The sequence below is a fragment of the Triturus cristatus genome, chromosome 7, assembly GCF_964204655.1.
Source record: "Triturus cristatus chromosome 7, aTriCri1.1, whole genome shotgun sequence".
Classification (NCBI taxonomy): domain Eukaryota; kingdom Metazoa; phylum Chordata; class Amphibia; order Caudata; family Salamandridae; genus Triturus; species Triturus cristatus.
This window is the reverse complement of record NC_140590.1, coordinates 520,458,638-520,530,726: the sequence shown is the minus strand read 5'-3', so window position 1 is coordinate 520,530,726 and position 72,089 is coordinate 520,458,638.

Here is a 72,089-nt window from a genome sequence, read left to right as displayed (position 1 = left end):
ACGGCTGCCAGAATGAGAGGGTTTCATTGTATTTATTATCCCTGCAACAACCTCAGTTTCTTGAGTTGTTATTAACAGAGATTGAGCTGTTGATTTGGCATAAAAAGTGAGGTCTACAGACCCTGATGAGCCTTTATATGTTTCGGAAATGTAGCCCACCCATTGTGATTCACTAACCTGGGCCTCCAAGGTTTAAGGAGGGAGAGTACCTTCTGAGTTGACCAATCGCCAGAAGGATTTGGTGTTGCCCTCCATTATGACTACGTTCATTAACTCCCATTGATGATCATACTGCAGGCATTTGTTTCCTATAATTAAGCTTCGGTTCTACTTCTTCAGCACTGTTAATTTATGGTTTATTTAGTCAGTGCTACGTGTTGCTAAATGATGGCATAGTCTGATCAAAGCCTTCCTCATCAGGTGGCATTCTGAGCTAAACCAACCCAAGGCGTGCCTTAGTAAATTTGCATTTTTCCTTGTACTAGATTTAAATTGGGCCTTCAACATAACAGGTTTTTTTAAAATAAAAGTGTTATACTATATCAAATTAAGAAATGGTTCTGGGATTGAGACTGCACTGTCAAACCTTAAGCCATACAAGTCTTGCAAATGTTCAACAGAAACCATGAACGTATGTTAATAGTTGTAAGAGAAACTTGATTCAACTGGGCTGGGCTTTAAAAAAAGATTCCCATTGCATGATGGTCATTAAAAAGGAGATTTACTCACCTTACAATAGACTTTTAAATTGTGTTGTTCGGTCAGTACAAAAATTCTATCTATTGGAGACACACGCCCAGCCTTTATAAAAGATGGAAATCTGCCATTTGGATTTATCAGGTTGTGTTGGGCTAACAGGGACAGCATCTGCCATGCTTTATTAGTTGTCCTACCCACTCCGGCAGATACTGTGGGGATTTCATACAAATTCAATAACCCATCATACACTTGATCCAGAGAGTGCAATGACATTTTACCATTAAAATAACCTAAAAAACATAAAGCAGGAGGACAAAAAGCGCACACACAAACTATACAGGTCATTACTGCAAGGTATAGATGTTGATACATCATCATCACCATCATAACTTTATTTTGATCGCCAAAGATCATAAAAGGACACATAAAAACACAATTAAAACAACAATATCGTTCTAAAGAAAAAGCACAAAGATCAGACCAATATAATTATAAACAGTATACAGGTAAAGTCACAGTAATCTTAGAAAAAACACACCAATAGTCGCTTATTCTGGGGTGCAAATAGACCTGTGCAAATTAGCAATAAAGTACAAATGTTTCAAATAAGCTCAGACGGCCAATCCTTTTAGATCCTAAAAGCAAATGCAAAATGGCAATAATCAAAAACAGCTACATAATAAACATAGGATCTTTGCTTACCCTCTAGCTTGTATACATTTGCTTACCAAATCTGAGGCGACATAAGGAATCTTAAGAGAGAATGTACCACAGTTCTAGTTGTGTCAGTGCGGAGAATCATATAAACCTCTATATGTTACCTTGTGCCCAATTTCCTATACAAAGGTGCAATCAATTTAGCTCCGATATCAATAAGCCAGACAAAAAAAACAGTATATGTATTATTGAGTCAGATGCCCCTTAACAAACGGGACAGTCATCTCGCATGGATGACACATCAATCCACTTACTGCAAAAGGATCTTGTGGGTAGAGATTTATATCTCAATAACATATACAATTTACGAGCAAGTGAAGGAATAATTTCATCAATCATGATCTCATACAAAGGAAACGGTTTAAAATCAATAATTTCCAGTGTTAATGATCCTTTACAGCTGCAAACGGTTTGGATAGTCACATATTCCCAGTACAAGGCTTTTAGAGTCGCACCGGGAAGTGAATTTAATTCCACTGGGCATGCCCAGAAACTCTCCAGGCCCAATTTCCCCAATAATGGTTTAAGAAAATTCAACCACAGTATTTTTTTAATACAGGTAGGGGACATGAGATGACTTAAATCATCTCTATATGCTCCTAATGAAGTCGAGGTCCATAAGTGGTACCAATACATAAAAGTCCTGCACTCAACTTTCTGTGCAATTTTCTTGATTGCCATATATAATTACACAGGGGTCAATGGAGTACTCAGAGGCCAAAAATGATCTTATAAATTTGTTTTCTACCACTGTCAGTGTGCTGGTATTCGCCCCCCCCCCCCCAAATGTCCAAATAATAATACAAGGCTGCCCCCAAAGCCTTCACATCATATATGTCCAAGGCCGAAGCAACTATCCTCAATACAGCCTTTTTGTGAATCGTTGATATATTCACAGTATGCTGTATTAAAGTTAATTGGGATTTTTGAATTTGTTAAGCTAAGCTTAAATTTGTGGTTAATCTTAACCCTAAGTGCTGAACACACTGGTGGCCAAGTACAACATTGCTCACAAATGGATGTCCTCGAACCTCCCTTGATGGCAGAATGGAGGAAGGGTGTAGACTGGTGTGCCCGCCTGGAATAGCCGATTTACGAGGCATGGGGATGCCCTCGAAAGCATAACAAGATCTGGGGCAACTGGTGGAACTACCATGGCCTTTGTGTGGGGTCTTAATGAATGTAAATTGGATTTGTGCCTACTGCATAGACATGTGGAACTGTGTGTTATTACCATTGCAAAAATCAATACAATCGGTTATCAAAAAAAAATCCTAGCTCCAAGTAGTCAAAGTTAGAAACCAAATCAATTTTGCTTCTCTCCTGCATACATTTTGCATTTACAGCTCATTGCTATTGCAGGGTTAAAGATCATGTATTTAGTTTTTGAGTTATTTAGTTCCAACCCCCGCTCTGTGCAGAATGCATTAAAACTAATCAATAGCTGCAGTAAACCCTGGGTATATTTGGAAAGTAGGATGGTGTCAGCAGCAAAAAGCAGGGTGGGCACTCTCCACCCTGACAATTTTGGTGAGTCACATTCAACCACATCTAGCTATTCCATAACCTCATTTATATACAAAGAAAACAGAATAGGGGCCAGGGCACAGCCTTGCCTAACTCCATGCCTGATCTCTATTGGGTCAGCTAGTTGGCCTTGGTCCCCCCCCCCACCTGACTTTTGCATAGTTTACTACATATAAACGCACAAGAATGGCCAGCAGGTTTGGTGAAATACCCATCCCATCCAAAACTGTCCACAGCTTTGTCCTTGGTACCAGGTTGAAGGTTGCATGCTAATCAGCAAAGGCGGCATACAGTCTGTCCCTGTTAATTGCCTCATTCTTCCAATAAATACAATTAAATCAAAAAACCTGATCGATAGTACTCCTACCACCTCTGAAACCTGCCTGGAGAACCAACAATACATCATTATCCTTCGTCCACTCTTGGAGATGTGCTAGCACCTATTTGCAGAAAATCTTCTGCAATGCATCTGCCAAACTAATTGGCTGATAATGAAAATTTGGCTAGCTGTAGTGCTGGTAAGTTTCAATTCTATGAAGGAAACTGAGGCGAGGATTGTGCCTTCTCCCTTCACTTTATTTTCCACAGCAGCATATTTTTTAAACACTATAACAACTACATTTCTCATGAACAATAAGGAAAGCAAAAAGTCTCAAACAGAAGTCCTTCCTCGCTGTCCGCACTCCAGTCAGCCAGCCAAGTCCCTTCATGCTGTTTCCTCTTCCTCTTTCTTCGCGCGAACCAATTCCGTCAGATTTCACGCTTCTTGTTTGAAACCATCATTTCCTGCAAAATAGGTATTGTTAGGGGACTAAGCTGGAACCAATTGCAGTATAGCACAAGCAACAACAACACATGAGTAACAACCTCACTCATTACCACAGCTCTAAAGACCCATGAATGGCTTACTTAAATTAGAATGGAGAGGGTCCACATCTGCAGAGGTCACTGGGCAATCCTCGCCTCTGTGTCCTTAATAGAATTGAAACTTACCAGCACTATAGCTAGGCCAATTTACATACTATGTCAGGACCGGAGGCTCAGATTATGCCAGTTCAAAGCTTGTCGACTACTAGCCTTGCCACCTCCAGTACTGGTTTGAAATAAAAACTCTTAAAGGTGGAGTCGGAGGACCAATCGGCTGCGCGCATCAGATCTTCCAAATGCCCACCTAGGGAAAAAGCCTAGGAGGCCATCGCTCCTCTTGCCGAGTGAGCACCAAACTGCTTAGTATCAATCCCCGCCTCCTGCATAACCCAAGGAGCCCGTCTCGCGATGGTCCGGGACGATACTGCTCTGTACGGTTTACATAGCGCAATGAGCAGCTGCCTCTCACCCGGAGGGCGAGTTTCTTCAGTCAATTCTTCATAAGCACTGAGGCACTGCACCACACACAGTTTAGGGGAGTCCAGAAATTCTGGGTACAAAATGACCCTGGTATTACTCTTGGCCCTTCTACTTACCGTGAACGATAGCCCTTCCGGGGAAAACACTCTGGCTGAGATGTTCAAGGCCCTCACATCCGAGTCGCGTCTGTACAAGACCAGATATAACAGCATTGCCAATTTGGCCGTTATCTCCTTACGGGACAGAAACCTATTCGGTTGCCAAGAAAGAAAAAGATTCAACACCTGGTTCACGTCCCAAAGGACAGAGTACCGAGGCTCCGGAGGGAGAGAGAGGCGAATCCCTCAAAGAAGCCAGCAAACCAACGGGTGTTCGCCCACCGGAGAGCTCTGTACCATAATGTGACCAGCTGAAATCGGAGAGCAGAAGGTATTAATTGACCTACAGGCCAGACCATCCTCTGCCAGACTCGCCAGAAAATGAAGGATGTGGACTACATCTGCCCCCACGGGATCGACACTCCGCCGCACACACCAACGACGCCATCTGTGCCAGGCTGACCGGTATCTCTTGGTCATCCTGTCCACCCATGCCTTGGTAAGCAGATCCTCAGCTTTTCCCGAAAGGCCTGGGAGCGACCAGAGACACCGGAAATCTGCCAGGCCATCATCCTCAGCGTTCCTTCCGCTACCAGCCAATGGGGAACGAGATCGGGATTGAGGACAATGTGAAGAAAGTGGGGGAGTCCCAGTAGAACCGGAAACCAGATTTGAGACCTCCACCAGGGTGTGATCAACACCACCCCCGCCTGCTGGCAGCAAAGCAACGCGGACACTCGCGTGATCATGGAAAAAAGGGGAAAAGCATAGCCATGCTACCGCTGCCAGTCCTGAAGGAATGCATCCGTCGCCTTTGCCTGAGGATCTGTCCGCCAACTGAAGTACCTCGGTAACTGATGATCAAGCCGTGACGAAAAAAGGTCTACCGAGAAAGGGCCCATTTCTCTGACAACTGAGAGAAGACCTGAGGGTCCAGCTTCCACATGCTGGCATCCAGGAGGTGATGAGAGTGCCAGTCGGCCACCTCATTCTCCCGCCCTGGAAGGTACTCCGCCATTACTGAGATCTGGTTGTCTAGGCAGAAGTGTCAAAAATCCTTGGCTAGGTTTGCCAACATCCTGGATCTGGTGCCACCTAGGTGGTTGATGTACCGGACTGCCGAGATGTTGTCCATCCTGAGAAGGACACACAATTGCACCCTGTCTTTCGTCCAGCATTGCATCGCAAACGGCCCTGTCAGCAGCTTCAGGAAGTTGATGTGCAATGACTGTTCGTTAGTGGGCCAGGCTCTGCCCGTGGAGAACTCTCCGCACCTTGCTCCCCAACTGGAGCAGCTGGCGTCGGATTCGATGACAATATCCGGTGCGGAACACAGTATGGCCCGACCATTCCACGCCTCCATGTGGGTGAGCCATCATTCCATCTCGTCCGTCAGAGGTATCGACTGCGAGTACGTTAAACCCCTCCTGAGGTGATGCGCCTTCAGGCGCTGCATGGCTCGGTAGTGCAAAGGCCCGGGAAAAATGGCCTATATTGAAAGGGAGAGAAGACCTACGAGACATGCCAGCTGACGCAAGGAAATCTGTGTCTTCCCCAAGGTCTGGCACAGTTCGTGCCTGATCTTCGCCATCTTCCTGGCGGGCAGACTCAGAGTGGAAGACATAGAGTCCACATTGAAGCCTAAAAAGGTTGCACACTGGACCAGAACCAATAGGGGCATTGTCTCGCTTATGACAACACCCCAGTCCCTGGAGGAGGTCAACCGCAGTCTTCAACTGGCTGGACAGCCTTCTGCAGCACTGATCCAGGAAGAGCATTTCACCCAAGTAGACGATCATGTGAACACCCGATACGTGCAGGAACTCCACTACCGGTCTGAGAACCTTTGCGAAGCACCACGGAGCAGAGGATAGCCCGAAAGGGAGCGTGGTGAACTCGAAAACCTGCCCTTCCCACCTGAACTGCAGAAAACGCCGATGAGGGGGAAAGATAGGGACCGTCAGGTACGCGTACTTCCGGTCGAGCCAGACCATCCAGTTGAGTGGTCTCAGCACATCCCGGAGGAGGTGGATCCCCTCCATTTTGATGGTGCCGTAAACCACCCACTCATTGAAACTTTTCAAGTTGAGGACCGGCCGCCGTCGACCTTGTTGACTAAGAAAAGGTTGCTGAGGAACCCACGGACTGCTCCGTTGTGTGGCAAATTGCCCCTTTTTGGAGGAGGGCAGCGACCTCTTCGTGCACCAGCTCAGTATCGGGCTGCGAGAAGGAGATGAGACGGGGACAGGTTAGCTGATGTGGACGGCCATGAAACTCCAACCTGGAGCCCTGGACCATCTGGAGCACCCAAGCATCGCTCGTGAGGGAAACCCAAGCTGGGAAAAACAGCTCCAAGTGCCCTCCCACCTGCATGTTTGCTGAGGGTATTACACTCACCTCTTCCAGCACCCTGTTGCTGGCCTCTCTGGCCTCCACGGCCACGGAACTTCTGACCTCTGGTGGGGTAAAAATTGTTGAAGCGGGCATTGTCTTGATATTGCCCTCGCCCGGAGCCTTGTCCCATGTCAGAGTTGGAGAAGCGGCCGGTCGTGCGGCTTATACCACAACCGGCCCCTTGGAAAACCCGGAGAGTAAAGACCTTCCTGATGTTGGACTGGGCTTTGTCAAGTGAGGTGAAAGCCGCCACAAACTTTCCCAACTCTTTGACGAACGGGTCGCAAAATAAGCCCCTCTGGGTCACAGTGGCTACCTCCGAGGAAGCCAAGTCACCTAACTTGGGGTCCACCTTAATTAGGAGGGACCGCCTCCTCTCCGTGGAGAGTGCGCAATTCGCATTTCCAATAAACACGATTGCGTGCTGCACCCAGCTCGAGAGAACTTCTGTGGAGATAAGGGCATCTGACACCTTGGCCTCTTCATCCATGTCTAGGATTTTGGTGACAGGCCCCGCTGCATCCAGCAGTTTGTCTTGGCACGTACGCCAGGAGCGATCAATACCCTTCTTAGGGTCTCGTACGAATTTTGCTAGGAAAGTTGCCATCTTGGGATCGATCTCGGGTGTTAAGGCAACCTTTCCCTCCAAACTGGGGTGGGGGCACTCAGCCCATAGGCGAATGCTAGCGTCCTTGTCCATTGGCTTGCACAGACGGCTCGCCACATACTGGGCAACTTTATCCCCGGGAACCCAATCCGAAGACCTGGGGTGGACAATGTCGTCCGGATCCAATATATCAGAGCTCCCCACTGGGGCAGGAGCGGGCGTCGGGAGCCAAGACCTAGAGGAGCCCGCTTCCTTGTCCGTGTCCCCGGGGGAGTCACCATTATCAAAGGAGTCTGGGGAAGCGGTGCACCGAGGCATTGGGGTGTAATCTGCGGGGGGCACCAGGTCAGGCTGCGGACGTAAACCGGGTGGCAGTAGGCAAGGCTGAGCTCTCACCGGGCAGCGCTCGTCAGGACTCTAATGTTAGTGCCTGACTCGCGCTGCCCATAGAGAGTGCTCTACGCCTCCTGGCGGCGGGAGGACCACACGCACCTCTCAAGGAAGCAGTCACATAAGGTATGCTTATAAAAGTCCTGTGACTAAAGGGAATCTGCATAAACAGAAAAACATAAAGCGCTAGCAAAACGCCACCAAATTAGCCAGAAAACTACCCCCCGCAACAGGAGAAGTAAAGAAAATCAACTTATCCTGAGCTGCGAAGAAAGAGGAAGAGGAAACAGCGTGGAGGGACTAGGCTGGCTGACTGGAACGCGGACAGCGATGAAGGACTCCTGTTTGAGACTTTTTGCTTTCCCTATTGTTCATGGGAAATGTAGTTGTTATAGTGTTTTAAAAATATGCTGCTGTGGAAAATAAAGCGAAGGAAGAAGGCATAATCTGAGCCTCCGGTCCTGACATACAATTGGTAGGATTGTTACATTGGTCTTTCTTAAATACAAGTATAATCTTTGTCATCTGCAAAGATAATGATATCTCCATGCCCTTCAAAAGTGAGTTTGATAAATGGTTAATATAAGGGCCCCGCACATCCAGGTGGGCCAGGAAAGGTCAGTAGGGATCTTATCAGGTCCTGGTGCTTTAGATGCTAGGCTAGTCTTAATGGCCACCAACGTTTCACACAATTCCAGTTTCAGGGTATTCTGGTTTTCTATACTCGACAACAAAGCACACTGGCAATGTGGGCTAGAAAAGGCGCACTGGTGTGTAATTAATTCAGAATCTGTGTCCTCCGGCGCTCTACTTTTGTGACCCTACTGCCTAGAGGCCACCCAAACACAAGGTCAATACAACAATTAAAAAGGAGCGTTAATTTCCATACAAGATTATCTGTTCCATATATCACAGGTGAATAACATATGGGGACCCGACACACCATCTAGTGCTACAAAACTGTATCCAAGAAGATTTATGGAAAAAGAACAGGATCTATGACCGGGTGGAATGCAACACTGAAATATTGACCAACCCTGATGAAGTCCCACAAGAACAAAATGCGTTGGCTGGGCTGAATGAACGGCTGCTGAGAAACTGACATTGGTTGAATAAAATTGGATTCTAATGAACTTCCCAAGACTCCGGAATAACTACTATATACAGCACTTTGAATCTTTAATTAATTTTTTGTGTTTTTCTGGAAATCAGTTTAATCATTTGTGATTTATGGAACAGATAATCTTGTATGGAAATTAACACTCCTTTTCAGTTGTTGTATTCTGGTTTTCTAATTTACTGGCCAGGAACGGATTAACAGCATCCCAGCATGGTTCCTCCTCACCCGAATGTAGATTACTATGATGGACCACACAATCCTGTGAATGGACGAAATATTCAATTTCTCTCTAGAAACTGTGAACTCTCATTGCAAATATTTTCTAAAATGTTTTGTTGTCTTTTTTATTCATTGCACAGTGCAAGTTTTCCTGTATGGTATTCTCCCAGGCTCTCTTGGCTTTGGCCGATTCCCCCCATATGCTGCCCTACATACGCATCATCAGATCACTCGCTACTATGTTGATACATAAGACCTGAGAAAGCATGTGGGAGCTAGGAGGCCAATATAACAAGCCAACACGCAATCACACAATCACATATGGTGTCAGCAATGACCACATCCTTCCCTTATAGCACAGACACAAAGATAAGCTGCCCCCACCCCCCGGATGGGCAGCCATGAAAATATGGGTAGGGGCTTTTGGCAGAAACAATATCTCCATCACAGTGTGGGATTTCCCATAAACAATTTTCCTGCAAGATAAACACCAAATAATTTTGATCTTTGGGACTACGATTAAATATATTCAGAAAATTCCTGTAGCAGTCAACGTTACAAGAGAGGTACTTGGTTAATCTGGTTTTCCCTTTGCCCTATGAACAATCACTCATAAAACACAAATTGCTTCTTATTATTGAGGGGCTTTGTTGAATAGCAGACAAGGTTGGCGACTCCAGGGAGGAGTTATATACAACTCATTAGGGACCGATACCGTATCCACCCTCCCGAAGTGGTCACAATCTCATATTTATTTATTTATAATGTTTTATATAGCGCAAACATGATCCCCAGGGATATCAGAGCGCTTCACAATTAAGGGAGGGAAGATGATCAAGGATGTACAGGCATCAAATACATATCAAACAAAACAGTTCCAAAGGTTGAATCAAAGAAAATCAGAATAGCTCAAAAATAGCTACATCCAGGAGGGGAAGAAAAGATTAATTAAGGAGATATAGCAAATCAATTCAAGACGTAAAGGTGTAAGTCCAGTATCTTACAGCAGATGATCCAAACCCACTTAAGGTAAGAACTTGTTCATAAGGAATCATATAATTTTGCCTATTGTACTTGGAAAGAGGAAAGTTCAGATGATGAAGTTCCACTTGGTTTGCAGACAAATCAACGTCAGGACCGATGCATGCAAAACACTGTCAGGCCCATTAATAACATCTTCTAACCAGCCCACTACAATGTCAATACCTTGGGCACTGAGCTCCTGCTCTACTTCCTGAATAATGCACGGGCAAGATTGGATTGAAATTGAACTCGAGTAACATCGCTACCCTCCGACATGACACATCCCTAGGAGCAACGTCAGGTGAGGATAAGGCTTTATAGCTCAGAACTGCCTTAAATATTTCAAGAAGACGAGAATGGTTAAGGTTGGGTCTTTGATTTGATTTTCCCCTTTTTTAAAGACTTGAAATAGAGTGGAAGGTGTTGTTTCCAGCTTGGAGAATCCCTTGCTTGGGACATTTACCCATAGTATGTTACCACTGTTAGGATTAGGTTTTTTCCCCACCAAGGGATCAGAAAAATGAACTAAGTAGCCTGATCTTTGAGTGTTGAATTTGGTGGCCACTGTTTCTGGTTTCTTCTTAGGGATTGAAGGCTTGTCTATAACATTGTTATTTGCGTTTGAAAAATGGTTAGGTACTTTGGGGGATATGTTCAAGGAAGTGGAGGAGAGAGACGTTAGCCTTCCTGGCTTAACGCCTCCCTCCTCCACTTCTGAAATGCAAGGCTGCACCATATTTACAAGAATGTGGTGCAGCCGTGCGTTTCCCCCTGCGATGACGCTACGTTTAGCAATTTAGCGTCAACGCAGGCACCCTTGCACCAGAGTGCATATGTGTTTGGCCGGCCGTCTCAGGCCAGCCAAACACAAATTTATACTTAGGTTTCTCCAGCCCGGCTGCATTGAACAACCGGGCAGGAGAAACCCCACAGACTCCTTGGTCTGAGCGGAGCAACTTTTGAGCCTGCTCAGACCGATCCCCACGCTGCTCTCATAAAATGAGTGCAGCGCGGGGATTGCACAGGGAGTCTGTCCCAGTGTATGCTGGGAGCCTGGGACGAGGAAAGGAACACAGAGGCGCAACGCGACACGGGAGGTGGCCACAGCTCTAGGTAAGTGTTTTTTTTAAAACTTTTATTATTAAACGCCCTCTCACCCTCCCACCCCCTTTATATTGTGTTGGACGCCACTGCAGTACAAGCATCTCTCACAATATGTATATTGGCTGGGCATTGTTGATCTTTTTTATAAAAAGGAATAGAATTTTCATAAGTTGTTTAACAAAAGTATGTAATAATATTAATATGCATATATCGCTCAAGGGGGTAACCCAGCAAATATTTCCCTATCGCCTTCTGTGCTCTACAGGGAGTAGGGAATGAGCACATGAACTCAAGTTTGCAATTATATAGAATAGTAACACAGGATTTAGCCAAGCTCTATGTCTGCAATCTCTAATGCACTGGTGTATACGCATCGAACTGTTCAGTAGCCCTACTTGAATGTTGGAGGACTCTTGAAGGGAGTTCAGGGTCTCTTTGGTATTCGGACTTGCCGGTGTGTGGAGTCATTTGAGGCAAGACACCACATTTGATGGTGCTTTGTCGTTCAGTGTTGTATGCAGGCTGAGGGGCAGCTTGTGACAGTGTGAGCAGTGGTCTCAGGGTGAGTGGTAGGCACTGGTTCAATGAGGTTACAAACGATGGCTGCTGGAGAGTCGCTCTGGCCTTGATGACAGTCACGAGTGATCTGGCGACTACATTTTAGCTTGCAGTAAGGAAGGCAGCTCTCAGATGCAGCTCAGGTTGTTGACAGGAATCTCACAGTGTTTACAGGTGATCACATGGGGTACCACTCGCAGATCCACACACAGTCTAATGTCTGCAGGGGCACAAAGGCACACAGTGACAGGCCACCACTCTGAGTGCCACTCATAGGGTCACCTTCCATCCTCACGCCTGCAGGGTCAGGAGCTGAATACAATGGTAGACCGCCTCACAGGGTGCTCCTGGCTGGGTTACATGTTGGCCTCATGCTTGCGATATGTAGGAGCTCACAAGGGTGATGAACCACCTTTTGGGGCCTCTCTCACAAGGTCGCACATCAGCCTTGTACCTGCAGCTCTTTGAGTGGGTTGCTTGTATGATATGGTTGTCTTTGGTCTTGGTCAAGCTTGCCAGTGTCAAGCATTTCCCAGCAGCTCAGGTACAAAGGATCTCAGGCTCTGGCAGTGACAGGCAGGTTCTCAGCATGCAAGCCAATATACCTCCTCCTCAGCTCGGCCCCACAATCTTAACAAATTACTCCTAACTCCTAAAAAGAAGGCAGTCATGGACTCTGTCTCTGGTCCATTCCTGTATCCACAATTCAAAGCTTCAGCGTGAATCAAGAGGAGAACACTAGATAAAGCAAGATGCTCCTGCACACATCCAGTCCTGTGGACAACTGGCCTTTTCAGGTGTGTAATCAAACTCAAAGTTTGCCCCCAAACCTTTGGAGGGGACCAGTTGCTGTAGAGCGAATTTCAGGCAGCCACATCTCCATAAGAACCATTCCTAGACTTGCTCTCCTCTGAGCACTAAGTATAGGCAGTGTGGTTGGAGCATCAGCCTCCATGGCAACCATATGGGGTGAAACTGCCTCCTTAGCTCTTGTGTATTTAAGGTACGGTCTTTGCTCTTAACACAAAGCACATGACATTACCCTCCAACATACAGGACACAATCCCTATATGCTGTACCTTTACTGCACACATATACTATGGATGTTATGTTATGTTATGTTATGTTAATGGCATTTGTAGAGCGCGACAAATACCCGGGGGTGTCCTGGATGGAAGGAGTTAGGGTATATTTCCATCAGTATGAACATGTACCAACATATGTCAAAGCCAGTGTAGGAAATACAGCCTCTCTCTGTGCAGCACTACTAGTCGCAGAACTTAGAGTCCTACCCTCACATAGCACCCCAGTGTAGATTAAACCACAGCATGTGGTAAAATGTCAGTACACATTGAAGTACTGTTAGCAGGGTGGGGTTCTATATCCAAGCCATGGAATGCAAGCAGTAGCACAGTGGGACTTTGAATCCCTACTGACCATTGCAAGGGTGACCATGAATGTAGCTGCCCTACACATGTCATGCACGGCTGTACGCCTCTGGAAGTGTAGTACACAAATCAATTTCAATTTTAATGTCATTAAATAGTTATTCAAACCCTAACAATAGCAAAGGACATGCTATTCCATTTTTAAATCCCCCATCCGAGGAATAATCACAGTAAGAACTGTGCCTGGCTTTGATACTGAACATGAAAACAAGTTCATCACAGCACAGCTGCTTGACGAAAGACACCTTCATTTCATATGCTAAGTAACATGACAGCAGCCAGGCATCTTCGGTCTTAGCAGAGGTAATAAACGAATTAGCCAAAAACATGCATTTTACAAAGCGGGGCAACAGTTGAGGACCACTGCGGTTGAAACAAACCATCTTGCCAAAAGTGCAATTGTGAGTACCAATATGAGGAATGAGGGTGCACACATCGTGATGTGCATGGCGTAACAGCCCTCCACATTGGCAAATGTTCTTGCCTTGTCTCGGTGGATCCATATCAGCCGACAGTACGCCTGCGCCTCACAATGTTACCAGAACACAGACACCATTCAATGCACCATTGTCAACTTAGTGATGTTCGTTGATGACATCACCTACACACCCCCTAAGCTTACAAGTGCCAGTAAGGCATCAGGACCCATTGCAGAAATAATATACACTTGTGCAACAGGCAAAGAGTGGCACCCAAAAAACAAAAGCCTGTGAGGATAGCCACTAACATTTCGACAAAACAAACATACAGTGTCAGGCCCACACAGCCACTGTTGTTGAAAATGGTCTGGCAGCCATCTATGCTCCCTTAAAGGCCACACCATCCCCTGCTGTGTTCTTGGGAATATTGCCTCGTGGTTCTAAAGATCTGAACAGTTTCATTATGGGAATGGATGACACCTCAAATGACAACAAGAAAGCACTTGTGGCGAATGCATCACTCCGTGCAATAGAGGGGACCCTTGGGCAAATGTTTGCTGGGGTAGATGAGACTATCAGGGATTTCAGTGGATAACTCAGTACTGCGGTAGAAAGGTCCCTATGGACACTGGGGTGGTAGCTAAGCAGTTTTGCATGGGTTATACATAGCCTTGCCAGGTGGAACCAGAACATAAATGCCCACTGGTGAAATCCCAAGGACACATCGGCAATATACTTCAGTGCATCACTGATGTACTAGTAGTTGTGCCCTCACCCCCTGCAAGTCAGTGCCAGGGCAGGTGGGAGTCATCGCTCTCATTCCGCTTCAATATGAACCATGGTGGGGCAGGCTACAGACCAGGGGCTTGCAGGTCCATGCCATAGGGTTCTGCTTCAATGAGGGCTATGTATCCTGCAATCGAAGGAATAACAATGTCATTGCAGACAATATGCACCAGCGGCATCTTAAACATTATATACATCTGTTATATATCATCACAATATTTTCAAAGTTTAGCAGATTTTACAGAGACTCGCATGCATATGGTTGTTTGACGAACCTGTACATGTGGCTAGTTATTATTTACTTGTCATACCTGTGGGTACACCTATCAGCTGGAGACACCAATGTTGGTCAGTAACACCTGCAGCTAATATATTCCCATGCTTACAAGTAAAGAAGTTCAGTATGATTTCCTGTCACTTCATCCATTTCTCTCCTGCATCTACTGTTGGTATCGTCCTCACGTGGTTGCACATTGTGTCTAGGTATTCATCAAACCTAAGATGTGTAATGTATAACACACAAGTCAATTCAATTAACATTTTATTCAAGGTTAAGAACTCAGATGAGGTCCACATAAAAATGAACAGCATAGCACATATCAATAAAATAATCACATTAATAGACATTTAAAAAGCATTTAAAACATGTAAAAACATTTAGGCACATTACGTCATTCTTAGGAGAGAAGAGCAACTGCCCAGCTGCTTCTAATGTCTTAATATTACAATTTAAAAACATTGGTTTTAAAATGAGTCGACGGGGAAGGTGCAATGCAGGGCAAACAAATTATAATACATGATTAAAATCTTGGATACCTGCATTACATAAATTGCACATTTTCGCCATATCTTTATTTTTAGAATTATTCTATTTTGCTATCAACACATTTAGAGAAAGTAAACGAATTCATAGTAACGTCCAAAAGTACAAAATCCGTGATCCAGGTTCCACTACAGGTTTTGTTGAGCATCCTGTAACTGACAAAAGGCGATTCTTGCATCCACTCTTTACAATATTTTAAGCCCAACATATTAGTTATTATACCCGATAAGTGCTTTAAAAACTTTTAAGTTGGGTTTAAGAAAGGGAGTCCGGTATATCCTGTTTTAGATCAAAATGATTTATAGCATGTTTAAAATCTTTTAAAAAAGCAAATATTTTCCTAATTCTGAGACAAAAGTTTCTAAGCACAAACAAACCCTCAATGAATGCCCCTTACCCTTCTTGAGCTGGTGGCACCATCGGATCACACTGGCCAGGCCTTGTACATGACAGCTTATTAATCCGAATTTAAGTCTAAAAGCGGGAACAGGGACAGATCCGTTAAAATTGCATAACTTCTGCAAAATTTGACCTTCTATCCTCTCTAAAAAAAATCCCACTTAGACTGGTTAAGTGGGTCAATGGCATACAGTAGCGTTGGTGGAACCTTCATCTTGCATACCGAGAGCAGATGTAAAAAGTGCCTCCGACCCACTGTGTTATAGAATGCTTTTAGACCATTCACATGAGATGAGGCCTTGGAGGACAGTGATTGATATGTTCCTTTTCAATCAAGCTGCTCGACATCATTTTCCCTAGATACAGGTATGGTTGTACGACCTCCAATTTCTCTGAACCCAAATCCCAGCTATAATTTCAAGACTTACTACTTTTGCTATCTTTAAAGATCAATAGTTTACGTTTTGAAATGTTGATGTTCCAAAAATGGCTGGAAGCGAACTGCTGAAGTGAGTCTAACCAGTTATTTAGGCCAATGGGAGTAGGGTCCATAATGATGATATCACCAGCATGCATCAGACATGGGAAGGATGACCCACCAATACTAGGAGACTCCCCGTCACTATTCCACGAACTTTCTCGGTGGTCTGACACATACGATGAGAAAAGAAGAGGGGCCAAAAGACAGCCCTGTTTCAGACCATTTTAACTGGAATTAATGGAGAAAGGCCCCGATCGCCACCCAATAACACTTGGCACGAGGTAGAGCAATGAAGGGCAATAACTAATGTAAGAAGGATTTCAGGCATACATAATTTCTTCAATTTACTTCATGAAGTTGGGCAATCTACCCTATTAAAAGCTGTAGTAAAATAATTAAATGCGGCGTAGACCTTAGACCTACGAATAGACACATACTTTTCCACAATTATTTTCAGCATAAAGATGTTATCCAACATTTGTCAAGAGAAAATTATTGACTGGAGCTTGATACTTGTTCTTCGTTTAGTATCTATTGAACCAAGTCAACCAACGAATTGTGTATATAGTTGCGTCACAACTATATACACAACGAAGAACAAGTATCAAGCTCCAGTCAATAATTTTCTCTTGACAAATGTGTTTTCAACAATGACTACGTGTAGTGTCTAGCTCTTTTTCTCTGCGGGGGTATTTTTTTTTTTTTAAAATCTTCTTTAGATTACTCTGCATTTTTAATTATTTAGCATACTAGTATATACATGAGATTGTGTGTTTTTTACTTGTTTTAATTTATTGTATAAATTGACTGAATTTACGTATCAATGTTTGTATGAAAAAAAAATGAATTGTTTTAATAAATTTTGCATTGACTTATATTGGTGACCTGTTGCTGAGTTCATCGCTTGGGCTAATATTTTCTATTTTCTTCTCTCTTCTATCTTTGTCGACTATTTAGTGTGTAATGCTTTTAACTTTGGATATTGGGATACCCAAGGGAACTTCTCTCTTTGACTTATCAAAAGTACCCTATTTCCCTTGGAGTGTACAAGGGGTCCCTCTCAGTGTTTTACACTGGTTTGGTTTTGAGTCATGAGAAAAATGGTTAAAAGACCAACTGTAGGTATTACTTAGGAGAATCGCTGTACCGTCTGTAGCTTGGCCCCTCCTACAGGGTCTAGGGGGATAATTCAGGACAAAACACCCTTTTAACACATAGTCATTTGTTGAACATCTTTCCCGGATACATATTACATTGGCAGCCAGACTATTTAAAAAAAAAAAGTATTTTATTATTATCAGTCAATAGACCTGCTGCATTCCAGGAAGCCACCTTAAGGATGCTATTAGGAGATTTTATTGCTGTTAAACCCAATGGCACCCTTAGAATTGAGAGCACCAGCTACCAAGCTCCCAATGTCCACATCTAAGTCAGACAAATTGCCCTTCTCTTTCCTGCCAGGCAGAGAAACCCTTTTGCCATTCTTTCTGGGATATCCGCAGATTTGTTGGATTCTCATTTGAATTAGAATGTAGGGGAGGGGTGACCAACGGGAAATGCACTTCACCCATTTTTTTAGAGAAGGAAATTCTGCTGGACGTCTCTTCCTGCGTAGTAAATAGATCAATGCCTCGACTACGTAAGTAGGGTTTTATTGGATACCACTTTGAGTTAAAGTTTGAATTAAAGGTTAATCTGGTCCTCATATTTACACCTGAGCTCTCAATATAGATCAGGGAAATATTGCTACTCTGAACCATTTGTAGTTCTCTCAGTAAAGCAGCTCAATAAGATTGTTTTATTTAAAAATGTTTCTTGGTCAAAGATACCAAAATAAATTCCAACACAAGCGGCACATTCAATACAGTACATGCAGTACTAATCCTCTCGTTTTCATCATTATAAATTGCATTAGCACCCAAGTTGGAAGAGAACCCCCTGAAAGATCTGGGTATCGGAATTTGGACTTCAGTATGAAAAAACATTGGGGCATATTTACAAGGGCTTATCCCCACAGGAATGTCACTTTTTGTGACGTTCCTGTGGCGTTAAGTCTTTCGCCTTATTTAAAAGGTAAAACAGGCCCCGTTCATGCTACACTTAGCATAAAAGAGGCAGGCAATGGGTGTTGCGTTGAGCATTCCTCTGCAAAACCCATTAATTTTTAAGCTGCCCCCTATTTACACGGGTGGCATTATTATGTGGCAGCACCAAAATTAAGACCAGGAAAGTCCTGGTCTTAAAATTGTGAAACCGGGAGAAATGTTTAATTCCCCCCATCCCCGTTTTTGCTGTTTCTAAGTGTGCTGCATTGTGCAGCCTGCATAGAAACAGCAAATCACCATGAATGATTGTTTATGTGCAAGAAGGTGTCCCTTTCTGCACATAAACGATCATTAAACAATCATTAAAAAAATGACGCATTTGAAACTTCTATTTGTGCTGCACAATGGAGCACACACAGGAGTTGCAAATCACCATTAGTGATTGTTTATGTGCAGGAAGGGGTACCTTCCTGCACATAAACAATCGTTCCCTCAATGCAGGCACCCTTGTACTATGGGACAAGGAGGCCTTTGTTGGCAATAGGCAGCTGAGCTTAGCGCTAGGGAAAATGCAGGGATGTGCCATATCGTTGTAAATACGGTGCATCCCTGCGTTTTCACTTGTAAATATGCTCCATTGTTCTGTGACACCACAGACCACATTTACTAACTCCTTGAATTGCCCTTGTGTCGCACAATGAGACGCAAGGCAACCCAACGGCTTAAGTTAGATTTACTAAGCCATGCAAAGTCACATTGCGTGAGACTGTGTAACTTAGTAAATCCAGACTATCCCAAGGTAGTGCAAATCGCTGCTCTGCTTTTTTCTGCATTGGGAAAGTGTTTTAAGGGTGGAGCATGGGCTTTTCCATGCAGCCATCGATGGATTTTGACTGACACAATCCCAGATTTACCAAGGGTAGTAAACCTGGGATTGTGTCAAAATTGGATGCCTTCCCAACAGAGGAGTAACTAGGAGAACTATCTTTAAATCATCAGGTGGTACTGATGTGACTTGCATACAGTTAAGGGTACCAGGGACATGTAAAAAGTCTAAGATGGCAAGGGCATGGAAGCCTCTCTTGAGATCTTGCTGGTTTCCGATTGGTTTTGGGGGAAGGGAAGGTGATGGTGTGTTATGGTCATGATTACTTTCAACATAAAAGGCAACAATGCGATACCGTCCCTCGCATCCGTCGAGTGACCGCCAGTACAGGTCTTTCTCCCACCACGCCGCCAAGACATGGAAAGCCCCCCCATCCACCTGCGGCAGACCCAGGACCTGCTGACCTTCAGGAGACTTCTCAAGACCTGGCTGTTCGAGCAGTAGCAGCACCCCCCCCCCCCCCCCTCCCCAGCGCCTTGAGACCGTCACGGGTGAGTAGCATGCTTTACAAATGATTGATTGATTGAATGTGATACCTCATTGGCTTCTGCACATGTGTTCTGGAAGTCGCGTATCGCCAGTAATGCAGTACAGCAAGTAATTAAAGTTGAGCTAGTGTTGAGTGCAACCTACCTGTAGTTGGTTCAAGGAATGGTGCATTTTATTCTAGGAACCTCACTAATATCTTCCTGCTTAGCCTATATGTTTGTTCCATCGCCCATTTATGTTTACTAAACAGAGCCACCCTCACTTTGTAGGTTTTTCTCCTACACATTGCTGCTCTTCTGGGGTCATTTCTGGCCAGCTGCATCAGTCGCGGTCTGTGTTAGCCAATGGCCACCTCCACTGTCTCCTGGTGTTTTTTGGGGAAGAGGGGCCTGTTTCAGCCGGCTCTTATTGGTTTTTAAATTTCAATTTTGAAATGTTTGCATCTAATTTAATTTTGTCGAATGTTTTATGCAGTTTGTGCTGGTGCTCTCTTGTGTTACTTCATGTGACTTTTATCAGTACAGATTCACGTTCTGGTCTGTGGGTGTTTGTGCGGTTTCTCTCCCATCACAACCAAAATGCCTAGATTCCTGGGTTTTTGCACCATACAACACTCTCAGCAATATTTAGCACCTTGCTTACAACTATTTTGCGCATGAAATTTGAGGAATTCTTTCGTGTGCAATGCTATGCCTCGCGCATGTCACACTTTAGTATGCCTGGGCCGTCGTATTATAGCCTGGCATGAGACTGTTGTGGCCCACAGTAAATGGAACACTACTTTGAATGTACACAAACCTTGTTAATGAGCAACATAAGATATTCATTTAGAGCACAGTTGAAGAGACTAGTGACACGGTCGTCTTACACCAGAAAATGAGGAGCAGAATGTCACGTGGACATTGTGCAGACATCTTTGACCCTACACCTCATATGAAAGGTGGAGGGAGGAAAGGAATAGAGAGGAGGGAAGTGACAAAGGAGGGGGGTAGGGAGGCAGGAGAAAACTAAGAAAGAAGCGAGGAACGTCAGGTGGGGTAAGAAAGATGCAAGGATGGAGGCAGAGAAGGAAATACGAAGAAAAGGAGAGTTGGAAGACAGAGCAGTGAAAGACGCGAAAAAGAGAGAACTAAAAAAACACATCAAATCATGGTGCAATAGAATAAACAGAACTGGGGTCTTAAAGCAGAGTTCGTGCGGCAGGCAGGGAAATGGGCGGACTTGGCTGGCTCGGCCGAGATCCTTGTAATCCCTGTCTCTAAGCAACAGACAGCGCTCGGATGGCCCCTTGCCCTCCGTGGCTGGTTCCCTTCTGGGCACATGAAGCGGCGGAGCCGGATCACCTGCCCGGGCTAATGCCTGACATTAGTGCTAATGCTGTATGCTTTGCGAGGCTCTGGCCGCGTGCGAGCCCTAATCAAGGCACGGTACCCGCAGCTGGTTACCATGCCTGCAGTCCCTACCCCCTCCCATGTGTGATCCGGGTACCTTCTGTATCTCGCACCATGCTCTGCCCGCACGCTATTAATCAAGCACAAGAGATGTTTGGGTATTCTAATGACAAAGAGACTACGCTCCCACTCTACTGGGGGAGGCATGTCACATATACCACGCTTTGCCGTATGGTTTGCTGAATATACGAGAGTATATGTACCACTGTCATACTCGTAACCGTGTGTTGTTCTTGCATAAATAACACAGCCCCTAGCAGGGTGGCCTAGGCTAGCATTGTTGCAACAGGCCACCGCCATTGCAAAGCCGGCTGGGCTGGAGCGGGGTTGGTCACTTGTCAGGTTATGTTACTTACTCTACCATATGCATACATACTGGAACAGGCCTTTTCCATCCATGCACACAGGATCTGGAACATCCCCCTGCCCATCAGGACATCCACAACGCTACTCCAAATTAAGAAAGAGTTGAAGACTTTTGTCTTTAAACAACACTCCAGCCATTCATCATTCACAAACCAGCTTCCTCTCCTATTACTCGCGGACTTTAAGCTAGCCTCTGACCATGTACAGTGCCCAGGCATACATGCATGCCCCGGCTCTCCCACCAAGTGGTTAATTTGTAAAAAAAGAAAAAAATAGTGGGACTCTGGTCAGGAGGCAGCTTGCACCAGCTCATTTTTCCTGTTAGCACCACCTAAAACAGAACCAAGCTAACCATGAAAGTGGAGAACGGATGTGGCGTAATGGCCAGAGCTGCCGACTTCGGCAATGATGAACCAGGTTTGAGTCTCGGCGTGGGCCCAATTTCCTGTGATTCTTGGCAAATTACTTAATCTCCCCCTAAATTAATGTGTCCTCAACTAGTGCTCAGGAAAAGCGCCAGTGTTGCTGATTAAGTGCCAGCGCTGAGACTTAAGCACTGCCCCTCCTACCCTTCCAGTGTTGCCGATGAACGGGTGGTAGAGCTGTGGGTCAGTCCATCGTTTTGATCTCAGCCGAATGGTAGCTAAGCTGAAGTTGGCTGTTCTCCTTTCTCCTGTCTGGCCGCCGTTGTTGCCTCACAGTGATTATCTCTCGTTCTAGTGTCCATTTTAAGCTTCATCAATGGGCAATGTAGTGGGCGAGACAGTCAGACACACATGTATCAGCCCTTTGCTTCGGATGCAGCGCGCTGTGCCTGTCACAATGGAGAGGGGTCAACAGTGAGTCACCCGGCCAGCAAAGGGAATTGTCAGCACTGATGCCAACAGCCAGAAGAAGAATGTGATGTGATAGTCTGAAATACCAGCAGATGGGCTCTATGCTCGGCAGTGTATTGGTTACCACTCTCTTTGCTGTCACTTACAGGCTGACAGCAGGATTTTTGCCCCTGCCTCTGTGAGCTGCTGCTTACAGTTTGGGTTCAGGCTGGACGTCTGCCTTTGCCTCTGTGTGCTGTTGCATACAGGATGGGTGCAGGCAGGACGTCGATTGCCCTGCCTCTGTGTGCCGTTGCATACAGGGTGGGTGCAGGCAGGACGTTTGTCCTGCCTCTGTGTGCTGTTGCATACAGGGTGGGTGCAGGCAGGACGTTTGCATCTGCCTCTAGGTGCTGTTGCTTACAGGATGGGTGAGGCTGGACATTTGCCTGTCGCTTTCAGGTGATTGCAGGCTGGATGCTTATCTGTGGCTACTGTCACTTACAGGATGGGTGCAGGCTGGATATTTACCCTTGCCTCAGAATGCTGTCACTTACAGGTTGGTGCAGGCTAGCAATTAGCCTTGCCTTTGTGTGCAGTCGCTTACAAGTTGGATGCAGGATGGTTGTTTGCCCCTAACTCTGTGTGCAGCTGCTTACAGTATGGATGCAGGCTGGTCATTTGCCCCTGATTCTGAGCGTTGTCACTTACATGTTGGGTGCACATAATTCAAGCGCCAGACCAGAAGCTTCTGTGTGCAGCCACTGTAGGAAAGTGGATTATTATGCAGTGACGCTGGTTAGGCTTCACTATGCATTAATCTTAATGTTACCCAAATAAGTCCTTTGGATTCACACTATCAACTAATAAATCCCTAGGGCCCGATTCACAGAACTAACTTAAGACAAAATCCTAAACTTACTACCAGTTTGGTATTCACAGAAGGCACTTACTCATTTTGGTATTCACAGAAGGCACTTACTCATTTCGGTATTCACAGAAGTTAGGACTCCTAACTTTAGGACTCCTAAATGCCTTCTGTGAATACCGAAAGCCTTAAAATTAGTATTTTTCTCAGTTTAGTAGTAGTAAAGTTAGGAGTCCTAACTTCTGTGAATACCGAAATGAGTAAGTGCCTTCTGTGAATACCAAAATGAGTAAGTGCCTTCTGTGAATACCAAAATGGTAGTGAGTTTAGGATTTTGTCTTAAATTAGTTCTGTGAATCGGGCCCATTGTTTCCTCATTTTCCATATTTACATTGCTGCCACCATTATCTTTGGGCTTTAAGCCCATCTGGGCCCTTCTTTCCTCCAGGGCTAGTCTCCTTTCCACAAGTTCAGGTTTTTAATTCCCTAGTGAGAGGAGGTCAAACTCTTCTTCAAGGTTAACTAACGCCTTACCAGTAAGGGGGTTGCTAGAGTGACTTCCATCACTGTCCACCGTTGAAGGGGGTCTGGAGGAGGGTAGATAGTTTTGGTCTTCACCTTCTTCCTAATCCTCTTTAGGAGTTTCTGAAGAATGGCCTTACCTCTCTACCTTTGCTTCTCAGAGGAGCCGAGGGCTCTCTCAAGATCCTCCTTTTTGGCTGTCTTTTGGAAGCCAATGCCCCAAATGTTGCACAAGGCTCTCAGATCACTGATCTTCAGAGCTGGGAGGACGGACAGGTCGAAGTTCTTGTCAGCCTCCATTGTGCACTTGCCTTATATCTGAAAGTTTGGACCTTCTTAAAACTTTACAAAAAACTTCTAAAACTTTTTCCTAAATTTATAACTTTTTAATTACTGGAATGGTGGTCTACACAGGTCCCCAGTAATTCCAATTAAAAACCGTTCTAGAAAAATCTGCAAAAAAACTTGGGTCTATTGTCAATAGTGCATTTCTCCTGCAAAGACACTTATGACCAAGTGGAACTGTGAAACACAAGTTCAAGATCCCTGAATAGCTATAGTGGTATATATATTGTAGGTTTATGGGCGTCACACAGGAAAATAACACAAGTTTAAATTCGTAAGTGATAATATCTGGGTGACGGTGTGGAAATTTAGTTCGTATCTGAACACTATCTGCGCCATCTTGTCTCTCCCCAAGCGCCACACGCAGAAAACGCGCGACGGCCATTTTAGGCACCATGGTCTCATTGCTGATCGCCAGCGCGTACCTCAGGCGCTGCAAACATCCCCCGCGCGCCGGCCACCCCCGCTCTCTCATACATGGGCCATAAACCCTCTCCTTCTGCGCGACCCTGCCATGGAACCACATCCCGCGCCTGACCAACACCTCCTTTCATCCCATACATGGTCATACATCCTTTTGATAACCCCCTTCCTCTGCGCCCGATTGTCCGAACCGATCCCAGGCCATCACCTAGCCCTGCGGATGCAGTTTATTGCCCCTACTGTCAGGGAAACACCTCACATCAAAGGGAATTACAGTAGATCAAGGCCCCCACCCCCTGAGACCCGACCAGTCGCACACACCCCCGGGAATTGGCGGAATGTCCAGCTGTGTGATAGCCATCTCCTACTGTGGGTGGGGTGGGGACTTCCACTGTAGATATGTGTGGGAACGAGCTTGAAGTGGGGATTCCAAGGATGTCTTTCCGTACATCAAAGTCTCACCAAGAATGTGTCACGTGTAATAAAGCAATAAACCTGTGTATAAGAGGCCAGGCCTCAGAGATGTGGTTAGAGCACCTCCCGAAGACATTCTGTGTGCATGTCCGAAATGACAGGCTCTCCGCATGAGAAATAAACCCTGTTTCCTGCCTTCCAGTCTCCAGCGCCTGCCTCTTTTGTTGGTTAATCATCGAATGGTATAAGAGGCGGTTACCGCCGGGCAATACTTGAAAGGTTATCGACTGAAACTGCCGCTACCATTTAACAATTGGCGCCCAACGTAGAGCCCATCAGCGACACGTGGATCCGACGGGAGAGGTCCCGACGACAGAGTGAACGACTGCAACGATCGGGAAGAGCTCCTGCCCGATAGACCCTCGTCTGGCAGCCAATCATCCGAACTTCACTGGTTCCGAGCAGACCTCTCTCGAGTGATCTACGGTCCTGACTGGGAACCATCAGGAGTGCCGCGGCAAATACGGAGAGTAGAGGACGATCGGGCGCTGGAGGCGGAAGACGAGAAACTGTCCATACGGTCCGGGTAAGGTCGTGTAACACGACAAATTACGAAACGATTGATTGATTGATTGAAAATACTAGTATTGCTTATTTGATTGTTCTTTTTGAGATATTCGCTGCCTACAAACGGGGAAGAGTAGAAATACTCTCTCTCCCTTTGCAGATAGTGAAGGGTAGGTAACGCGGACTTTTGTCCCCCTTTGTAACCTGTCGTGCCTATTTTTCTCCCCAATGATTGATTGTCCGAACATTGATTGTCTTTGACGAATAGTGCCTTTGAGATATTCTCTGTTTGCAAATAACGTAGAATAGAAATATTCTGTCTAGTCTTTGCAGATAGTGAAGGATAGGTAACGCAGACTTTTGTCCCCCATTGTAACCCGTCGTGCCTATCTCTTTCTCACCATTTGATTGTTTGATTGTCCGAACACTGGTTGTTCGATATTGGTTCTTTGGAGGTATTCTCTGCTTACAAATAACGTGGAATAGAGATATTCTGTCTAGTCTTTGCAAGCAGTGAAAAGATAGGTAGTGCTGACTTTTGTCCCCGTTGTAACCCGTCATGCCTATCTTCTCCCCACTGATTGGTAATTGGTTCTTTTGGTTCTACCCGGACCATTTATTAGAGGTAGCTCGTCCGGCCCCACCGGAGGGCACCCCTAATAAAGAGGACATACATTTAAAATACGGATTAGCCGCTGTACCTTTCTAGCAAACTATAGCATAAAGATCGCTATAGAAAAACAAAAGGAATCGAGCAAAACCAGTAGGCCACTGATGGGATCCTTTTGACCCTGCAAAAATAAGAAACATTAGGAAATAGCCCTTCGCGAAAAATATGAAACTAGGGGGAGGAGCCAAGCTCACGGTCGAGATGGCCACGAGGTAGCTCGGCTCCGTCGCTCTCGCTGCCTAAGCATGTCTGCCCTACCACCCACCCCGCCCAATAAAACGACAAAACCCTACACAAATGGAAGTCTGCTGATACCCACCATCGGCGTCGCCGAACTGGGCTAGATCGCGCACAATTGGGCTATGTCCTTTTCTGGTTATGCAGTAACATCTTTGTGCTCGTTGCCAGATTACAAATATGTACAAAACACTCCAACAAAGTAGTATGATTAAAACGCTTTAAAAACTTGTAGGTATATGCAACACTCCAACAGGGTAAACACGTTAAAACACTCTTTTTAAACAACTATTTACATGGCAGCCTGCTGCAACATCCATCCCAAAGCATTCACCGTCCGCTTGACGCAGTTCCTGTCCCTCCTTCCTCGGAGTAGCAACATTGGGCTGCTTTGGTCTGTCTTTTAGTAGGCTTTGGGCTATAAAAAAGCCTACAAAATCCATCGGCCTGTGAGGCGGCATCAGTGGCGGGCTGTTGTGCGAATAGGCCGGAGGCAACATGGCACGCCGAGATCCAGACGGCACCGAGATGGTGTCCAGCAAGTTGTTGCACTGGTCTGGCCATCCTGCAATGCTGCGCCGAAAGACGGCGTGGGGTGCCCTGGGGGGAGGCGACGCGAACGGGCCTCCCCCGCCTCCCCAGGTGGAGGCTCACCAGTTGCAGTAGGGCACCACTTAGCGTTTCACTCGCCGACCAGTTGCAGTAGGGCACCCCTTAGCGTTTCACTCGCCGACCAGCTGAGAGATCACCCCTTAGCGTTTCACTCTCCGACCAGCTGCAGCAGGACAGCCATTAACGTTTCACCTACCGGACGACCACCCAGGCGGAGGTTCCTTTCTGCACCAAGTTTCCATTAGCGTTCCACCCAAGAAGTCGGCCCCCGCAGTTGGTTGGTCGGGAGACCCACTCCGGTGGCTGTGGTGGAGAACTGCTGCTGCCACAGGACTCTCAAAATGGCGGCCGGCTCTTCGGATTCGGGCCTGGTCCACTAAGATGGCTCTGGGCTACCTTGGAACTCGGAAGCTTGCCTGCTCGGGCATGGGCCCCACCCTTGAAGACGTCCTCTCAGCTTTGCAGATTCTACGGGAGTCATTGGCCCTCGACTCCCGCGGACTTCCGGTGGGGGCAACCGCCACTATTGCTCGATCATTCCACATTAACTTGTCTTTGCCCCTGGCGGCAGCCATCTTGTCCCCATTTGGCGCCGTGAAAGAGACTGATTCAGGGCGTCGGCAGAGAGGCACGCCTGCTGTCCCGCTCTCCGAAAGGACCACGGCATTGCTGCGAGATGGTGGTGCCCTCATGCTGACGCCAGCTTCTGTTTGAATTACCAGGAGACACTGTAGACTACCAACTCGAATCAGTTCAGGTGGAACCTCAGCATGACCCGGTAGGAAAAAAAAACTTTGCTTTCCCCACCTTCGAGTCACAGTTCATGCTGTCTGTTCTTTCTGTTGGCGTTAATGAAATTTTTTGAACTGCCGAAAGGGATTCTGGTCCGGCCGCTAGTTAGTGGAAACATTTAGACTGTACCCTGGACCCACCCGACCTCGCCCCAAAATGGCGCCGATGTAGGAGGGACCTACAACTCCTTATGGCGTTCCGGTTACTTGGCATTGATGTTAAGGGATATGTATACGGTCTTTTTGCACATGGCGGGCGGGGGACGGGGAGGGTACTGACTGGGCATGCGAACAACCTTATTGATGCTGGTCTTCCCATTATTGATTATTTTTATTTTTTGCGTTAAGGTAATGTTGCTCATGATACTCGACGCCTCTTGCACCGTGGCCGGCCTCTACGGTTGTAGGCCCGTATTTGTATACTGACATTTTCGCAATAAAGGGTTTTTGAAGGAATTATGGAATCAGCGTCATAACTTCCGCCTAGGTTACGCACCTGCGCGCTACGAGAGGTATTTACCTGATAACGATTTTAGCAGCTTACACAGCAACCCCACACACTTTTTCCTACTCCCTGCTGACGAGAGGCAATTACCTCGAAACACGTGTCCAGGGATGGCACACGCCACTCATACTTGCATTCATGACTCGGGCATAGGCGTACCCGCCGACGCTGACCTCAGGGACCACATTCATTGGGGGAACACGCTTGGTAGGTGGAGCAGTGTGCGACCAATTAGATTTAACTTTATATTCAGGCTCCCTTGAGCCGGTGGAGTCGACGGGCTCTTGGTTACGCACCTGCGCGCTACGAGAGGTATTTACCTGATAACGATTTTAGCAGCTTACACAGCAACCCCACACACTTTTTCCTACTCCCTGCTGACGAGAGGCAACTACCTCGAAACACGTGTCCAGGGATGGCACACGCCACTCATACTTGCATTCATGACTCGGGCATAGGCGTACCCGCCGACGCTGACCTCAGGGACCACATTCATTGGGGGAACACGCTTGGTAGGTGGAGCAGTGTGCGACCAATTAGATTTAACTTTATATTCAGGCTCCCTTGAGCCGGTGGAGTCGACGGGCTCTTGGTTACGCACCTGCGCGCTACGAGAGGTATTTACCTGATAACGATTTTAGCAGCTTACACAGCAACCCCACACACTTTTTCCTACTCCCTGCTGACGAGAGGCAACTACCTCGAAACACGTGTCCAGGGATGGCACACGCCACTCATACTTGCATTCATGACTCGGGCATAGGCGTACCCGCCGACGCTGACCTCAGGGACTACATTCATTGGGGGAACACGCTTGGTAGGTGGAGCAGTGTGCGACCAATTAGATTTAACTTTATATTCAGGCTCCCTTGAGCCGGTGGAGTCGACGGGCTCTTGGTTACGCAGCTGCGCGCTACGAGAGGTATTTACCTGATAACGATTTTAGCAGCTTACACAGCAACCCCACACACTTTTTCCTACTCCCTGCTGACGAGAGGCAACTACCTCGAAACACGTGTCCAGGGATGGCACACGCCACTCATACTTGCATTCATGACTCGGGCATAGGCGTACCCGCCGACGCTGACCTCAGGGACCACATTCATTGGGGGAACACGCTTGGTAGGTGGAGCAGTGTGCGACCAATTAGATTTAACTTTATATTCAGGCTCCCTTGAGCCGGTGGAGTCGACGGGCTCTTGGTTACGCACCTGCGCGCTACGAGAGGTATTTACCTGATAACGATTTTAGCAGCTTACACAGCAACCCCACACACTTTTTCCTACTCCCTGCTGACGAGAGGCAACTACCTCGAAACACGTGTCCAGGGATGGCACACGCCACTCATACTTGCATTCATGACTCGGGCATAGGCGTACCCACCGACGCTGACCTCAGGGACCACATTCATTGGGGGAACACACTTGGTAGGTGGAGCAGTGTGCGACCAATTAGATTTAACTTTATATTCAGGCTCCCTTGAGCCGGTGGAGTCGACGGGCTCTTGGTTACGCACCTGCGCGCTACGAGAGGTATTTACCTGATAACGATTTTAGCAGCTTACACAGCAACCCCACACACTTTTTCCTACTCCCTGCTGACGAGAGGCAACTACCTCGAAACACGTGTCCAGGGATGGCACACGCCACTCATACTTGCATTCATGACTCGGGCATAGGCGTACCCGCCGACGCTGACCTCAGGGACCACATTCATTGGGGGAACACGCTTGGTAGGTGGAGCAGTGTGCGACCAATTAGATTTAACTTTATATTCAGGCTCCCTTGAGCCGGTGGAGTCGACGGGCTCTTGGTTACGCACCTGCGCGCTACGAGAGGTATTTACCTGATAACGATTTTAGCAGCTTACACAGCAACCCCACACACTTTTTCCTACTCCCTGCTGACGAGAGGCAACTACCTTGAAACACGTGTCCAGGGATGGCACACGCCACTCATACTTGCATTCATGACTCGGGCATAGGCGTACCCGCCGACGCTGACCTCAGGGACCACATTCATTGGGGGAACACGCTTGGTAGGTGGAGCAGTGTGCGACCAATTAGATTTAACTTTATATTCAGGCTCCCTTGAGCCGGTGGAGTCGACGGGCTCTTGGTTACGCACCTGCGCGCTACGAGAGGTATTTACCTGATAACGATTTTAGCAGCTTACACAGCAACCCCACACACTTTTTCCTACTCCCTGCTGACGAGAGGCAACTACCTCGAAACACGTGTCCAGGGATGGCACACGCCACTCATACTTGCATTCATGACTCGGGCATAGGCGTACCCGCCGACGCTGACCTCAGGGACCACATTCATTGGGGGAACACGCTTGGTAGGTGGAGCAGTGTGCGACCAATTAGATTTAAGGTTTTGAATAATGGCTGTCATTCCCAAACAATAGAAGACAGATAATGCAGACCCTTCGCCTGAATTTTGGATTGATGAAAATTTGTATCCATCACACCTGTCTTTTTTCCAGAGTTGTTAGAAAATGGTTGACTGTAGCTTAAGGTATCTGCCGAATGTAAGGTATGGTATTTCGTCCCATAATATACGACTAATTGAGAAACAAATGCACAAAGAGGGAATTCGAATTTAGGGACAAATAAAATGAAGCATTTTTGGTAAAGTAGAAAGGAAGGATATAGTACACAGAAAAAAAAAATGCGAAAAGGATAGTCAAGATCTGTGGTATTATACGTTCCCGCAGCTAGTCTGGTACGTGGTAAGTAGAACTCTTTCGTGTTTATGCGCGCTGATGTGCTTTGAATGCTGCCCCCCCCCTTCTTTTCTTCTCTGTAGGTTACATCGGAGTTCCGACTGAAGAATGGAGTGGACATGGACCGCACCGTGCTCCATGTAGGGAAAAGACATAGACAAGCGCTGTGGGATGGTGCGTGGAGTGCAGACCATCACTGGGAACGTGAAAAACTGTATGGCATGACTGTGCGACACGTGTCGGCTACTTATGCCCCAAGGAGAATCTTTCAGCCTGAAGATACACTGGATTAAAAAAAACAAGAAAAACTTACATATGACTGAGATATTTTGTGCTTACTCTTTTGCATTCTATTTACAATCTATGAAATTTACTGTTCTGACGTGTGCTGGGGATTTGTCAACAAGTTCAAGATCTCACCGCTGTAACACCAATGGAGGAAAGTGGATTATTGTGCAGTAAGGCAGGTTGGGCTTCACGATGCACTAATCTCATATTACACGAGTGAGTCCTTTGGATTCACACTAATAAATCCCTAGTTCAGCCCTGGATCTGCGGCACAGAGTAGCCTGGCTTTACTAGAGTTACATGTGTTAAGCAGTTCAGAGTACCCACATTGAAGATAAGTAATTAGTACAACTCGAAATAAATCTGAAACCAATTTATAAAAATAAAGCAGATTTTTATATAAATGTAGACACCAAAATGAAGCAATAGGATGAGCATAACCAGAGTTATTGATTTTTAAAGGAAAAATAAATCAGTGTGTTTCACTTTTCCAAAGCTTTAACGTTCAATCAATCATAGAATTTGTAGAGCGCACTACTTACCCGTGAGGGTCTCAAGGCGCTGGGGAGAAAAAGGGGGTGGTGCAGCTACTGGTCGAACAGCCAGGTCTTGAGTAGCCTCCTGAAGGTCAGCAGGTCTTGGGTCTTTCGTAGGCTGAGTGGTAGGGTGTTCCACGTCTTGGCGGCGAGGTGGGAGAAGGATCTGCCGCCGGTGGTTGTTCTTCAGATGCACGGGACGGTGGCGACGGAGAGGTCGGCAGAGCGGAGCTGGTGGTTAGGGACGTAGAAGAGGAGTCGTCTGTTGAAGTAGGCTGGGCCGGTCTTGTGCAGTGCCTTGTGTGCGTGGATGAGGAGTTTGAAGGAGATTCTCCTGTCAACGGGGAGCCAGAGCAGGCTTCTCAGGTGGAGGGTGATGTGGCTGTTGCGTGGTACGTCGAGGATGAGGCATGCAGAGGCGTTTTGAATGCGTTTCAGTCGTTTGATGAGCTTGGCCGGGGCTCCCGCGTAGAGGGCGTTTCCATAGTCAAGTCTGCTGCTGACGAGGGCCTGGGTGACTGTTCTTCTTGTATCTGTTGGGATCCACCTGTAGATCCTGCGGAGCATGCGGAGGGTGTTGAAGCAGGAGGAGGAGATGGCATTGACTTGCTTGGTCATGGAGAGCGTTGAGTCGAGGATGACTCCCAGGTTGCATGCGTGGTTGGTGGGTGTTGTGGCTGCCCCCAGCGCCGTTGGCCACCAGGAGTCGTCCCAGGCTGATGGGTTGGAGCAGAGGATGAGGACCTCCGTCTTGTCCATAGTCAGTTTTAGTCACCTGCTCTTCATCCAGTCGGGGACGGCCTTCATTCCTTCGTGGAGGTTGGGTTTGGTGGTGAGGGGGTCCGTGGTGAGGGAGAGGATCAGTTGAGTGTCGTCAGCGTAGGAGATTATGTTCGGGTCGTGCTGTCGGGCGATGCGTGCGAGCGGGGCGATGTAAATGTTGAACAGTGTCGGGCTGAGGGAAGAACCCTGGGGTACGCCGCAGATGATCTCGGAGACTTCGCATCAGAATGGGGGGAGGGGGACTCTCTGGGTTCTGGCAGAGAAGAAGGAGGTAGTCCATTCCAGGGCCTTGTCTTGGATCCCTGCGTCATGGATGCGTGCGCGTAGGGTACGGTGGCAGACCGTGTCGAAGGCGGCAGAGAGGTCCAGCAGGATGAGGGCTGCGGTCTCCTCGTTGTCCATCAGGGTCCTGATGCTGTCGGTGGCTGCGATGAGGGCAGTCTCTGTGCTGTGGTTGCCGCGGAACCCTGACTGGGATGGGTCCAGGATGCTGTTTTCTTCGAGGTATCGGGTTAGCTGTCTGTTGACGATCTTCTCGATGACCTTGGCTGGGAACGGAAGCAGAGAGATGGGCCGGAAGTCCTTGAGGTCCCTCGGGTCCGCCTTGGGTTTTTTGAGTATGGCGCTGATCTCGGCGTGCTTCCAGCTCTCTGGGAAGGTCGCTGTCTTGAAGGAAAGGTTGATGACGTTGAGCAGGTGGGGAGCGATGGAGCTGCTGGCTTTGTTGAAGATGTGGTGCAGGAAAGGGTCTGACGGGGATCCGGAGTGGATTGTACTCATGGTTTTGATGGTGTCATCGATATTCACGTTGGTCCATGCTGTCAGGGGGTCGTGGTCGATGGCGGGCGGCGAGTCTGGTGTGTCGGTGTCTGTTGGGACTGTCCGGGTGTTGAAGCTGTCGTGGATGTCGGCGATCTTGCGGTGGAAGAAGGTGGTGACGGAGTCGCACCGGGCTTGCTGTTAAGGTCAATGGGGCAATTTACTCGTGACAAACGGTCACTTGTAGGTCGAGTTTTGTGGAACCCACTAAGAGTAAAGGTGAGGTGGGTCCCAGGACCAAGGCAGGACAGTCAGTTGGTTTTTACCTAGCTCGTATTGCCCCTGTGCAGGGTAGTCCTGGCTGTCCGTGGTGCTGAATGCGGGAGCTGCAGGTGCTGGCTTTGCCACTTAGACTGTGCTGGTGAGGTAGGGGATGAAACTCTTGATAACAGTGCCAAGGAGGCATCAGGTTGACGAGGCTGCATAGTTCCCTTGAGGCACGGTGTCAAATAAAGGTGGTGGTATCCCAACTGGCCACCAACAAGCCTTAGCAAGGGCAAGCTCAGCCTTCGGTTACTTCGACAGCCTGGAGTCCAGGGAAAATCAATTTCTGCCTGAAGCGTGCTGGAGGTCAGGACTACATTTCCCACAATGCACTAGACTATTTACTTTTGGGTGATTCCCTCAGTGGGCCACTTGGGCAGTGATTCTTTGGATCCGGGAGTGTGGTTCTTGCCTACAGGCTGCTGGGGACTAGTACTTCTAGTCCCAGGGAGCTCTTGAGATGCCTTTAGCTTGCAGAGAGGTCCCTCTTTCCTTTTGAACTGGGATCTGGTCCAGGACGAGTTGCAGTCATGCAGGTGCAGGGTGGCTGCCACAGGTGTAGTCTTTGCTGCCTTTTGTATGTGCAGGTCCTGAAGTCGCAGACTCAGGTCTCTTCTTTGATTGCAAATTGATCGGATTAGAAGTTCTGGTGTCAGTAGAGCACCTTAAATCCTTGATTTAGGGGTTTTAGGGGCCTGGGAGCCAGTAGCCCATAAGCTACTAGCCACAGCGGCTAATCAGTCCCTCAGATGAACACTTCAGGAGGAGTGTCGCACCTTTTCTTCCAAGAAGCCCCAATTCTAATACTTTTAAAAATTGCATAACCCTTCTTTGGCTGTACAGACCTAGGGGTGTAGCTGGCATTCTGGGGCTGTACGCCTCCGGACAGGCATTTGTTTCTGGTTCCTGGGTGAGTTCAAACCCCATAGCAGTGGGTCAGAATCCTGTCTTTGCGACAGCAGCTGTAGACAGTCAACCTGGGCACAGCGAAGGCTGGGGCCACCAAGTGGGCAACCTCTGAGGCAGCGCTTAATTGGTGCCGGTGGTTTCGGGTGCTTAGCACTGGTATATATTTCTTAGGACTTGGTCTACACGCGATATTGGCTCACTAAGTTCACACGGTCTCCCCAGTGAAGAGATGATATCGCGCAGTAAATCCATGCCTGCCTCGGTTAAGTGGTGCCTGATTGGGCTGGATTTCTGTGTGAAATACTTAAATTTGGATGCTGCTGGCAGCCGCCTTATCATGAGGCACACGGACGGCATGGGTGACGTCCCTGGCTCAGCATAAGGTAAGCTAGTTGAGCTGTCATTATGTCCCTCGCTATTATCGCCGTATGCAAGTGTTATTGTTTTAATTTCTGATGTAAACTCAAATGTCTGAAAGATTCCGGCTCCTCCTGGGTCCCGCGAGGTGAGGGTGGAGAGGGGGTCAAGGAATGCTCGTTAAATAGCCAGATTATTGTTTACTTGGCAAGTTGTCGATGGCTTGTTAGGGAAATGGCCCTTCGGTTCATCTCAAGAGAGTCACCATCGATTGTCCATCACGGACAGGCGCAAGGAGCAGTCCTGTCTCCACACGCGCACACCCCCGCGGCTGCCGCTTTCGAGCCTCTCCCGAGCTGACCCCGCGTCAGAGCTAATGACCAGCCGGCCCAGCTTGTGCGACTGCTAGGCCTGCGCAATGCTTACACCCAGGGCTGGGCTGTGAAAGTTATCGCAGCAGCAGCCAGGCCTACCAGAGGCATCGAAGTAGGCGAGATGTAGAGAACACGGCAGTTTCTCACCTATTAATTAGAGAAGGAGTTTATTGGCAGGTAAAGTCCACAAGCGCCTTGCAGCCATAGCATAATCTTTCTGCACTATCTGTGCAACTTTTGTGCTAACCCAGCATCACACCATCAGCGCTCAAACTAGGGTTACTTGTGAGTTCCAGCAAGTTTTAGCAAACAATAAAAAAATGGCAAGATAACACTGAACGCTGGTGATTAAATGTTATGTTCCTGCTGGAGAGAGATAGGAGTTTTGTCTAGTGGTAGTTTTGACTGTAGCGCAGAGGGGTTAATGCGCCTTCTGTAAAGAATGTGAACCTTACAGATTACAGAATGATATTTATAGGGATAGGTCTGTGTGTTTGTGTTTTTTGTCGCCCTTGTTACTCGCTGTTCATGAATAAAAATCCTAATATAGCACAGACAGCAGACTCAGTTAAATTGTGTGCTTTATTAGTTTAAACGTGCCTGTGAAAGCCCCTCTGAATGGATTTGAATGTCTGCCTTCATTTTAAAATATTTGGCAGTGGGATTTTGTGACTTATAGCCTAATCATGTAATGGAACTCTTTGGGGCATAATTACAAGTCCCTAATGCCACTGGAGCGTCACTTTTTCTGATGCTGCGGTAGTGTTGCACCATTCCTCAAGTTTACAAGGCGGCGCTAAGCCACTTTACGCGGCCCTAACGCCACCTTGTAAATATGCCCCTTTCCACCGCAGTCTGCTGGGACAAAGGGGCTGGCAGTGGGTGTTGCAGTTGGAACACCCAATCCTTTTTAATGTTGACCCAGATTTACAAGGCTGGGGCATCACCAAAAACGAAGGCCAGGTACTACCTCATCTTAGAAAGGCGAAACGAGGAGAAATGATTAATTTCTCCGCGCTTGTTGCTCTTTCTATGTGTGCTGTATTCTGCTGCACACCGAGAAAGAGCAACCCATGCGAAATGGCGCAAAGGTGCCTGCGTTGGCACTAGGCAGCTTTTCTAGAGCCAGCACTACAGGAAAAGCAAGGCCGTGCCGTGTTTTTGTAAATGCAGAGCATCTCTGCATTTTGAAAGTGTCAGAGCACGGCATTGCCAAATTTGATGTAACACCGCGCTCTAACATTTTCTTGGAAATATTGCCCTTTGTTTGAAGCATGAGAGCCCAATGGTATAACTGACACTTTATTATCTTTCATCAGGAATGCCCATTGCAATGCCACAACACTTATTTTAATGGCATAAAACCACAACATAGTTAAAGAATCGCTTTTGTGTCTTGGACAGCCCAGCTATTCATTGATGAGACAGACTATGAATGATACAGCCCTTTCACTTCTCAGCTTTACATAATTAATTAATGTATATTTATTAAAGCAGGGGTGTGCTATTTTCTTGCTCTCCCTCAGTGTCTGTTTTTCTTCCTCCCCTTCACACCTCACTCCTTCCCTTCTCTCCATTCTTCCTTCACTTTCTGTCCCACGTCCGCATTTCCTCTTAATTGCCACCTCTCCTCATTAACTGCTTTTCATTTTTCACCTTACCATCTTTCCCTTCCACTCTCCTTTCATGCGCTCCCTGCTGTCTGCTTTTCTTCTTTTGCCTTTTTCTTCTTTTCACTTTTCATTCTCATCATGTTCCGCTCCAATCTTGCACTCTCAATCTCTGCTTTCCTCGTCTCTCTTCACATTCTTTGTCTAGTGTATCTATATTTGCCTTCAGACTTCTCCTCCTTCCTCAATCTCCATTTTATGTTTTTCCTTCTTGTGCACATCTTTATATCCACTCCAGGAATCTATACAAGATCTCAGAGTCATAATCTTAAATCTTGATGTGGCCACTCAGTCTTTCATCTTTCTAAGGTCGATAAAATTTGTGCCATTGTGCTGGATAACACATTTTTAATTTGGTGTCAAGGCACCTCCAATGAATATGTGCTTTACAAACAACAAACAAGGTGTGTTAAGGACCCAGAAATGTAGTTAAATCTTTTGTTTTTCAATTTCTGTGCAATATTACACTGTCTTTATTCTGTCCGTCCTTGACCCAGTACTTTTCATACGCATATGCATTCCCCTGATCTCCTTTCTTTCCTCTGTCCCAACTTTTTCTTTTTCTTTTTCTCTTCATCAGCACCTCCAGCCATGCCTCCTTTACTCTTTCATTCTTTCTTCCTTACACCTTCATTCATTCATTCATTCCCCATCCTTACTCCCTTTGTGAAATTCTACCTTCTTCCTCCATTCATTCTTTATTTTCTTTGTTCCTGCTCCTTTTTTCATCCCTTCTTTAATTTCTTCATTTCTTTCCTCAACCCTTCCTTCTGCTTTTCATCCATCACACATCGTTCACTTCCTTTCTCCCTCTATCCCTGCATTTCTTCCTTTGACATTCTTTTCTTATTTCCTCCTGTCATCGGTTACTCATTTATTTCCTCTCTCCAGTACTCATCTTCCTGCCTGCATTTGTTGCTGCATTATTTAATGCATTCCTCCCTTCATCCCTTCTTTTCTTTCAAACAGCACAGTAGAAGCATGCTCTCTTTAGTGTGCTTCCCATATGTTATATTATGTTATGTTATATTGATTTGTATAGTGCACTAATCAACCAAGAGGGCATCCAGGTGCTTGGGTAGGTGTGTAGGTGTGAGGTCCCCAAGGTGCTTATGTGAAGAAACGGGTCTTCAGCTTCTTGCGGACCTCAAGAAGTGAGGAGGTGCCTATTATGTGTTTAGGCTTGTGGATGTGGGTAGAGTCCATAAAGGAAGTGGATGAAGCCACTGGAGGAACAGGGCAGAGTCAGGGAAGTGGGTGTGTCCTCCTAAACAAATGTGAGCACCTGCGCTTAATATTTTACAAATTAGGCACTACTCTAGGGTAGCCATCGGTGTGCATGTCACATCAGATCCGACTTCAGGAAAAAGACAGGTTTGATGAGACAAGCTTTTTGATACCAAACATGAAATTTTTTAGTGGTACGATAATGGAGCAGGCAACCTGGGAATGCCCAGATGCCAGCCCATGTAATCGTATGACACTCCTGAACACTTATAGTACCTCCTAATGGAAGGAGGCTTCTACAGGGACATATAAGCCTGCACTTATCTGTCCGCATCTTTAATATAATGCACTCTGCCTCGTGGGCTCAGAAGGCCTTCCCTAGGGGTGACTTGTATATATTAAAATTGTGCTGTGACCTTGCCACTCGTTGTGAGGGCAAAGTCGAATTTGAGCAGTTTGAACTGCTCATACAGTCTGCAATGACAGGACTGCTGTCATCTTTTTACTTGGTCACTCAGGGTGTCACAATGAGTGCTTTTCGACCTGATGACCCCTTAACTCCCATGCCCTGGGTACCACTGGTACCACTTACCAAGAACTTTTTAAAAGGGTTGAAGTATTTGCCAATTGGGGTTGCCAATCATATGCATTATATTTTAGGGAGCGAGCACCTGCACTGAGACCTGGTTAGCAGGCCCCAGTGCCCTTTCAGAGTCAAAACCATCAGCATTGGAGAAAAAAAAGTGTGGGGTGACCATGCAAAAATGGTACTTTTCTACAGGCACCTTCTGCAGCTTTTTACCAAATTCAAGAGCAAGGGGCAGCTGGCACAGCTCATGGGTGGGGGGGGCAGGTGCGCGTGGGGGGGCGCGGCTGCTTTAAAAAAAAGAAAAAACTTACCATGCCGTCGCAACCAGGCCCCACGTCTTCTCTCCTGCTTGCCGGTGTCGGACTCAAGGTCGGAACAGGAAGAATTCGTAATCACTATGGAGAGCGAGAGAAAGTCAGATCAGTTGCACTCTCCTGCTGTTGATACTCACACACATGATAAACTGAGATTTCGGATATCCAAAGTAATTATCGTGAGATGCTTCATCATCGGTGCCTATTCACACCCGGGTAAGATGGTACTACACAGGCGGACTCAACCATAGGTGGAATGGGAGTTCTTAGATAAAGCCAAACTGGATAAGCAGGGCTCCAAAAGAGTGATATTTCAAAAATACCTCAAATGGTTTTACTTTATTGAGAGGGTACCTGGGGTATGGATAAAAACATGAGTTTTGCTTTTTTATTGAATTCAATTATTCAATTATACCCTTTGTTTCTGTGCCAACATGTTTCGGCCCTCTCTAGGAGCCCGATCGGGTTTGGGGCCTTCGTCAGGGCTGTGTTATTTGTATCTCTGCTCTTTCTTGTGCACGCACACCGTGCACAATCGTGAGACCTAATGCTCTCAGCTGTCTCAGTTTTTGCTCCAAAGGATTTTCTGTAAGACAGAAGAGTTAAAGAAAGAGAGGTGACTTTTACTTCAGTCATCCATCCTGACTTACTTGATGCATCTCATCTCAAACATCTCTAACGATGGACCATTTTGGGGGTTTACAAGTAACATTCATCGCTAATCATCAGATCTGGCAACAACTTTCCTTTCTTTATTCTTTTCGTGAAGACTTGAAGTTTAGTTGCACCCCGGTGAACGTGAGGTATTTAGGGATATGATTACATATCCAAAGTTTTTGGGAATTATTGGTTCCTTTCCTATAGCATGGTATAGTCTACAGTCTAGATTGAGATATCTTAGTGACTCAAGTGTAAAGTGGATGATCTATGTTGTGAGTTCACTTTTTTGACTACCTGCATACCGTGTCATTCATACTCAACCTAATTGCGCTTACCCTTTAGGATGTTTTTTAAAGGGTCATGCGCTTCGTGCGGGTGGTGCCGTCTTGTAGTCACACACTTGAGAGAAAAGAACAAACGAGCATAGGAGTATCAGTTGGTTGGTATATGGTTAGGTTTATGATATAAAGACGAAGTCTTCAGAGGTAAGAACTCAGCTTTATTCTCCAACTCCTCTCTCCACCAGAATTCTCACTCCTCATTCAACATTCTAAGGTCGCTTCTCTGGAACCCCGGGGCGAACCAAGATCAGAACAGGGGTGAGTGTAGAGGAGCATACCAAGTGTAAATACAAAGTAGAAAATAACATTTCAAATAGGAAAAAAAGGAAACACGTTGTAACACCTCTTCCCCCTACACAAATAATAAAAACATGTTGTAACACAACTCCCCAAACATAACTGAGAATTATTTGTACATAACAAAGTCTGTATGCCAATCCGGAGTCTTACGGTTTCTTTGTGTAACAGGTAAGTCATTTGAGTTTTGATTTTGTGACTCCATTGTGTCATCAAGGGATTGGTCATGTGTGTGTTGAGATTTGACTAGCCTATCCATACTCCACATTTGGTCATTGTCCAATATGGCTGTGTTTCTTCTTACTGCTGTTATTCGCATAGGTTTAGAAAACTTCGTTTCAGGATTACTTACTCTTGCATTCTTAACACAAACCCAGTTCCCCACTTTCAATTGTAGGATTTTGGTTCCATTTTTAATGTCATAGCGAGTTTTATATTTGGTTTGGTGTGTGTCTATTTTGCCTTTGAACGCTTGCATGTCTTTTGTGATGTGGGATCCTCCTCCCAACCAATTTGGAAAAAAAATTGTACAATGTTTCCTTCCTCTTAAAGCCGAAAAAGGGGAAATGCCCGTAATTAAATTTGGGGTGGTGTGATAATCCCACAACATTTCTTGCAATGCTTGTTCGGTGGGATTCCTGTTGACCACCGCCAATTGTATGCAACCTTTGACCATGCGGTTCATTCTTTCCACCAAACCATTGGCTCTCGGGCAGTAGAGGGGCATTCTCAAATGGGATATATTCAGTTTACTGAGAAACTCTGTCATGGCATGGGAGGTAAATTGGACCCCATTATCAGTGATAATGGAGGATGGTATGCCTTCTGAAACAAAAGTATCCTTTAGAAATTGGATGATAGATACAGTTGTTATTTGGTTGACCATTTTGACTACAGTCCAATGTGAATGAATGATAGTCAATTAAAACTAGTGCGAATTGTTTTACCATTCCCCTGAATTTGAAGGGACCCATGATGTCTAATGCAATTTTCTCCCATGGTTTATCTGGTACTGATATTGGGGAGATGGGGGATTTCCTGGTTATCTTAGATTTGTCACTGTTAGTAAATGTAAGGCAATTTTTTACTTTTGCTTCTACCATTGAGTCCATGTTGGGGAACCAATAACTTTCACGTAATCTAGCTTTAGTCAAGCTTCTGCCTAAGTGGCCCTCATGAACAAGGTCAATTATTTTGTTTCTGAGAGCTTCAGGTGGCATTGTTTTATTGTTCCTGAATAAGATGCCTTGATCTATGTTGAGTTCATAGCTTACCTCCCAGACCTTTTTTTATATCTGCACTTACTTGGTCAGAAGAAGTGGGCCAACCATGTAAAGTGTAGGAAATGATTTGCGTCATGGTGTTATCCGTGTTCATGCACTCTAACCATTCTCGTGAAGTGATGGTATTGAGATTGAGTTGAAAGATGGGGTACCCAAGAGTTTCAAATTGTTCTTCCTTCTGAATGTGACTTCTAGATAGATCATCTGCTGCAGAATTTTTTATACCAGGAACATATTTGTCTGTGAAACAGAAACCCTCCAACCCCAGTAACCATTTAGCTATGCGGGGATGTTACAGGAATAATTTTTAGTATTAAACATGAAAATTAGAGGTTTATGGTCTGTACGCAAGCAAAATTGAATACCCCACAGAAAGAATTTGAAATGTTTCACTCCCCAAAAAACAAGCCAGTGCTTCTCTCTCCACCACCGAATAGTTCATTTCTGCTTTGGTAAGAGAACGTGAGGCAAATGCAACAATTCTTTCTTTGCCATCAATAATTTGTGAGAGGTTAGCTCCTAAACCCTTCCCGCTTGCGTCAGTAGTGAGAAAAGTTTTGCGGTTGTGCTCAAAATTACACAAATATGGAGCCGAAAGTATGCCCTCTTTTACTTTTGAAAAAGACATCTGATGATCGTCTGACCATTTGAAATGAGTGTGTTTTTTTGTGAGCTCCCTGAGATTGGCTGTTAAGTCAGAGAAGTGATTGACATATTTCGCCATATATTCTGCCAACCCTCGAAATGACTTGAGTTCCTCTTTATTGGTAGGTGCAGGGGCATCTCTTACCACTTCAACGAGACAATGTTTAGGTTTAAATCATTCTTTAGAAATACAATGTCCCAAGTATTCTATAGATTCCACACCTAATTGACAGTTTTCTTTTTTAAGCGCGAGTCCTACATCTCTGAATTTAGAAAGGACTTGTCTTAGGATATCGTTATGTTCATTCATGTTGGCACCATAGATTAGAACATCATCTTGGAAGCATAACGTCTTGGGTACATTTTTTAAGACATGATGCATAATTTTTTGAAATACCCCCGCGGCCGAGACCAATCCAAAAGGCATGCGACAGAACATGAAGGTTGCCATGGGTGTAGTGAAGGTTGTGAGTTTCCTGGAGTCCGGATGCAGCTCCACTTGATGGTACGCCATGGAGAGATCCAGGACACTGAAATGAGTGGCCACACCCATGGTACTTAGCATCTCATGGATGCGGGGTAAAGGGTGCCTTTCTACCAGTATGTTGTTATTTAGGTCGCGTAGATCGATGCACATACGGATATCTTGGCTATGACCTTTCTTAGCAATGACAATGGGGGCAACCCATTCGGAACAATCAATGGGTTGTGTGATGTTAAGCTTTTCTAATCTAGTTAACTCTGTTTTTAAAGGCTCCCACATAAGATGTGGAATGGGTCTAGTTTTGTGAACTACTGGTTTAGCATTTTGTTTTAACTGGATTTTGTGTTGAAAGTCTTTAAGTAAGCCTACATTTTCAGAAAAAACTTCTGGGAACTCATTTGCGATGTGCTCACTGCCATTTGAAGGATTTACTATCAAGACTTGTTCCGGATTGTTTGGGTCTAATTTTATTCCTAGTTCTTTTTGATGTTGCCATCCTAATAAGTTTGACCCATTCTCTACAACATAAATCTTGCCTACAGTGGAACGGTTTTTAAAGGAAATAAGAGACTTAAACATTCCCTTCATGGGTATAGGGTCTCTGTTGTAACCACTGGGAGCTATGTCTGCCTTACAAAGTTTATCTGTTTCTTTCCTTAAGATGGATTTAAAGTCTGAGAAGTTCAGAAGAGTGAATGGAGAACAAGAGTCTGCAAACATTTTGACACTTTTGCCATCAATGGAGACATCACATTCAGGATAGCTTTGATGGTTATTTATTGCAACTTCGTTAATTTGTAGAATAATTTTCTTGACTTGTGCTTTATCATCAATGGACCGATTTCCCCCCATCTTCTTCGGAAAGCATCTGCAAACTCTTGCTAGGTGCCCTTTTTTGTTACATTTTCTGCACCAAGCAGACTTGGCTTGACAATTAGGGTTGTTCGCCAAATGATTGTTGCTTGCACAGTGATAACATTTTAATTTAGAATTTTCTGAATCTACTGTTTGACTGCGCCAATTGTCGTTCTTAGTTTTTGAAGGTTCAATCTTAATTTTGCATACCTCTGCCTCTTCTTCAAGATTTGTTATTTCAGCTACTTTGTCGTTGGATTCTAAAGAATTTATCTCTTTTATGCAAATTGCTGTGTGCTCAATGGATTTTGCAATTTGTATTGCCTCCTGAAGATCGGGCTGTTTTTCTAATAATTTCCTCTGAATTTCTTTATTGTTTGTACAACGTACCAATTGGTCTCTAATTAACGAGTCATTGAGATCACAGAAGTCGCATAGTTTGCTAAGACTTCTAAGAACAGCAACGTAAGTAGAAACGCTTTCTTGTTTGCCTTGAGAACGGCTAAAGAACTTGTGTCTTTCAAGTACTATGTTAACCTTGTCCCCAAAATGAAAGCGTAGTTTTACCAAGGTGGTATCGTAAACATCATCTTCAACTTCTTCAAGTTCTGGTTCTGGTAGTGATTCGAATACTTTCCTTCCATTGGGACCTAGGTTGTGTAGTAATATGTTCTGTTTCCTGAAAGCACTGAATTTTTCTCCTCCGATCGCTACCAGATATGATTCAAATATTTTTTCCCAATCTTCCCATGGAATGTTGGGTTCACCAAACTCATTCAAAAATGGCGTTGGCTGTGACATGCTTGCAGCTGCCATGGTGTAAAGAGTACCTGTGAATAATTTTGTTTGCAACCTACACTATAATTGTTTAACGAAAAGAGGATGCTTAACAGTATATTGTGTATACCAGAAATTTCTATACATAATAAATGCATACAAAATAATTATGAAATGCGAGGAGAACTTATTGCATCAAGAACATGTAAATGAAGCTAGAGTTATGTGTCAATACATCACACCTAAGAATGTAATACCAAAATTCGATGACACACAATACTGGTGTGCGTGTCACCATAAATAAATAGAGTGTGTGTCACCACAGAGGAGTTATCAGAAGTGATCTGCTTAAAGGTCTTGGATATAGAATATATTGAAGGTGTGTGTCACAAATGAAACGTGAGACACACTGTGGAGAGAGTGTCTCCGAAAATGAGCCTATGATGAAATAACTTGTACTTTATTAGAATTTGCACTGAGCGATTCAATATGTAAATTATAGTGAAGGTGTGCGTTAATTTGAAGGTGGCCCCGAAGTGGCTGGGTCGCTAGCAGCGCAAGCCAAGAGGAAATCGGCTTTGATGAGGCTGGGGCGCTGTGGGCGTTCCTGACAGGGAGAAGTTAATCCGGTGAGGCAGGCTGCTCCCAGAATAGTTGCGGTGAAGGGCGCAGGGATGCTTCTGATTTTGAGGCCAATCAAGCTGGAGGACTCGCTAACATAACGTGGCCAAAACTGAAGCATGAGATGGATATTAAACAGCTGGCGCAGTCATGGGAACATGAATTCTGACGCCGCAACCCCAGAGGAGTCGAAGCGAATGACTCGTCATACAACTGGCAGCGCCCTACAACGAGAAAACCAGCACTGGAGAAATGCTCACAACTTGGCAGAGTTCGAAGAGCTAAGGACACGGTAAACACGATATTGCAGAATTTGAGGAGACAAATATGAAATGGGACAGACGCTGCTTGTGGAAACCAGTCTAGATTTACTGTTGTGCGTGACGGATAAGACGGCTAATTCTTCAATTAATATCATTGGAAGAACGAAGCCAACACACCAGAGGCCAGCACCCAAGTCTCAGTACTTAGCTGGTAAAGCGAGAAGATTAAAGTTATTCAGCCCCAGAACACCAGCAGTCCCCCACATGTAATTATTTCACCTCACCAAAATCTTCAAAATGAAGGATCACGAGTGGCGGAATTCACCGGTACTTGAAGTCTCACATCACCCGAAATTTCTCAACGAGGGATCACGAGTGGAGAGTACCCGGTCACTTGAAGTCTCGCAGGTCACCAGTGAAAACACCTTCCAGAGCAGTTGGTGGAGTAGCAAGCAGAAGGGGAGGAGCAGGATACATCTGTCCCCTTGCACAGATCATCACCGGTGATATAAAGACGAAGTCTTCAGAGGTAAGAAGTCAGCTTTATTCTCCAACTCCTCTCTCCACCAGAATTCTCACTCCTCATTCAACATTCTAAGGTCGCCTCTCTGGAACCCCGGGGCGAACCAAGATCAGAACAGGGGTGAGTGTAGAGGAGCATACCAAGTGTAAATACAAAGTAGAAAATAACATTTCAAATAGGAAAAAAAGGAAACACGTTGTAACAGTTTACATCTATGCTTCTTTTATTTCTGTTTTATTCTATTTTATGGGGGTTGCCCCTTGCCCCTCTTATATTAACTCAAAATAAGGTCTTGGAGAGCCCACTTCCATGTGACCGCTAACCTCAAAGGTCATGGAGAGCCATCGTCCATAGTACCTCAAACTGGCTGATCGCTTCTATGTCATGCTCTCTTACATGTTCTGATGGTAGATTTTTGGCTGTGTGGATTCCAACTTTTATCAGCATTGGCACAGAAACAAGGGGTATAATTGAATAATTGATTTCAATAAAACCCCAAAACTCATGTTTTTATCCATACCCCAGGTACCGTTTCAATAAAGTAAAACCTTTGGGTATAACTTTGAGGTACTTTTAAAATATCACTCTTCTGATATCCTGCTTATCTAGTTTGGCTTAGCTAAGAACTCCCATTCCACCTATGGTTGAGTTTACCCAGGTAGTACCATCTTACCAGGGTGTGGATAGGTGCCGATGATGAAGCATGTCACGATAAGTGAGTGAGGTGTCTACTCCAATATCTTTGGATATACCAAATCTGCAGGACATAGCAGAGGCAATATTTGACGTCCTGACACAATAGGAAACTTGATGTTTCCTTGTTTGAACCCTTGACCTATCAGTTGCTCGTGTATGTGAGTATCGACGGCGGGAGAGTGCAACTGATCTGACTTTCTCTCACTCTCCATAGTAATTATGAGTTCAGGGGGGTCACCACAGTCCGAGAGCCACAAAAGATAAAAGAATAAGAGTGAAGGCCACCAACCAGACCAATTCGTACACTGAGGAATGGCGGAGGGCCTGCCATTTGATGAAGATGTAATATCGTCTATCCTATCAGCACCTTCCCTAATCCCTGAATCATTCCTGACACAAACCAACCAAATCACAGGTGAATGGAAATCACTCACCGAATTGAAGCTAACTCAATTAGAAACACTTCTGCATGGAGCTATCATGACCAAATACCTTCAGGGCAATACGATCTAAAAGTTTCTAGTGCTCTTTCTGACCGACCCAGAATTCAGGGGCAGCTGGTCCCGCATAGCATGGAAGTGCATGAGGGACTGACTTGTTTTTATCATACAAACAGCAAAGAGGTTATCAGACGCCCTCCAGGTGGAGATTAGGCCAATGGAGAATGGACTCAAAACACAAATGATCATCTCCACATATGAGAAAAAACTAGAGGAGAACAACAAAATCATCAAAGAACATAAAGAGTACCTGGCGCAAGTTCCAAAAAGACCTCAAGCGCTTCACCTTTGAGGGAACCTTTCCCTATTCCAAAGCGGATTATAACTCTAAGGAGACAGACAAATCATATCTTTCTGATTCTGACTGTACAGGATCTGGAAAATACTCCAGCGACTCCTTGGGAGATAGTTCGAACCAAACATGGAACATGTGGAAAAGAAATGGACGCCCAGGCAGAAACAGGGGCCCATACCAACCGGCTTTACCATTCCATCCACAGCCATATGGATGGGTGCCATATGCCCAACCACCTTTCCAATCCCCCCAATTTGGCTACCAATGGCATCCTTTCCAGGTGCCTTTTTTAGGGAGAGGCCAAACCCCAGGAAGAGGGAGACAAACAGGACCACAAGTACAGTGGCAAACACAGCAACAGGAAACAACGGAACAGGAACCATGCCCGAGCAACATCTGGAACCCTCGGGAGTAGTAAACGTTAGTCCTGTAGCCTTCACAGAGACCCAACTGAGAGTACTCAACAAAGAACTCGGTTTTGTCCCAATGGCAAGGTCAGACATATTCAGCTTGAGGACTGAACTAGCAGAGTTCTTCAGAAGATTGAGACTATCCATCTTCTTCACAGACAAGAACACATTACCCCAAGAAGAGGAGGAAAAGAACACAGGTTTGAGGAGAAAATCCAACTTCAACCCACCGAACCATAAGATGCTAACAGCTGTACTGGCATTCGAAAAAGCTGTGGCCCTGGAGGTTGACAAACTGAGAGATGATAACAGACACCTGTTCAACAACCTCACACAAGCAGAACACAATGCCATTCAAGAGATTGACAACATGAGAGACATCGTCATAAAACCAGCCGATAAAAGTGTATCTACAGTGGTTATGCCACTGGAGATGTACCGCAGATAATGCAAAAGACTCCTAAGCGACCCCTGGAATTACAAGGTGTTACAGAGAGACCCCACGAAAGAGATTGCAGATGATATCTGTACCTTGGTAAATGAAGCAAAGCAGAAGGACTGGATTACACACTTGTACACTGAGTGCAAGTAGAGCTGCAATGGTACATTACATGAAGGACCCTTGATTCCATTTTGGGAAGCCTAGGTCTGCCTAATGGAGACATGAGGAGTAGAGGAATCCCACCAGACAAATTTGTGTTGCTGCATTCCTGTGAGCTGGGTGGGACACACTGGAGAAAAGAGAGAGGCTCCCCTTGGCCACATTAAAAGGGTGATCTTTGATTCATTGATAGATCACAAGGGAGGGGCCTGGACACATCTCAGGAAGGAGATGGGGCTGATAAGATAATCAAAAAGAGTAGGGCTTGAATCCCAGGATTAACCTTTGCACATATCACTGTGGCAGACATCCACGTGTGAACTCTAATCACTCCCATGTCCTGTGTTGTGTGACTATTAACTTCGGAGTCTCACCTGCTGTGACAGACAGCCTTTTATGAGAGAGAAAAGCGTAAGTTTTAAAAGAAGCAGAACCCCAACATAAAACTTAAAAGATGAAGACCCTAAATCACATTTGGTGTCTGGAAATGGATTAGAATAAGGAGAGGTTGAGAAACCAAAGTTTGTCATCTGCCTAGCAGCCAGACAGGCTTTGTGAGAAAGGGAAGCTCTGCAAGATGTCTGCCTGTGACCAGGACGGGGGGCCAATGCTTGCTAGTCTCCTTTCTGCCCTGCTGGGTATGGGGACATCAACCTGGGAAACCAAGACCACCTGCCCTGGACCCTGAAGCACCAGCACTTACCTAGACCAATGTGCACTGTGAGGAAGTGGAAAGCATTGGAGGGAGTGAGGTCTAGTGGGGAGCCCTACTGAGAGGACCCCCCAGAGCGAGATGTGAGGAGACAGCTGTGCGCCGATCTAGTCACTGCCTGCATGCAGGATTGATTCGGCAACCAGCAAATGCCATGAGAGGGCTGCCCTGAACTGAGCCATGCATTGAGCACCGTGCGGGGAGTGCCAAACCCATACCGTCTCATTCCGGTGACCCCCATATACCAGAGGGGGGCCACCGTACAAGGGATTGTGCTGACAAAGCACCATACTTGTGTGAGCTTTAGTGGTGACCACGTATGCCAGGAGGGGCCACTGTGGCATTGGAGATTGCAGAGGAGAAGTCTACACCTTGCCAGCAGGTACAGCGGCAACCCGGTATACCAAGAGGGGCTACTCGGCATACAGGGAATATCTCACACAATCAAAAATCACAAAATTACAAAAGGATGTGCAAAAATTCAAACGTGAGACAGGGTATCCCTACACAACTGATGAGTACTACGACAAACCTCAGCAACAACCTGCGCCTAGACACCAACCACGCTTCAGACCCACACCCCAGAATTGGACCTACAGCTCAGGGGAAGAAAGAAGTGATAGCAGCAGCAATGAAAGCACGGGTGGACAACAAACAAGGCGATATCAAAATCCTAACCAACCAATGTTTGCACCACAATGCATCCGTTTGGATTTTGGCCACAACAATTCTACCAACCTGCTTTTGGGCCATCAACCAGCCATCAACCAGCGGGGCGGTGACACGGAACAGGGGCAGAGGCACTTCACTACCAATAAACAAGGAGTGACAAATGTTGTGAACCTGAGTAATTACGTACTCAGTGAAAAGGAGGGAGCAGTTCTAGACAAAGGCCTGGGGCTTGTCCCCACCCCTAACAACGACCCTTTCCTCCTTCACACAGAACTAGCCCAATTCTTCAGGAAGATTAAGCTAAAGGATTTCTTTGGTGAGACTGATGATCCTGACAACAACTGGACAAACACTGGCCTACGGAAAAAATCTACATTCTCCCCGCCAAACCAGAACATCTCTTGCAACGTTCTAGCCTCCGAACAGGCAGTCCTCACTGAAATGGAGAAAATTGACATCAACAACACAAGGGGTTTCCAGAATATAACCAGAGAAGCGAGGACGGCCCTTGAACAACTGAAGAACAACCGTGCGTTGGTCGTGAAACCGGCCGACCAGGGGGTTGCTATAGTCCTGATGGACTACACCATGTACAAGGAGGAATGCCTACGCCTCTTGTCAGACGCCACTAGCTACAAGGTACACCAAGAAAACCCAACACCACGGATCATGAACAAGATTAAGGCTATGGTCACTGAAGTAGAGACCCATGACTGGATAACTAAACATGAGGCTGATTTCCTGGTGAATACAGACCCGAGGACACCCAGATTCTACACACTCCCCAAAATTCACAAAAACAAAACACCACCACCAGGGAGACCGATAGTATGAGGAATAGGATCAGCACTGGAACCCCTCTCTCAGTTTTGCGACTGGCTCTTGAAAACGATTGTACAACAATCACGGTCCTATCTGAGATTCACCATGGATGTACTCTGTCACCTTAGAGACATGGAAACAAACACCGACGCAGACATATTCATAACCATGGACATCGAGGTGCTCTACACGAGCATACCTCAGAGACGCACTTTGGAGGTAGTTGAACGGATCCTACAAGAACAGGAATAGGCACATGACACCCATACACTTAATTATGGAGTGCTCTGAACTAGCGCTCACTGAGAATTTTTTCGAGTTTGAGGACACCCTATGCCATCAAGTGAAAGGCACGTCCATGGACAGCACATTTGCGCCGAGCATGGCATGCCTGTATGTCCATCAATTTGAGGAGGATTACATCTTTAACCCCTCTAACCCTTTCATGCCTCAGATGAAGACCTGGAAACGGTACATATATGACATTCTTGTGATCTGGGAGGGCACCACAGAGGAAGCAACACGATTTATGGAGTGGGCCAACAGTAAAGACCCCACCTCAGTTTCACACACACCATTGACAGAAACCATGCAGTTTTTCTGGACCTGGATATTACTTTATCAGCAGAAGGGTTCTCCACCAAGGTCCATATAAAACCAACAGACAGGAAAAGTCTGCTCCTGTACGAGATTTACCATCCAAAGGCTCTTTGGGAAAACCTACCTGTGGGACAATTCCTTAGAATCCGAAGGAATTGTATTGAGCTCAATACTTTTCAAGTACAGGCAGAACAACTTGAGAGTAAACTCCTTGAAAGACACTATCCCAAGAAAATGGCCAGACAAGCGAAAAAGAGAGCAAGGAACAATGACAGGGATGCGCTCCTGGAATCAATAGCAAAGGAAACGGGTGACTGCTTAGTTTGTGTAACAACATACACGCCCGTGTCTAATAAAATTCAAAACATCATCCGAAAAAAATGGTCAATCCTGAACAGCGGAAACCAAAAATGGGAACCCCCCCTCTTCGCATAGAAACGCAGCAGAAACCCTAGGGATAACTTGGTTCACTCCAAAACAACTAAAGAACCTACTGATACCCAAATGACCCTATGGAGCCAACCTAAACCAATGGGCCACTACCCATGTGGAAATTGTGTGTACTGCCAACTTACTACCTTCACAAAAGAAGTCGATATTGGCACAGGGAACCCATGGAAGCTAAACAATTTTAGTAACTGCAACACGGAGTGCGTGGTCTATCTAATATCCTGCCCATGCAACCTGAAATATGTCGGCATGACCACTAGGAAAGCGAAGGTGCGGGTCAGTGAACACCGCAGTACCATCCGCTGTAGGAAGACAAATACGAGACTCACAAAACACTTCGCTGACAAAGGTCACAGCGACCAGGACCTCAAGTGGGTTGTACTAGAGGTTATGAATAGACAGAGAGCCGACAACCCCATACAGTTACATCTCCGGGAACAACGGTGGGTATACAGACTACGAAGTTGGGAGAAAGGCCTCAATGAGGAAATTCCATGGCTGCAACTTGCAAAATGAACCATACAGCGTTATACCAAAGATAATTCTAGAGTCCGCGCGCCCCCTATCCTAACAGTCCTGGAGGGGATGAACATGCCTTTAACTACTGACAGCAAATGCTGTCTCAGCTGTTCGTTCCATGGGCGTAAGCAGTATAGCCACGTAGGGTTCAAAAAATGAGAAAATATGGCTCAAAGGACAGGGTGTAATACACATATACTTGAGATACTTTAGAGCTGTTTTATGCTTGCACTTGATCATGCCATCAAGCAGCACCACCTCTCTTATTATGAATAGAGGTATGAGAGTGCCTTTTCTTTGGACATTGTTCCAATGTGACATTTAATTTATTTGCACGGCAGCGTGCATCCCACTGCGCATGTGTAGCGGCATGTTACGGGCACTAACTAGACCTTGACAGTAACCTCATCTTTGCTTTAACAAGTGCGCAGGCGCATCGTTGAGATAGTACCCGCTCGCACACGGGCGGGCATCCCCGCCTTCTTTCTGTAGCGGCGAGTGCGGTAGATTACAATGAACAGTGGTACTCGCACGAGCGGGTCATGGCCCCTTGAAATTCCGTATTTAATACTTTAAACAGAGTTTCGAGGGCACACCACCTCGCAAGCATTTCAACGCGCAGGCGCAGGATCGGGTCTCTTCCATTTTCTCCGCCTATAGGCCAATAAACGCAGATTCACTATGACACGCCCCCCTCAGGCGGCCAGGCAAAAACGAGTGGGACAAAGGAAACACACCTGATGTCTCCACTTAACAGTCATTGCTGAACCAATTGGAATGGAATGGAATGGAACGGGATTTATAAAGCGCATGGCTGCCCGAGAGCGTCCCAGCGCTGACAGAAAATCTGGATAGGTCAGGCGGAAGCGTAAAGGTGGTTAAGGGAACAGCCAAGTCTTTAGAGATTTACGAAAGGGCAAGAGGTTGGGTTGGGCACGGAGGTCCAGTGGAAGGGCATTCCACATCTTGGGCGCCTGATATGAAAACCGCCGGCCACCGGAGCGAGCTTTCTTGATCCTGGGTATTTGGGTAAGGTGGGCATTAGAGGAGCGAAGAGTTCTAGTCGTGGTACCACGAGGTCTTTAAGAATGGTCGGAGCTTTTCCATAGAGGATTTTATGGGTTAGGCACAGGGCCTTGAACTGCACCCTTTGCTCCACAGGCAACCAGTGGAGTGCTCTGATCGCCGGTTTGGCAGAGTGGCGATTTTTTGTGCCTGTGAGAATCCGAGCAGCAGCATTTTGCACCACCTGCAGCATGGCTATAACTTTTTTTGGAGCACCGAGATATAGGGCATTTCCATAGTCCAGTCTGGATAGGATGAGGCCCTGTAGGAGTAGCTTTCTTGACTGGAAGGGAAGCAGGTGGAGGATCTTGCGGGAGGTACGAAGTAAGCCAAAGCAGGTTCCAGCCGTTTTCCTTGCCTGGGTGTTTAGGGTCAGGTTATGGTCCAACCAAATCCCCAAGCTTTTAATGTCCGTTTTAGGGGTTGGGGGAGGACCCATGCACGGGGGCCATAGAGATTCCGGTCGGAAGTGGGACTGATTGCCCATCACCATTAGCTCCGTTTTATCCCCATTGAGTTTTAGATGGGAGGCGTTCATCCAGCTGACTATGTCCCCTAGGCAGGAGTGCAGGTCACTGGTGAGATTATCTGGCCGACTAAGGGAGACAACAAGCTGAGTGTCGTCAGCGTAGGTAAGGAGTTTGATACCATACGGGGCGACAACAAGCTGAGTGTCGTCAGCGTAGGTAAGGAGTTTGATACCATACGGGGCGACAATTTTACTAAGGTATTTATACCCCCGGGTTTCCCATCATTTGCCATCGACAGGGAGACCGAGAGGACGCCTCAGGCAAAGCGGCTGGAAGCACTGAAGCAAGACAGTAAGAGTGTGGATGGTGTTGAATGAGTGTGTGGGTGTTCCACTTTGCTGGGATTGGTGCAGCTCAGAACACAAAATCTTCCCCTGCTTCCACGGACGGAATGATTTCTCAGTCACACGCAGATACACACATCTCACGCTGGTGGGGCCCATAACACCAACATTCATTCAATCAAACTATCCGTGCCTACAGAGGGATCTTTAATCCCGAACTACAGTTCTTTACTTGGATAGAGGAAACCACATCTACTGAATTACCCTAACAGTTCCTCCATCCGGAGGACGATCGGATCATTTAGTTGATAGTGAATTTGATGAAGCACTTAACTCCTAATTTATTCAATAAAACATTTCAAAGAAATAATCACCCGACACAGTTCTTCAAATAATGATTTTCTTTATCTAATTAAATTGCAGGTTAAATCCTAATAATGCAATATTATCTTTTTGTCATATTTACCTATTCTGGCTAATTGTCGTTTTCTAAGTCAGAACTGGTCCTCAGAAAGTTCATCAGAGTCCTAAAGTCCCATCCTCTTCCGTCAGCATAAGGATCTCTAGTGAAGAGCAGCATGGAGTGTCGCATAGAGTAGCATCGATCAGCTAGGGTAATTTCCCTCTCTAGACTACTAATATTTATACTAAAATTTACATATAACAGTAACATTTTCTTTATTCCCAGGCCACTGACTGGCCGAATTTGAATACATCTCAAAACATTAAGAAACATTTTCAAACTTTCACATGTGGTCGACGATCTTCTTTAGGCGTATGGGAAAGGCTGTTCCCAGGACAAAAATGTATCAGTCTATTGAAAATAGGTGGCTTTTGGTAGTTCATTTTTCTCATTGGCAACAATTGCTTCACATTCAGGGACGTTGGCACCTCGCCCAGGGTAGTCTTCATGGACCTGGTCTGATAGGTCATGGAAAGGACACGAATGAAGTCAGTGCAGGCGCCTTTCTTCATTGCTCAAAAGGATGAAGTCATGTACTTTAGTTAGGCTTCAGTCGGCGGCCATCTTTAGGTAGGCCAGAATAAGTTAACTTTAAGCAATGAAACACAAAATCGTAATTACTACATGGAAATAAGTAAAACAATGTTATTCCCTTGCTAATACCCTTATGTGTACGTATTTATCTAGCCATATGCAACATTCAAAGCCGTTAATGCTTGTTTATTTAAGCACAAAATCACATTAACACTACCTAAGCAACAATAATCGTTTTAATATGCATACAAACTTAGTTCACTTATTATTTTAGCCATGCAAATGCCTTCCCACGTGTATTCTCCTGGTTAATAAGGTTGGTTTAGTATTATCACATCACTCTATTAATTATTAGAATTAATTATTAGTCCTTTTAATATATACTTATATAAATGGATTAGGTATATATAAAAAAAAACTTTTACCCGCTCCATCAATCCCCCCTTTGGTGATTTTATCACCACAAACAAACCCACAAAAATCAATTTATTTCCCCTTTTACGGAAATTCGAAATGTTTTCTTGCTCAATTAAAATTCTGTTTCCCTTTCATCTTCTCTTTTGGTTTTGTCATACATAGTCTCCTTCCATTCTTCCAATTCTATTTCATTAAGATCTCTTTCTGGTTTTTTTTCTTTCTTTTTGTAAATTTCTCGTTTAACCTTCTTTTTATTTCTTCTATGTCTACAACACATACATCCTAATCTAAGTATTAATAATACGTAAATCACACAGGTTAATGGAAATAATATATTCCCTATTATTGTACTACCTAATTTACCTAAGAAAGCTTTAATAGCAGCCATCTTATTACTAATTCTAGTCTAGATACTCTCAACCTCCAGTGGTTTTATTTCATCATGCAATTCTGTAATATTCTTAATATAGACTTTTAGATCTCGGCTTTCATCAGGAATGTAAGTGCAACAATGTTGAACTTTCAGCATTCCACAGACTCCACCCTCTTTTGCCAATAAGATATCAAGGGCAAGTCGATTTTGCATAATCATAGCACGCATGGCAACCAGTTCAGTGTTTACCAAAAGGAATCCTCCTGCTGTGCTTGTTGACAAGCGATCCACTATGGTGGACAACTTCCGAATATTATTTGCATTCAAAGATATTCCCACTGCTGGTATCAAGGCTCCAAAAATATCACCTACAATTTCTAACCAGGTTTCTCTTCTGCTACACATTAGTAGGTTATTTGGTCCACTATTTTCTACTCTATCCATGTGAAAGATCTTTGGAAAGACCAGGCCAACATAACATGTGCCATACCAATGGTCGGGCAACCTGTAGTAAGCCTTGTTCCCACAAATATACTACAGTCCAGGGAAAACTGGGTCTTCTCCGACTCTAAATCCCCATCCAGATGCAATAAAATATGTACATGACACTCACTGGTCCCTATATAATAATAATCATATTGGGATCTTTCTCTCATAATGCATAATTGCCCCTCTGTGGTGAATCTATAGCTATTGTTGGTCTAGCATCACCCTTTGTCTCCTTTTTTCCATCTATTGTCCAAATGTTTCCCCCTTCTTTATGTCCTTCTGCATTCTTGTGTATTTTCAATCTCCTCTCCTCAACCATATCCAAGAATGTTTTCTCTTCTGTCTTCAAGCTGCAAGTTAAATTGTTCTTAAAAATATATTCTAAAGTTAGTTCTTTAGTTTCTATAAAAATCTCACCTAATACATTAGCAGCTTTAGCTGGATTTAATTCACTATTCATGGGCAATTGTCCAAGAATGTTATCTATATTAGACAGATTATACTCTAATTTCCCTACTTGATAAAATATACTAGTTAAAACGCTACATGTTATTCCATAAGTTGCTGGGAGGTGATGATAAGTCACCCCTTCTGTAACAGATGCAGGTAATTGCATGCAAACATAGCAATCCCTTACATCCATTGTTTTTACATATTCATACAATAATTTCGAAAATACATTGCTAGAAAAATCAGTTATAGACCTATCCTTGTGCATGTGCTCAGTGCTTGTTCTAACTGGAATTACTTTCTGTGAACTCTTCACTATATTAGTCATATTCTCTGTGTGTCCTTCTAGTGTATCTAAAGTTACTTTGAAAGAGATCAAAAGAGCGAGTACGCTCCAAGGAAGCATTAAAAGTCCTGTACAACAACAACATGTCTTGCACCATCTTCTCATGAAGGTACATCTACTCTTGTTATCATCTATGTTAGCCATCTTGTTAAAATTAACCGTGTCTTTTGACTTAGCCTCTTCTACTCCGCCTCTTGTAGCTTCCCTACAAGAGCTAAGACCTTATCAGGTGAACCAAATACTTCAATTTCTCATTCAATCCTTTCTATTTCTAGAAGGACCTGTTTGAAATTACTCAGCTTGGCCTCTCGTCGTTTTTCACTTCTTTCTCGTCATCCACATACAGAATTTCCTGATCTTCCGCTTCTTCTCCGATATTGGATAAGATAACTCTCAGGATTCCTTCTGTTTCTTCTTCCTTTACCACTCTCAGTAAAGTCTCCTCTGGATTTCCTTGACTATCTGCCTCTCCTCCTTGCTCAGGCAGTGCCACATACGTCCATTCAGGTGACTTATACTTCTGGTTTGGTTTTCTTGATCGTTTGTTTGCTTCAGACACTTCTGTCTCTCCCTCTTTCTCTGGGTGCTGACTGGTTACTTCATTCACTTGTTCAGCTTCTGAGGGTTTGACTCGTGTCAATCGATATCTCAGTTTCTTCATTTTGTTTGGCCAAAGATCGCCTTTAGCATTCCTTCTTGTTTTGCCGTCTTTGCTGTTTCTTTCCTCAATCCAAGTTCTCTTTCTTAGAACTCGACTCTGTGGTATCTCAGTTTCACTGTCTTCAGATTCTGTCTCGTTTGGTTTTTCTTTTTCCACAGTCTCTTTTTCCACCTCTTGTGTTGGCCCTACTTCTGTCCCTCCTCGGGTCTCCGGCACGCAATCTTCCTGCTGAATACTTGTTCCTTCACCTAGCTTTGTGTTGCAGTTCCCTACACCTACTCGGGGGTTTTCCGCAATCTGTCCCTCTCTCTCTGTGACTGTCCCTTCTTCTCTTTCCAATATTCTCTCAGGTGGAACTTCTCCTACTCTCTCATTTGGTGTAAATGTTACTTCTGACTGGACATTCTTTTCTTTTCTTTTCTTCTTTCTGTGCTCACCACTGGCGTTTTGTTCGCCTCCAGAATCTGAACCATCTGAAATCTGCAATCTTTTCCTCAAAATTTCTTCTCTTGGAGTCTGGACTAGTCTCGGCTCACTTTCCCCCCTTTCAGGATTTTCTTTTGACTTTATATTCTCATTGCCTGACTCATCACTTGATTCTGATTCATCAAAATATTCTTTTCTAATGCCATCTGCTGGATTTGGAACTCTCAAAGTGTGACTCGCATGTATCCAATTTTTCAATCCAGCACACTTCACCGCAGTTGTTGTGGTCAAGATGACTTGCCTTGGCCTTCCCCACCTCGGTACCAAGCAATTTCTTCTTCTGTGGACTTTTATTCTTACCCAGTCCCCTGGGCTCAAATCATGGGCTGGTTTCTTTTCGAGTGTGGTGGCATCCGCTCCAACCTGGTAAAACACAGAATGGACTGCGTCAGCCAGGCCTTTACAGTAATCCAAAATCATGTCATCAGTTATAGTCATCAGCTTGTTGACTGGTACAAACACGTGTCTCATGGCGCGTCCCATGATGATTTCGTGTGGACTTAAACCTGTAGTTCTGTCTGGAGTAGACCTAATGGTCATCAAAACTAGAGGCAAGACATCAGGCCATTTCATTCCTGTGGCTAAACACATCTTCCCTATTCTGTTTTTGATGGTACCATTCATTTGCTCGACCACACCAGAAGCCTCTGGTCGGTAGGCACAATGCAGTTTTTGTTGTACACCCAATGCTTCACAAATCAGTTTCATGATCTCATTGTAAAAGTGTCCTCCTCTGTCTGATTCTATGGTTATTGGGAACCCGTACCTGGGGATGAATTCCCTCAACAAGAGCTTGGCCACTGTGATTCCATCATTTCTTCTGGTCGGGTATGCTTCCACCCACTTAGAGAACAGACAAACTACCACCAAAACATACCTCAGCTTGTTATAAGGGGGCATTTCAATGAAATCTACCTGCATTCTGGTGAAAGGTCCTCCCTCCCGTCCTATGGTGCCTAGACTCACCACAGTTTTCCTTCCAGGATTGTACTGCTGACATATCAGGCATCTTTGACAGAGACTTTCTGCTATCAACCTGAATTTTGCATTGTACCAGGTCTGCTTAAAAACCCTTATCATGGCATCCCTTCCCAGATGTCCTTGGCCATGATACATCCGTGCCATGGTTGACATCATGCTATCAGGCATTACTGGTCTTCCATCCCGATAGACCCACACATGATCTTTTTCCCTGGGTGCACAACCTGCTTTTACCCACTGCTTCATTTCTTCATCACCTGCTTCATCCTGCAACTGCCTCACTTCATCCCATGTTCCCACAACGTTAGTAAACATTATAGAGCAAGAAGACATTTCCCTTTCCTTTGACCGATTGATGGAATATTGGTTTCGGGCACAATACTGTGCCATGTCATTTGCAAAACGATTTCCGGTAGTGATGTAATCACTACCTTGACCATGAGAAGCACATTTTACCACAGCCAGTTCTTTAGGCATTTGTATTGCCTCAAGCAATTTTCCAACCACTTCTGCATTCCTTATGGGAGTTCCACTTGAGGTCAGGAAACCTCTTTGTAGCCACAATTGGCCAAAGTCGTGGACAACTCTGAAACCATACTGGCTATCAGTCACCACAGTCACTCTCACATTCCTCCCAATTTTGCATGCCTTGGTCAATGCCACTATTTCTGCTACTTGAGCGGATTTAACTCCTTTCAAGAGTGATGCTTCTATAACCGCTGACACTGTGCATACTGCATATGCTGCGCTCAACACTCCTTCATCAGTTCTCAGACAAGACCCATCCACAAAAAACACATAATCACTTTCTGGCAGTGGCAGATCTCTTATGTCAGGTCGAGGTTTTGTGCAGTAGTCAAGCACATCCAGACAATCATGATCAACATCCTCTCTTACCTCCACTCTCTGCATCAGGCAAAAGTGTAGCTGGATTCACATTCACGCATCTTTCCAAACTCACATTGGTTGCACCTAGAATGACCTTCTCATATTTAGTCAGCCGACTATGTGACATGAACGGTGTTCGACTCCTTGTTAAAAGGATCGCCACACTGTGAGGTACAAACACTCTTACTGGATACCCCATCACAATTCCCTCACTCTGCTCCAAGCTTCGGCATGTAGCCGCTACTGCTTTCAGGCATCCTGGCAAACCTATTGCCACTGGATCTAACATTGATGAAAAATATGCCACTGGTCTCCTTTGTCTTCCATGCTTCTGTATTAACACTGAGAGTGCACATCCGTTTCTCTCACTGCAGTAAAGTTCAAACTCTTTCTCATAGTCTGGCATTCCCAGAGCTGGGGCTTCACAAAGACTGTTCTGCAGTTGTCGGAATGCTGCCAGTTCTTCTTTGTTCAGTTCAAGGGGGTCTTTAACCTCACTTTTTGTCAATTTCACCAATGGTTTGGCAATCAGGGAAAAATTACTTATCCACTGACGACAGTAACCAACCATTCCTAGGAACATTCTCACTTCTCTTTGAGTCATTGGAGCTCTCATTCCGCTAATGATTCTGATCCTGTCTATGGTTACCTTTCTCAGCCCTTTTTCGATAGTATGACCCAAATATTGTACTTCTTTTTTACAATATTGCAATTTTGTCGGAGATACCTTCCGTCCTCCATCTGCGAAATGATTCAGCAAAGCTATGGTGTCTGTTTCACAGGCCTCACGTGTCTTTGACGGCACCAATAGGTCATCAATATATTGGACCAGAACTGAATTCTCGGGCATGTTAAGACTTTCCAGAGATTTCTTTAGCAACTGATTGAAAATGGGGGGGCTCTCTGTGTACCCCTGTGGGATTCGGCACCATGCCAAAATACGCTCTCCAAACCGAAATGCAAAAAGCGGCTGGCTGTCATGATGCAACGGAATGGAAAAAAAAGCATGACGCAAATCGATTACTGTGTACCATTCTGCATCATGAGGAATCTGATACAAGATTACTGAGGGATTTGGAACAATGGGACAACATGACACGACAATTTTGTTAATTTTTCTCCAATCTTGCACAATCCTGAACTTCTCACTCGGCTTTTTCAGTCCCATTATAGGCGAGTTACATGGACTGCTTAATATTTCTCTTAACACTCCTTGCTGGATCATTTTCTCAATCAAAGGGGTTACTCCTGCAATTATTTCGGGTGTCAGTCTGTATTGTGGAATGTTTGGGTAAACTGCTCCTTCCTTTACAGCGATTCTTACTGGGTCTACATTTCTCATCAGGCCTACATCTTCTCCAGTGAAATCCCAGACTGCTGCCTTCACTGTCTGTTTCAATTCTGGGGGCAATTCATATGGATTGAATACTGCATAGGTTCCAGCAACCTCACTCTCTCTGTTGGCTATGGTCATTTTATACAGAACATCCTCATCTGGTGTCTCAAAGGCTATTCCGTCTGGTGTACAGAATATGGTGCAATTCATTTTGCACAACAAATCTCTGCCTAGCAAATTCACAGGACTGGTGTCACACACCACAAATCGGTGCATGTCTGCAAATTTCCCAATTGTAACCTTTACCGGTTCAGTAAGGTACGTTCTAATCTGGGTGTTTGATACACCAACTACTTGGATTGTTTCATCCGAAAGAGGAAGATTTTTCACGTCTATTGATCTGACAGTAGAGCGCGTTGCTCCAGTGTCTACTAGAAAACTAATGTTTTCATCATTAACTTTCCCATCCACAAATGGTCCTGTCTGATCTATATCTAGAGATGCGCCAAGTACGCACCCTGCTTCCTCTTTTCGGCACCGTCAATACATTTCTTCTGACTCACTCTCGTCATTTTGCAGCCAATACTGTAATACAGCGCTCGCGCGTTGCGGTTTGTTTACCTGTTCTTCATTGTAGAATCCTGTCTCCTTACTATATTTCTGGGTATTCCGGCTCTGTGGTAGTGGCGGTTTTGGCACCTGATTCTGTGGATTAACAGCCTTCTGCTGTTGCGGCGGTGGGCCACTCCCCTCACACTGCACCTGTGAATTCAATGACGGATTTTCATTATTAGTACCTGGTGGATATTTACACTCGGATTTCCAGTGCCCTAACCTTCCGCAATTGTGGCAAGGGAACTTCTTTTTTGCTTCTTCTATATTACCTTTTCCTTTTCCTGAGCCAAATCTTGGTTTCATGCCTGTATTATTAGTTTGTTCAACCAGCTGAGCTTCCTTTGCCTTTTCTTTTAGTTTTCGCTGCTTTGCCTCGATCTCATCACTAAAGTATTTAGCATGCCTTAGGATCTCATCTATTTTCTTACTCTGCCAGTCCACGGTGTGCTGCTTAATCATGTCCCCAATTCGGGATGCAGACCATACACAAATCTGTACACAAAATGACTCAGGTCCTTTTCTCCCAGACTGTCATCCCCACTGAACTGTTTGAAAGCTAATATTAGCCTCTCATAGTATGCGTGGACTGACTCTTTTGCTTCTTGATGTGTTCGATCTATTTTAACCCAGTCTGTTTCCTTTGGGGGCACTTTGTTTTTCAAAAACACCATGACCTGCTCATATTTCTTCATTACCTCGGGTTCTTGGGCTCCTGTTTTGGGATCTCTCGGGTATTCTTTACTTGGCCAATCTATGACTATCTTGCATTCTGCCCACAAGTCTGCTGGCACTATTATATCAAACAGACTATTCAGATCGATCCACAGCACTTTTGACAATTTAACAAATCTGTCTACCTGTCTGTACCACTCGACTGGTTTTTCCCATAATCGAGGGAAGTCATTGGTAAATGAGAAAATGTCCTGTCTGGTCCACGGGACATGCACATATCCCCCTCCTGGAATCTCTCTCATGGGGAACTCTGTCACCACCTTCTCTTTTTCTCTCACAGGAAACGCTGGAAATGTTCTGTCTGAGATGTCATCCCGCTTCCTATACCACCTGCTTTTCCATTTGTCCACATCTCCCCATTTCCTCAGCACAGTGATTATGTCCCTAATCTGTCCTATTCTTCCTGCAGTGTTCAGATTCTCGATGTCTTTTTCTGTGAAATCCACTCGGTATGGCTTCTGTAAAGCTTTTACCTTGTCCATATCAATTCCCATTTCACTTGCTATTTCTGCTAGTCTGTCATGTATATTCTTTGCTCTCCATGCACAAAAACAATAGTTCCTCATCTTGGTAATTTTTCAGCTTTTCTGTGGGGATGGTCCCTACAATCAAATCTTCTAACACCATCTGCAATTTTGCCACATCAATGGTATGAGATTTTTTTTCTTTATCCTGCAAGCCCTTCAGCCAATCGTTCAATTCGTCGGTAGTTATACCCACTGATTTTTCTACATTCCCTGGTTCCGACAGTCTCTGTGGTTCTAATATTGATCCTCCTACCATTCTGCTTCTCTCTGCAGTATCAGGACAATAAAATGGGTTCTTTGACACATGTAATTCACCTTTACTCATAGTATGTCCCCAGGAATTCTCTTTTGCTCTCATCAGAGGTTGTTCTGCCTGTCTATTGTTCACAGACAGTCCGTGCTCCCTGTCGTTCTGCTTCTCAAAAATAGGCATAACAGGACCTATGGTCACAGGGACAGTAACTGCTTCTAGATTTTTCGTCAATTCTCTTATTTTCTCTGTCAGCTCTAATGTGGTTTTCGCTAGTTCCCTAGAATTTTCACTCTCTACCCTATTTTCCTTTCCCCGTTCCCTAAGAGAATTCCTTCTCTTTACCTCCTGGGTTCACATCTTCAGTTTTAATGATTCTCAGAGTCTCCCTCACTGCTGTATCTGCGGTTGGCGTTTCTGGTTCCTGCCTGTACGGAGGTGGGATTTTGAAAAACATATCATCTAGGACATCATCGTCTGTCTCGTTTGCCCCATACCTCCGGGTTTCTACATGGTTTTTCTTTTCTAGGCATTTCCTTCCCTCACTTTCCCCTGCAGTTCTCACTGGAAACAATCCTTCAGTCATACTTGCGTCTCGCCACCTTCGCATTCGGTCACAGTGTGTTTCGCGATCATTTGGCCGTCCGAACATGTACCGGTACCTACTGCCATTTCTCTGTTTTTCTCGCTCATGCATCTCATCCTCCCACTCTGTCAACGCCTCAAACTGCGTAGGCCTAGGCCGCGGATCTAAGCTCATCATCCTCTCCCGTAAATTCCTTAATATTGCCAAATTAAAGGAACCATCCTCTGGAAACGCTAAAACTCCATCTTCCTTCGTATACTTTGCCCAATTGTCTAACCAGATGCAAGTATGGTACCCATATTTCGCAACCATGAAGGATGCGGGGGTCTTCGCTGGAGGGAGTAACTGTCCTTCCCTAGTCACAATCTCTTTGTCTTTCACAAACCAATTTCTTAGTTTACTGAACACAGACTTTTTCTTTTTCTCGGGTGAATGATAATACATCTCCTTTCTTTCGTGAACCCTTTTAGTCTTTTCTGCTACTGTACGATCCTTTAGTCCAATAGCAACGCGACTCTTACTCACGCACCAATCCTGGCACGTCTATGTCACTGTCACAATCTCCAATCCTTGCGCGACTCAAACTAACGCACCAATCCTGGAGCGTCTACGTCGCTGTCACAATCTCCAATCCCTGCGCGACTCACACCAACGCACCAATCCTGGAGCGTCTACGTCACTGACTAGCTGTCCAATCCCAGCGCAGTCCTCCTGACGTCTACAGTCGCTGCAGCAGCTCCTGACTCCTGTCTCCAGTCTACCCCTCCTTTACAAAACTACTTGGTAGACTTTGTTTCTATTTTACAATACTGGTTAGTTACAACGTACAAACATCTCCATTGTCTGCTCCGCTAACCACAGAATAGCAAAAGACCTTTCCCACGAGAATCCTGTTTTTCCGAGAGCAGCGCTTACCTCTGCCCTCCTACAGGATCGTTTCGTCCGTTGGCAAAGTAGCATATCCCTCTACTTCACCCTTCTACCAAACATCAATTAACTGTTTTCTCCGGAATTAAGACACATAGTTGGAAACGCAATGCTCCTGAGAAATAAATCCAGAGTTCCGCAATTAATACGGATGCTATTTCATTCACGCACTTTCACTCAAGAAAATGTAGTTCATTCACACAGAATCCTGTCTTTTCCGAGAACAGCGAACAGTCTGTCCTACTACAGAATTATAACATACGTTAACAAAGCAGCGCTTACCTCTACTTTGTCCTTCTAACAAGCTCAGTGAATACCTGCTACCTTTTCAGTGATAAGCGTTATCGGTATGCCAATTGGTTTCCTGGTACCTAAGACCAAAATTTCACAGGTAACTCTTCGCTATCATTCACGTCTTTCTCACACAGAAAATAGTACTAATGGCAACACTCAGCAATGCTACCGAATCGAACCCAGACAATGCGCCGTGCAACTTCAATTGTCACACGTTTCTCCCGTGTACCTACGGGCAACCACAATTCCGTCTTTCCTGAGAGCAGCACTTCCCTCTGCTCTACTACGGAACTGTCATCAATTCCCGATTTCCTACTTCCCAGAAGCCGTACAGACAACATAATCTCAATACAACTTCAACATTTTGGGGCAGATTTATGTTGCACTTGCGCCACTTTTGCGCCGCCGTTGCGTCACTTTTGTGACGCAGCAGCGGCGCAAATCCTGCGCCATGGTGCGGGGTATTTACAACGTGACGCATCTGGGAGATGCGTCACGTTGTAAAGCCCTGCGCCACATGTAGGCGTTCCAGGGCAGGTGGGGGCATTCCGGCGCAGGAACGCCTCCTAAAAGTGGCTGAGTGAAATCTACAAGATTTCACTCCGTCACTTTTAGGCCCATGCTGCATCAAAACCCTGCGCCTGCTTGAAGCAGGCGTAAGGATTGACGCAGCATTGTACAGATAGGGCCCCCCAGAACATTGCTGGAGCTGCGTCGCTCTTGCGACGCAACTCCAGCAATGCGCCACTTTTACGGCACAGATGCGTCACGCATCTGTGCCGTTTTTGCCCCATGGTGCGCCGCATTATAAATGCGGCGCATCCATGGTGGCGCAGCTGTTGTGCATAATAATTGGCGCATCCCTGCTGATATGCAGGGATGCGCCAGTTAACATAAATCTGCCCCATAGTGTTTAGTACATATATCAATACCAATCAATAATCGATAAGCTATATACATGCCAAAATCATCAAACCAAAACAATAAAAACCATCTCTAGCTACCAGAAATACTGGTGCAGGTCAGAACACAAAATATTCCCCTGCTTCAACGGACGGAATGATTTCTCAGTCACACGCACATACACACATCACACGCTGGTGGGGCCCACAACACCAACATTCATTCAATCAAACTATCCGTGCCTACAGAGGGATCTCTAATCCCGAACTACAGTTCTTTACTTGGATAGAGGAAACCACATCTACTGAATTACCCTAACAGTTCCTCCATTCGGAGGACGATCGGATCATTTAGTTGATAGTGAATTTGATGAAGCACTTAACTCCTAATTTATTCAATAAAACATTTCAAAGAAATAATCACCCGACACAGTTCTTCAAATAATGATTTTCTTTATCTAATTAAATTGCAGGTTAAATTCTAATAATGCAATATTATCTTTTTGTCATATTTACCTATTCTGGCTAATTGTCGTTTTCTAAGTCAGAACTGGTCCTCAGAAAGTTCATCAGAGTCCTAAAGTCCCGTCCTCTTCCGTCAGCATAAGGATCTCTAGTGAAGAGCAGCATGGAGTGTCGCATAGAGTAGCATCGATCAGCTAGGGTAATTTCCCTCTCTAGACTACTAATATTTATACTAAAATTTACATATAACAGTAACATTTTCTTTATTCCCAGGCCACTGATTGGCCGAATTCGAATACATCTCAAAACATTAAGAAACATTTTCAAACTTTCACATGTGGTCGACGATCTTCTTTAGGCGTATGGGAAAGGCTGTTCCCAGGACAAAAATGTATCAGTCTATTGAAAATAGGTGGCTTTTGGTAGTTCATGTTTCTCATTGGCAACAATTGCTTCACATTCAGGGACATTGGCACCTCGCCCAGGGTAGTCTTCATGGACCTGGTCTGATAGGTCATGGAAAGGACACGAATGAAGTCAGTGCAGGCGCCTTTCTTCATTGCTCAAAAGGATGAAGTCATGTACTTTAGTTAGGCTTCAGTCTGCGGCCATCTTTAGGTAGGCCAGAATAAGTTAACTTTAAGCAAAGAAACACAAAATCGTAATTAATACATGGAAATAAGTAAAACAATGTTATTCCCTTGCTAATACCCTTATGTGTACGTATTTATCTAGCCATATGCAACATTCAAAGCCGTTAATGCTGGTTTATTTAAGCGCAAAATCACATTAACACTACCTAAGCAACAATAATTGTTTTAATATGCATACAAACTTAGTTCACTTATCATTTTAGCCATGCAAATGCCTTCCCACGTGTATTCTCCTGGTTAATAAGGTTGGTTTAATATTATCACATCACTCTATTAATTATTAGAATTAATTATTAGTCCTTTTAATATATACTTATATAAATGGATTAGGTATATATAAAAAAAACATTTTACCCGCTCCATCAGGATCACCTAGTATTTGGATCTCTGCCTTAGTGAAAATCTTTTATTTACATCTTAAAGTTGGGATATAGAACCATTCACCACATGTGGCTTTTTGTTTTGTTTGTACCTTTCATCTCCAGAAAGTCTAAGTATGTCCTTCCACCTCTGCCCTCTCATGGAGCAAGTAGGTTAGACTATAGGGTAAGGATTGATACCATACCAGTTTTTCTTTTGGTTGCAAGGATACACGTGTACATGTCACGTGTCTCATAAAGACCACACCACGCGCGCAATAGGTAAGGCGCTGCATGGATGGTACAATGTATTAAACTCACACGTTGGTGTGTATGTTTGTTTTGTTCTTTTGTTTCCTTTTCTACAGCGTCACCTGTAGGGTACTACACCGAGAGGGATAATTGTACAGCACAGCCCACTCGTACACTAGAGGCAGGTTCATACTTTCTGACACCAGGTGTCAGAAGGTGAACCTTTAGGTAGTAACCTCCCCTTTGGTCCTGAAGAATGCTACGTACCCTTCGGGGACATAGAAGCAGAAACATGTCGACCTTATATAATACGGTGAAGGGAGAATAATGTCTCATCCCATACCACCGATATCTTTTTTTAAGCACCATACTTTTGTTCCCTTAATAAACATAGTATATGGACAAGGGTAATGGTTTTTAATTCACTTTTCACTTCCCAACGGCCATCGCTTAGATTTTGAAGTGCATCCCTGTCTCTATCAAAACAAGTTTTTAGAGGGCGAGGACAGCCGATGATGAAGCATGACACCGGGCGGTGTGTGAGGCCAGTCAGTAACTTTTTATGAGATGCCCACAATGGTAGTGCATCTCCCCCTAACTCTGTAGATACCTGTAGGAACACACTTTAGGGGCAGCCCTCTTTTGTGGATTCTGCCCTGAACTGAGCCATGCATTGAGCACCGTGCGGGGAGTGCCAAACCCATACCGTCTCATTTCAGTGACCCCATATACCAGAGGCAGGCCACTGTACAATGGATTGTGCTGACAAAGCACCAGTACTTGTGTGAGCTTTAGTGGTGACCACGTATGCCAGAAGGGGCCACTGTGGCATTGGAGATTGCAGAGGAGAATTCTACACCTTGCCAGCAGGTACAGCGTCAACCCGGTATACCAAGAGGGGCTACCAGCACTGAAGTTTGTCAAGTTTGGACCGTTGCCTGGGAAAATTGAAGCTGCAGCCTGTGGGTCCAAATTGTACATCGATACCTGCTCCCTGACTGACCCTGTGGACTCTGGAGGACACCAAGAGGACTTCACTCCATTGCTCAGATCCGTTCAAGAGAATTCCCCATAGAGTGGGGAAAATCCAAACTTGCCATGCTAACAGAAGCTGAGAGCACCACCGATCGATGTTGAGGCCGGCAGCGCTGCTCAGAAGAGAGCCTGCACCTCTGTGGTGCAGCTGCATGTATCGCAAGCAGCCCGACTCCTCCCAACAGGACCAGAGCTTGCAAGTGCCTGCGATTGGGGCACCCTCTGAAAAGCTGATTGCTTCAATGCTGCTGGAGTGGGAAAAACGTGAAAAGGGACCATCGGGCCCCGGAGGAACTGCCGCTGAAGGTGCTGCGGCACCATAGACATCTTTGACTATTTCCTAAGAGTCAAAGGGGACTCTTGTGTAAGGCCTACTACTGTGCACTCCCTGGATGTTGCCTCAAGTGATAGGGACTAACCTCAACCACATTGCAAGGAAGAGGGTGGGACAGGGATTTGCCAGATAAGCACTAGAGCCCAGACCTCAAGGGGATAGTGTTGTTGCTTACAAATGTTATTTCTTTGAATGTGTAATGTTAGAAATAAAATGCTTTTTTTGCATTTAAAAGCAAGTATTTGACTAAATATTGATTTATTCACATTTTTGCGTGCACTTTGAGTTATGAGTTGTGTTCACTAAACTGTAACTACACTACTCCTCACCCAAAGGCAAATTTAACTGCTCGTCCACAGCTATCACTGATAGTCAAGTCCTGAAGGGGTACTTGGCCCAGTTGCTCAAGATCCATGATGGGTCGAATCCCAGGACATCAGGAATGAAAGGTCTCAAACACAACGGTTGGGTCCAGTAGAGTGGCCCCTTGGCTCTCTGATAGGGGTTCTGACAATTGGGGGCAAGTGGCGGGGCACCTAATGCTTGGGAGCCTGGATACAGAGGTGGCATTGGCCATTTCCAATCTGTGCCAGTACGATAAAAAATCCAGTTTTGTTTTCTTCTATGCACAAAGGCAGCACACACAGGCAATGCTGAACACAGGATTGGGAATTTACCAGCACCATGTCCATAGATCAGATGAAGGCTTTATGTAGGGACAGAGGGTGGAGGATTCCCCGGAGTAGGGACGAGGGGAGATCCTTGCTGATTTTATTAGGGACTAGTTTGAGGTACTGGGTGGAAGGGATGAGGCTGTAGTTGACTCTGGGGAGGGAACCATGATAGGAACCCAGGAGGAGAGCACTGTGTATGAGGCTCTAGAATCCCCTTAGCACAGATATATCTCAGACCCATCTGAGTGTGTCCCCTAATGCATTTTCTGGAGTTTCACCAAGACACACACCACTTTTAGTTTGTAGAATATCTTGGGTGTGTACATCACCTCAAATTTCTAGGGTACCACTGTCACAAATTCCAGGAGTAAATCGCTTGGGTGGGTTGAGTCTAGAAGAGACCATGAGCTTTAGTTGGCACTTCAGAAATGTATGGCTGAGGAAGATGCAAAAGCCAGAACATTTTTTTTGGCAGTATTAATAACTTTATTTGGTTACATAGATATAACCATAAAAGTACATTTAGAAATACAGTGGAACCAAATCACAATAAAACACAGCACCATAAAAATGTTTGTGTACAAAACATGCAGCTATCGATAGGGGTTAAATACACTGGGTGTGGCCTAATTGAAAAACAACAAGGAATTTCCATAAGCAGATTAAGCCATTAGAAATTCAAATGCCACTAAAATGACCCAACATTACATATTTTATTTGCCATTTTATCAATACAAAAACAAACAAAAAGTCAAAATCAAATTACATACAAAGAAAAATTATAAGACATAAAGGGAAATATACCAATGAAATTGTTCTCATGAAATTGTCCAAAAGATAGAAATCAAAAAGCAAACACATAAGCTAATATCAATTTCTGTTCAACAGAAAGAGTAAAGACATTCACAGTGATTTGAAGGTAGAATTACACAGTAACTCACATATGGGGCAGCAGGAAGCAGGTGTAAATGGATACAGCTAAGATCCGTCATGACTGTTGAGTCCCACGTGTGGAGGCAGGCGATGTGGAAAGCTCCAAAGTCTGAGTGTCGGCGTAGTTATTGTACAGACTCCAGAAGTTCTTCGGGCGGCTTCTGGGTGGAAGTAGTTCGCTATATGCTTCAGTTTGTGGGTTGCAAAATACCATATCCCTAGACCATTGAGATAACGAGGGGGAGAGACCACGGGACCAGTGCATGGCTATTACACGCTTAGCAATGCGAAGACCCATATCTACTATGCGTCTGACAGTTTTCTTAAATTTTTGGGAGTAGCCGAGCAGAGCGAGCAGCGGATCAGGGCTAATCGTTTCTTGCGTAATAGCACTAAATTCAGAAAACACTTGTAGCCAAAAACTTGCGATAGTGGATGAGTCACACAACCCAAATCTGTGTAACCGGACAGGTATATGATAAAGTTGGTTAAGAAATTTAAACTGTATAAGGCAGTGTCTCCCATTAGGTGAAATATGCTTAGTTGCCTCACAGCAATAGTTCCACATGCCATCATCTATACTGAGTTCCAGGTCAGCCTGCCATTCTAGTCTAGCTTTGACATAGTGGTTACGGCATAACTCCTGCGTCTTTGAATACAGGTGCGAGACTAGCTTATTCGGGGAGTCTGTGTGAAGGATGGCGGAAAAAGAAAGTACCTCCGGGGGTTCAAGTAAGTCATCCCCAAGTAAATTCCGTAGTGCACTTCTAGCTCTAAAATAGTGGAATGTTTTTAGAGGGGACGGTGGGGACATATTTTGTAGCATTTTTTGGACTGGAGCGAGAATCCAAGGGTCCAATTCCCGATGAAATGGCACATGTTTAAGCACACGCTCCACCCACTCCTGCCAAATGTGCGACTTTCCAGCTGCACCAACCAACCCATTTTTCAACCTTTTCTCCCATTTGTCTCCCTCATCCATCCATCTCACTGCATGTTGTAGCTGTGCCACATAGTAGTATAACTCTAGACGGGGTGCCTTGAGGCCTCCCTTTTCATGACAGGGTCTGCAATGCCACCCTACTGCGCTTCCCTTCCCAATATAATGAAACAAGCAGTGAATTTAATTGTTTAAAAATCGTCATAGGTATGTTGCTTAGTGAATTTTGTAGAACATAGAGACACAAGGGCAGTACCA